Consider the following 72,089-nt stretch of genomic DNA (forward strand, 5'->3'; position numbering starts at 1 on the left):
AAGATACAATGGCAAGATGGGCATTGGGTAAACATTACCATTCTAAAAGGAAGAAATTGGCCAAAAGAAAGGAGCTACAGGCTTCACACAAGTCTGAAACCCAGCAGAGCAATCATTAAATCTTAAAGCTCCAAAATAGCCTTCTATGACTCCATGTCTCACATCCAGTGCACAGTGGTGCAAGAGGTGGGCTCCCAATGCCTTGGGCAGCTCTACTTCTTGGCTTTTCTAGGCTCAGGATGCAAGCTGCTGGTGGATCTATTATTCTAGGGTCTGGAAGGTGACAGCCCACCTCCCATAGTTCCACTAGCCAGTGCCCCATTGGGGACTCTGTGTGGGGGCTGCAACCCTATCTTTCCCCTTGGCACCACCCTTGTAGAGTATTTCTATGGAGGCTATGCCCCTGCAACAGGCTTCTTCCTGGAAACCCAGGTTTGTTTTTTTTTTTACATCCTCTGAAATCTAGGTGGAGGCTGCCAATGCTCCTTCACTCTTGTATTCTGAGTTCCTATTAACATCATGTGAAAACTGCCAAGGCTGACAGCTTGCACCTTCCAGAGCTGTGGTCCATGCTATACCTGGGGCCTTTTGACCCAAGGCTTCAGGATGCAAGAAGCAGCCTGCTGCAGTGGTGCAGGGTGGTAGTACCCCAGGCCCAGCCCACAAAACCATTCAGTCCTCCTAAGCCTCTGAGACAGTGATGGGAGGGGCTGCCTAGAAGATCTCTGAAATACTTTCAAGGCCTTTTCCCATTGTCTTGTCTGTTAACACTTGGCTTCTTTTAGTCACGCAAATCTCTAGCAACTGGTTGCTCCAAAGCTTGCCTGATTTCCTCTCCTGATAATGCTTTTTGTTTTACTCTGCCACATGGCCAGCCAGCAAATTTTCCAAACTTTTACACTCTGCTTCCCCTTTAAATATAAATTCAAACTTTTAGGCATTTCTTTGCTCCTGCATCTGAGCATATGTTGTTAGAAGTAGGTCATATCTTGAATGCTTTTCTGTTTAGACATTTCTTCCACCAGATACCCTAAGTCATCATTCTTAAGTTCAAACTTCTACGGATCCCTAGGCATGAGTAGAATGCAGCAAAGCTTTTTGCTAAGACATACCATAGCTGACTTTTGCTCCATTTCCCAGTAAGTTCCTCATTTTCATCTGAGACCTTGTCAGCCTGGACTTCACTGTCCATATCAACATCAGCATTTTGGTCAAAACCATTTAACCAGTCTCTAAGAAGTTCCAAACTTTCCATCATGTTCCTGTCTTCTCTGAGCTCTCCAAACTCTGCCAACCACTATTTATTACCCAGTTTCAAAGATGCTTCCATATTTTTAGGTATGTTTGTAGCAGTTCCCCACTCCTCAGTACCAATTTTCTGTGATAGGCTGTATTAGTCCATTCTCCCATTGCTATAAAGAAATACCTGAGACTAGGTAATTTATAAAGAAAAATAGGTTTAATCAGCTCACAGTTCCACAGGCTGTACAGGAAACATAATGCTAGCATCTGCTTGGCTTCTGAGGAAGCTTCAGGAAACTTACAATAATGGTGAAAGGTGAAAAGGAGCCTACACTTCACATGGCCAGAGCAGGAGGAAGAGAAAGATAGGGAGATGCCACACACTTTTAAACAACCAGATTTCATGAGAACTCCATCATGAGAATAGCACCAAAGGGATGGTGCTAAACCACTCATGAAGGATGCACCCCCATGATCTGATCAACTCCCACCAGGTTCAACCTCCAACATTGGGGATTACAATTTCACATGAGATTTGGGTGGAGACACAGATCCAAACCATATCATTCCACCTTGGTTGCTCCCAAATCTCATGTACTTTTCACTTCGTAAAATCCAATCACGCCATTCCAACATCCCCCAAAGTCATAACTCATTCCAGCATTAATTCAAAAGTCCAAAGTCCAAAGTCTCATCTGAGACAAAGCTAGTCCCTTCTGCTGATGAGCCAGTAAGATAAAAAACAAGTTAGTTACACCCAAGATACAATGGGGGTATAGGCATTGGGAAAATAATCTCATTCCAAAAGGTAGAAATTGGCCAAACAAAGGGGGCTGCAGATCTCATGCAAGTCCAAAACCCAGCAGGGCAGTCATTAAATCTTAAAGGTTCAAAGTAATTTCCTTTGACTGCACATCCCACATTCAGGACACACAGATGCAAGGGGTGGGCTCCCAAGGTCTTGGGCAGCTCTGCCCCTGTGGCTTTGTAGGGTTTAGCTCCCATGGTTGCTCTCAAAGGCTAGTGTTGAACGCCTGTGGCCTTTCTGGGCACATGGTGCAAGCTGCCAGTGGATCTACCATTCTGGGGTCTGGAGGCTGTGGTGGCCCTCTTCTCACAGCTCCAACTGCTCATTTCCCCTCCACACAACCTAGTAGAGGTTCTTCATAAGGGCTCCATCCCTGCAGCAGGCTTCTGTCTTAACACCCAGGCTTTTTTATACATCCTCTGAAATGTAGGCAGTAGCTCCCAAGCCTCAACTCTTGCACTCTGTGTACCCACAGGCTTAACACCATGTGGAAGCTGCCAAAGTTTATGGCTTTCACCCTCTGAAGCAGTGGCCTAACTGTACCTGAACCTCTTTGAGCCATGGCTGGAACTGGAGCAGCCAGGATGCAGAGTGGTCTCCTGAGCCTGCACAGGGTAGGTAGTGGGGCCTTACGCTTGGCCCACAAAACCATTCTTCCCTCCTAGGCCTCTGGGCCTGTGATAGCAGTGGCTACCTCAAAATTCTCTGAGATGCCTTCCAGGTCTTCTCCCCATTGTCTTGGCAATTAGCACTTGCCTTCCTTTTAGTTATGCAAATTTCTACAGCCTGCTTGACTTCCTTCCCTTAAAATGGGCTTTTCTTTTCTACCACCTGGCTAGGCTGCAAATTTTCCAAACTTTTACACTCTGTTTCTCTTTTAAATATAACTTCCAGTTTCAGGTTATTTCTTTGCTCACACATATGAGCATATGTTGTTAGAAACAGCATCTTGAATGCTTTGCTACTTAAAAATTTCTTCTGCCAGATTCCCTAAATCATCACTGTCAAGTTCAAAGTTTCACAGATCCCTACAGCAGGGGCACAATGCCACCATGTTCTTTGCTAACACAGAGCAAAAGTAATCTTTGCTGCAGTTCCCAATAAGTTTCTCATTTCCATCTGAGACTTCCTCAGCCTGGACTTTACTGTTCATATCACTATCAGCATTTTGGTCAAAACCATTCAACAAATCTCTAGGAAGTTCCATGCTTCCCCTCATCTTCCTGTCTTCTTCCAAGCCCTCTGCACTGTTCCAACCTCTGCCTGTTACCCAGTTCTAAAGTCACTTCCACATTTTCAGGTATCTTTACAGTTAAGTCCCACTCCTTGGTATTAATTTTCTGTATTAGTCAGTTCTCACACTGCTATAAATAAATACCTGAGATATAAAGAAGTTTAATTGGCTCACAGTTCTGTAGGTTGTGCAGGAAGCATGATGTTGCTTTCTGGGGAAGCCTGAGGAAACTTACAATCATCATGAAAGGTAAAAGGGAGCCCATACCTCACATGGCCAGAGCAGGAGGAAGAGATAGATGAGGAGGTGCCACACACTTTTAAACAATCAGATATGAGAACTCCATCATGAGAACCGTACTCAGGGGATGGTGCTAAACCATTCATGAAGAATGCACCCCCATGACCCAATCATCTACCACCAGGCTCCACCTCCAACACTGGAATTACAATTCAACATGAGATTTTGGTAGGGACACAGATCCAAACCATATCATAAGCCATTCTTGCATTGCCATAAAGGAATACCTGAGAGTTGGTAATTTACAAAGAAAAGAAGTTTAACTGGCTCGCAGTTTTGCAGGTTATACAAGCATGGCACAGGCATCTGCATTAGGATTACAATTCAACATGAGATTTAGAGAAGCAAACATCCAAGTTCTGTTATCCTCCTTTGCCAATCTCTTATCTGACAACCTCTAACCAAAATCTCACCAAAGCTATCAACTTGACTTTTAATACGTGAAACTTTATGAAAGTAAAGTTTCAAAGGGTGGACTAAAGGAAACCAAAATGTTTCACTCCAAAATGTACTTCTTTTGACATATTTTGAGATGGCTATTCAGAGGACCTACTGGCAAAAGTAGTCCTGCAAAGTTATCTTTAGTGGGGGGAGATTTACATCTGTAGAGGAGCTAAAGTGAAGTAAACAACAGATACAAACAAAGCTTTTTCTGAAACTTCCTTTGTCCAGACCTAGGAAAATTTAACTGATAATCTGACTCCTTTAAAAGTCTGATGGAGCCAGATGTGGTGGCCTGTGCGTGTAGTCCCAGATATTTGGGAGGCTGAGGCAGGAGAATCAGTAGAGCCCAGGGGTTGGTGACCACTGTGGGAAATATAGTGAGATCCCATCTCAATGTTTTTAAAACGTCTGGCAGAAACATTTACTACTGGCTACCCGCTATTTTCTCTGAGGGCTCCTACATATGAGGCTTCATCTAAATAACAAGGCAAACTTTTCTAGCCAGGTCTTTCCGTTTCTTTTCCTCCCAAACCTATTTTGCCATGCTCCTGAGCCCCTATTCTTTCCACAACCTCAAGGTGGTATGAAAGTGTCAACCATTTGACTTTCTTTGAGTTTTTATATTTTGTATGACTCCAGTGCACGCATGTACACATAATATATTTGTATGCTTTTCCACTGTCTATTAATCAGTATGTGCTGTAGATTCAAATTAACAAACCATCAGGAGAAAAATTTAAACTTCCCTTCACTACAACATGAAAGGAATGTGAAAACATTATGCTAAGTGAAAGAAACCAGTCATGAAAGACCACACAGTGTACAATTCTCTTTTTAGGGGATATCTAAAATAGGCAAATCTCTAGAGACAGATTAGTGATTGTTTAGGGCTGAGGGTTATGTGGGGTAGGAAGGTGATAGTTAAAAGATACAGAATTTATTTTTGAGGTCATCAAAATACTCTAAAATCTATTGTAATGATTGTTGCAAAAATTTATGAATGTACTGAAAAGTATTGAGTTGTACAATTCAATGACTGAATTGTATGATATGCAAATTATATCTTAATATAGCTGTTCAAAAAAAAAAGAAACTCTAAACATCACTTCAAGAAATACTTGATTTACTGGATGTGATGTGAGGCCAGGGCACTGGTATATTTTTGTTTGTGTTATGTTTCTCAAGTGATTATAGGGTTAAGAAATAGTCTGTGCTCTTATTTTCCTGGACAGTCTCAGTTACTGGCTACACTGCAGCACAATCCATATGGCTTTAAACAGATTACAAGAGAGTATAGAACAACAGCAAAGAAGAGTTTAATGCATCCTGAAAGTTTAATCTAGAATCTTGTTACTTAGAGTGTGGTCTTGGGACAACAGCTTCAGCATCATCTGGGAGCCTGTTAGAAATACAGACTCTTGGCCGGGCGCGATGGCTTACGCCTGTAATCCCAGCACTTTGGGAGGCTGAGGCAGGCGAATCACTTGAGACCAGGAGTTCGAGACCAGCCTGCCTAACATGGTGAAACCCTGCCTCTAATAATAATACAAAAATTAGCCAGGCATGGTGGCCCACGCCTGTAATTTCAGCTACCTGGGAGGCAGAGGTTGCAGTGAGTTGAGATCACTCCACTGCACTCTGGCCTGGGCAACAGAGTGAGACTGTTTAAAGAAAAGAAGAAGAAGAAGGAAGAAGGAGAAGAAATACAGACTCTTAGGCTCTAATCCAGACTTCCTGAATCAGAATTTGCGTTTTGCAAAAGCTCAGGTAATCTGTAGACAGTTTAAAGTTTGAGAATTTCTGGTCTAAAGAATCTTCCCACAGACAGAGCAGCCATTTCTCCTCAAACTGGAAACATCTGTGCATCAGAGTACCAGGGCTGATCACAAAATACAACTTCCAATAGGAGAATTGAGGTCTTTACATTTGTCACTGTTACCATCTGAGAAATAAATAGAGTGTTGGCTTTAAAAAATTTCAATTTGGGAATTGTTGTCCTGACTATGTCTGGCTAAAAGCAACATTGTATTAGCCTATCATTGAAAGAGTAGTTACAGAATGGCTGTAGTAGGAATTTGCAGTAAGGAAAATTGCAACAGGTTCACTGTGCGTTCATACAATTTCAGTCAATATAACACATGCATGCATTTCTTTTAAACTTGATCTGGCTTCACTCCTGGGTTACCTGGGTTTTTGTTTGTTTGTTTTGTTTTCTTTTCTTTTCTTTTGGCAGAATCTCCTCTGTCACCCAGGCTGGAGTAGAGTGGCACAATTACAGTTCACTACAGCTTCAACCTCCTGGATTCAAGCCATCCTCCCACCTCAGCCTCCCAAGTAGCTGGGACCACAGGTGCACACCACCATCCACAGCTAATTTTATTTACTTTTAGTAGACATGAGGTCTCACCATGTTACCCAGGCTGGCCTCAAATTCCTGGGCTAAAGAAATCCTCCTGCCTCAACCTCAAAAAGTGCTGGGATTTATAGGCATGAACCACCATGCCCAGCCGAGCATATTTTATTTTTCAGAAAAACAAGTCTGTTCAGGAATGGAGTTCAAAATCAATGCAAGAATACAAGGGAAATCATTTTTTTCTAAAGTAATCTAACACTGGAGTTGGCTGTCAGATGTCTCTCTCTTCCAGCTTAATTCTACGTCAAGAATTCTTAACTATTCTTCTGCCAGACATACCTAAAATATGACACACTCTTCCTAGGAAAATGCACATCTATGCATGTAATATAAGGGCATGAATAGACCCTCCTGAAGCCCATCCAAGTGGAAATGTAATGCCAGACTAAAGAAACCTTTTTGTGGGGGGTGGGCAGAGCACTAGAGGAGTAGTTGTTAGACTGAGAGCCCAATTTGCCAAAAATAGGCTTTATTAATGCAGCCCAGAATCATGATAACAGTCAGATTGAGTTTAGGTATTTAGTTTGGTAAATTACCTCACAGCCTGCTCCTAGCTGGAATATCACCCATGGTTAACCACATCACAAAGATTATAATATGAAAAAATGCACTTAATGCAAAATGTTTTGACCTTTACAGAAAAAAAAAACCACAACACAACAGTAAGATCTAGTAGCTTCTTGGAGTCATTATAGATTACAACTTTTACTGTGTTGTAGATAGATCTTTTACTATTTGGCTGAGTCTCTTTTATATCATTTAGGATTTCTTGTCATTAGCATTTTATTCATGAAATTGGGATCCACCTTCTGAGAAGTACAATGTGGCTTCTTTTTATAAAAAGGTGAGGCAGGCTTTCTGTTTCTCCTTTCTGTTTCAGATCCCATTATTTCTTTGCTGCTTTCAATTTTTAGTCACTGTCTTTATCAGCATTTGATTTTTGTAATTCAAAGCTCTCCTTATGATTTTAGTCAGTAACAGTGAATGTCTCTTAATGTATGAAATAAAAATGAGTTTTTACCCTATTATCTGCTGTTGTCTTTTTTAAAAATCCTGTCACTTCCTCTTTTGAGGGATAAGAACCCCAGGTGGTTGGAGTGGATTGTTTCTTGATTGTACCAAAGATACTACATACTGATATCAAATTAGTTTCCCTAAAGGTTAATTTCAATCAGTGTGATTTTTTGGTTTATAATGCCACTTGCATGTCAGAATAAGGAAAAACTCCTTATCTTATTGTCCAAAGCCTCCACAATTTGATTCCAGCTATCTTTCCAGCCTTGTATTTCATTATTCAAATACTACACTATTTTCCTGGACTCCAATAAAATGTTTCCCAGGACTACCCCTTCCTAATCCCCAACACCACTTCCATCTCTGTTGAAATCAAAATTGCTATTTTTTTTTCCCTTGAAACCTTTATTTACTGTTTGATTTGTATGCCATCTCTCCAATCTGGGGATTTATTTATTTATTTATTTTGTTTTGAGTAAAGATTTATTCCTCTGCATATTTCCAATACAATTTCACTTTCTATTTAATATTATAAAAACCTAAAACATATAACTTTATTGAAGTGTAATTTATGTACAATAAGCCATATTCATTCAAACTGTACAAGTCAATGAATTTTGATAAGTGATCATACTGTGAACTCACCACCACACTCAAGTTACAGAGCATCTCCATCGTCCCTAAGAGTTTCCTCACAACACTTTGCAGTCTGTCACTCCATCTACACCAATCCCAGGGAACTAGCAGTCTGCTTTTGCCGCTAATGTTTGGTTTTCATGTTCTAATATTTTAATATAAATGGAATCTTATAGTATATACTCTTTTATGTCTGGCTTCTTTTAGCACAACAGTTTTGAAATTTATTCATGCTAATGTATATATAAGTAGTTCCTGACTTTTTATTGCTGAGCATTCCATCATAGAAATACATCTTATTTACTTTATTCTTTCGCTGGTAGAAATTTGGTTTTTATACCCCCCACCACATTACAATATATTAATATTGCTTTTATCAAGTGCATTCAATAGCAATTACAATGATCACACTATCCAGAAATTTTAAGTACTTAGAGCCTAAGGACACAGGAAATCTTAAAAGTTAAATCCAAATTTATATAGGTATTCTTGCTCCAGAAGAGTTATATGATAGGGTAATAAATAAAAGACATGCAAGCATGAAAATATATTAGTAGGATAAAATTCTGTGGAAAGTGTGGAATAGAAAGGTGGGGAATTTCGCAATGATAAGAAGTATGTTAACTATGGTATTTAGAACCTATTATACACATTTCAAAAGTGATGTGACTTTTTAAGTCAGTATTTACAATATGCTAGAATTTTAATCCTTTATCTCTTTAAACACAAAATTTTATATGCCCATTTTAAAATGTGAATTTGAAAATAAAAAAAATAGAAGTAAAAACGTTTGAGGACCCCTTTTCTCAGGCCCCACCCTCTGGATCCTTAATTGTCTGAGGTGGGCAAGAATATTATGTTTTTTTAAAGTTCCTTTGGTGAGGCGGGGCGCAGTGGCTCATGCTCGCAATCCCAGCACCTTGGGAGGCCAAGGTGGGAGGATTGCCTGAGCCCAGAAGCTTGAGACCAGCCTGGGCAACATAGCAAGACCCCATCTCCACAAAAAATGTAAAAAATTAGCTAGACGTGATGGCACGCACCCACGGTCCCAGCTACCTGGGAGGCTGAGGTGGGAGGATCCTTTGAGCCCAGGAAGTTGAGGCCTCCATGAGCCTTCTTTGTGCCACTGCACTCCAGCCTGAGCAACAGAGCAAGACCCTGTCTCAAAATAAATTAAGAAATAAACAAACTCCCCCAGACGACTCTAAAGTGCAGCAAGGTTGTGAGGAGCTGGCCTAAAGACAGTGGTCTCTCTCAATAGGACAATGTCGGACAAGAAGTAGAAAAAATGGAAGACATATTGTTTACCATTTACCTGGGAGTGTTAGTCATCTGGCAAGGTTTAACTATTTGCAAGGTTTATAAAAATACCAAATCAACAAGGCCTTATAGAACTTAAGCTTAAAAAAATGTCAGAGGGCCCATAACTATGGTGCCTTCCAATGATGAAACAATATTTGCAAGGCACTGTACCAATTATTGTAAGTAAGTGGAATTATTTCAACTGTAGACAGTTCTGGGCCTAGAGCACTAAGCCACTTGGAGGTGTGGTGACAAAGAAAAATTAATTTCCAATTGTCCCTGGGCTCACTTGTTGACATTTTCCACAGCAATATTTTTTTCTGCTTACTGTCCAGAATTTCAAGTCTGCAACTTAATTTTTTCACATCCTTATTTCTCCTCTATTCTCTTTTTGTGCCTTACCTGTTTTTTTTCTCATCTTTGTTTCCTGTTATGATACACCATATAGTGATGAAAGATGAAACCAGGATTTGAGCTCAATGCTGAATTCCACAATTAATTAGCCACGTGACATAGTAAATAATCTATAAGATGGGTGTCTTTGTTGTTTTGTATAGTGGGGTGAATGGTAGGCCCAAGAAGGAAATGCTTGCACCCTAATGCCTGCAGCCCATTAGTATTATTGTATGGCAAAAGATGTGATTAAGTTTCTTGAGATGAAGGGTTTTTCCTGATTATCTGGGAGGACCCTGAATGAAATCACATGTATCCTTGGGAAAGAAAGTCAGAGGGAGTTTGGGGACACATAGATAAGAGGAGATATGAAAACAGAGCAGAGGAAGCTGCAGCCACCACAAGCCAGAGTGCTGATGGCACCAGAAACTGGAAGAAACAAAGAACAGATTCTCCCCTAGAGCCTCCGCAAGGATTGTGGTTCTGTTGACACCTTGATTTTTGATGTCTAGCCTTTTAAAATTACTGTTTTTTATTTTTTTTAAGACAAGGTCTACCTCTGTTGTCCAGGCTGGAGAGCAATGGTACAGTCTTGGCTTACTGCAGCCTCAAACTCCCTGGCACAAGCAAGCCTCCCTCCTCAGCCTCCCAAGTAGCTGGGAATACCGGTGTGCACCACCACCATGACTAGCTAATTTTTTACTAGAGTTGAGGTCTCACTATGTTGCCCAGGCTTGTCTCGAACCTGTGGCTCAAGTGATCCTCTTGCCTCAGCCCCCAATCTGGGGATTTATTTAGCATATTGCTTAATTTTAATTTATAGTTTTATTTAAAAATCAAATTTTGTCTTGTTCCATAGTTATTTTTTATATGTGTTCTAACAACCCAACAATACTCAAGCGTGAGAAAAATGTCATTCATCTTGTTTGTCTCCTGCCCAAAGAGTTGCACTTAACCAACGCTCTAATAAATATTTGTTTAATGAATAGAAGACCAATCAGTTTAATTCAACAAACATTGTGAAGAATTGACTGTGTATGTGGAATATATTTGGTACTGTGAAGGTTGCAAAGATTAATAAGATTTCTTCTCTAAAGGATTCTATCATCATGTAAAAAGGCAGGTAATTCAAAGTAGAGTATTATGACAAGTTCTGTAAAAGAAGTATGAGTGAAATGTGAGCAGAGGTGAAAGGGTGATTAATTTTTTTAAATGTAAGTTTAGGAACTGATTTATAGGAAATGGAAGGGAATGGGCTGGGTGCAGTGGCTCACGCCTGTAATCCCAGCATTTTGGGAGGCTGAGGTGGGCGGATCACGAGGTCAGGAGTTCGAGACCAGCCTGACCAACATGGTGAAACCCCGTCTCTAATAAAAATACAAAAATTAGCTGGCGTGGTGGTGCATGCCTGTAATGCCAGCTACTCAGGAAGCTGAGGCAGGAGAATCACTTGAACCCTGGAGGCAGAGGTTGCAGTGAGCCTAGATTGTGCCACTGCACTCCAGCCTGGGTGACAGAGCGAGATTCTGTCTCAAAAAAAAAAAAGAAAAGAAATGGAAGGGAAAATCCATGGTAGGTCATGTTGTTTTCATGTGAAGTTTTACATGATTGTATTTTTATTATTAAAGTTAGATAATCAGATATGATGTGATAGTTCATTTTGGTTTTTTAATATATTTGACATCCCTGAAAGAAAAGATAAAACAGTCCCATGACAATTACACATAGAAATATATAGTCTTAGAATATTACCTTCTGACAATTCAAATGTTAGAACATCAGTCTACCAATATCTGTTTCATAATAACATTTTTGCATATAATTATATAATCAGTTATGTTCCAATATGTTCCTATCTAGTGTCCTCTAAATATTTGTTGAATTCAAATGAAGTGATAAGCAGTGGTGAACTAGAACTAGTGACCACAAAATATTTTTTGCTTTCTGGTGCCAGGCACAAGTATATATTTACTAAGTTGTGATTTATCAGAAAGTAATATAGACTTGGCATGGACTTTTAAAAGTGTCTGACAAATATGATGTCAGGGAACATTTGGTGGTAATCTCCAACTGATGTGAATAGTTCAGCCATATGACTTACATTTGACTTACGTTTTTCAAATCCAGGGGATAACAATTTCAATGTGACTACACTATCTTAGAAAGATACTGGCATTTACCAAGTCATTGCTTAAAACTTCTCCATGAGAAGGCCCAATGAAAGTCACATGAACATACATAAACTTCAGTTAAGAAAAGCAACAACCCAAAAGTCACTGAGCTAAGCTACCTTTCATACTAAATGACCCTTCGTCATTGGACATTGGTAACCTGATGTGTTTATGCTGCTGATAGAAGCCACAGTGCCATAGCAATTACTGTTTCTAGTTGCCCTAGTACCAGACCGGATAAGCTCCATGTACCCTTCATGGAAGATTTTAGAAACCCACAGCCTGTGCAAACTGTCTCTTCAAGTGTTAGAAAACATGTATTGAATTGATTTTTTCAGCTTGATATTTACCTTACAAGATAAAAATTTTACTTCACAAGAAGATTAAGAAAGAAATAAAATTAAAAATGTATTTAGTGGAACCTATGTATTCTCCAAGAAGATAATACTCTGAGATGCTAAAGAGTCAGTATCAGGGATTATTTTCTAGTTACACCAGAAATAGGGCAAGGATGTCCTTTATTATTAATAGTGCAAGACTAAATTCTGTGTTCCTTAACCAAAACCAAGTGTTCTCTTTTCAATCCGTTACCTCTTTTCATAGGCCCCCAAGATCTACATCTATAGTTACTGACTTGGCCTTCAACTTACTGAAAACTGACTTTCTCAATTACTTTGGTACCCTCAGACCTGACTATGAATATCCAGACAGAGTTGAGGGAGAGAAGGAAACAATTATACATGACTAATCATGAGTGACTAGGTTAGGGTGGACTAAATTTTCCTGACTGGGTGGATTCCTTCTGCTACGTAGTTTAATAATTAAGCACAAACAAGTAAGAAGAGATTTCCACATTAAAATCAAATGCTGAGTTTGAACTTCCCTATTCTTTCCTTACATTGACCCTTGCCCCACCCCTTGTTAAGGGACACTTTAGTGCCCAGGCAGATCCCCGAAGTCCTCTTTTATTGTTTGTTGTAAATTCCTTTCCCCAGGTTCAGGGTGCTTCCCTTTCTCCCTCCCTCCCATTCAGTGTGGTTTTGCCTCCTGCAGTCCTTAATTGGATCCCCTGAATGATGAAGTTAAAGCTGCCCTCTGAAGGCCTTTACATGAAATTACACACTTTCTTGGCTTCATCTCCTTCTCTGTCCTACTTTTCTCATTCTCTTGAATTTTTTCCTGAGAAAACTTTCTTAATAAATCATTTGCACATGAAATCTCATCGAAGGATCTGCTCTTGGGGAAACTGACCTAAGTCCAATTTACTCTCCAAATATTTAGAAACAAATTGTATATAAAAAATAAAGGAGGTTGCCTTTTGCGTGAAAATGGTATCATGGGCAAATCCAAATACAAACTAGAAAAACATATTTGGAACCTGTAACAAAGTATAATTTCTTCTGTTACATAAAGAACTCTTAAGCAACCAATTCAAAATGACCAAAAATCAGCAAAGACAATATGAATGACTCAAATTTTCTGAAAATCAATTATGATTAAAATGACATTGAGATACCATTTTTACATTACTCTGGTTGACAAAGACTTTACAAAGTATTGCAATACAGTGTTTGCTTGAGTGTAAGAAAGTAAGTACTCAATTTTTGAAGGAAGTGCTAACTGGATGCAATCTCTTTAAGAGTCAGCATCATCTATTACACTATAAAATGGACCTTATATACCTTTTCAACCCTGACTGCTTTCTCTGTCATTAAAAAAAATTCTGCAATATCAGCTGTCACCCTGAAATTGTTTATTACTTGTTTGTCTGTTTCCTCCCACTAGAACACAGGCTCCATGAGAACAGGACTGGCTCCGTGTGGCTTATTACAGTATCCTTTACGCCCAGGGTTTGGCATGGAATTAATTCTCCATTAACATTTGTTAAATTGCCGCATCAATAAATTAAGTAGTTGGCACCTATGGCATAAGTTGAGATGCTCCATGACCCTAGAACATTTCCTCAATATCCTTCTGTACTATCTGACATTCTCATTTAGGCAATCAGTGAAAACATAGAGACAGTCTATTAAAATGCATTAACATGATTATGGTAATATATAATATAAATATATTTATATGCTTATGTAAGTATAAATATGTAATATAAGCTATTACAGCATGACAATCTGCATAGAAGTAAATTAGCTAAGGAACTGGAGCAAGAGAGAAGTACATTTTAACTGCGGTTTTGGGCCAGGAAAGATCGAATAATCTGGTAGAATTTAATTAATGCTAACAAGTAATTTAATTAATTAACTTAATTTAATGGATGGATGCTAGACCTTGGCTATAGAGTGAGGAGTCTTACGTGGGTTGTAGAGATTATAGTCAAGAAGATTCCTAAAATTAAGATTCTTAAGTACAGAGGCGAAACCAGAATCAAAATCAAAGCAGGCCGAGTACTTGCAAGTGTACTATAGAGAAGCAAAAAAGCAGAGAAGTGAAAACACAGAGGAGAACTGAAGGCATCAGAACAGTCCGAGCACTGAGAAGCAGCAGGTTGCAGCAAACCCTGCGGCTCAGGCGCACGAGGGACGATGGGAAGTCCACGGCATTATTATTGCCGGATGAGGAAGGGAGTCAATGGAGGTACCAGCAGATTTAAACAGACATATGATAAAAATAATGGATATTCCCCAGTGTTGCCATTGGGAATATAGAAGGGGGCAGAGTTGAGATGGGTAACAACCAACCTCCGTTCCTTCTGGTAACACCGTTTTCCATTGCTCAGGGGCGGCCAGGGCTGCCCTTGACTGTGGACGGTGACGCCACAGGAGACCGAGGGTCATGGGCACAGATTGGTTTTAGCCAAACCTACGGTTTGAGTCCTTGGTTCCAGCCACACCCCTTGTGGCACTTTCTAGAATTTTCTCTCCCTCAGATTCTGAAACTTTATATCTTTGAAGATGGCCAGAAACATCTCTCAAGCCAGCATTTCGATGGAACACATTTCTTGAACTGAAGAACTCACGTGGCCTCACCCCCACTGGTTTATTTTCCTCATCTGAACCGCTGAACTAAGGCCCTCTAGGGCTTTGCCAATGGAGTAGATATGGCTCTGCAATCTGAATCCAAGGGATGAGACTGAAACTTGCTTGGTCTGGGGGTATGAAGTTGAGTGGTATCTGTTAAATGGGGATAATAGGTGTGCCTACCTGATGGAGTAGTATTAGAATTAAATGTGTTGATATATGTAGAGTGAGAGAGAGAAAAATAAGAGAGTGAAGGAAAGAAAGAAAAGTAAAAATGGTGGTGACTATTCAACTCTCTCTTTAGATTTAGGACTCCAACTAGATCAAAGCTAGTGCCCTTTGTCCTGGTTCCTCATTTGTGCTTTTTTTGTTTTTGTTTTTGTTTTTGAGACGGAGTCTTGCCTTTTGAGATGGAGTCTTGCTCTGTCACCCAGGCTGGACAATGGTGTGATCTCCCCAACCTCTGCCTCCAGGGTACAAGCGATTCTCCTGCCTCAGCCTCCTGAGTAGCTGGGATTACAGGCATGCACCACCACGCCCGGCTAATTTTTTGTATTTTCAGTAGAGACAGGGTTTCACCATGTTGGCCAGGCTGGTCTCAAACTCCTGACCTTGTGATCCACCCACCTTGGCCTCCCAAAGTGCTGGGATTACAGGTGTGAGCCACCTAGCCCGGCCCCCTCATTTGTGCTTTATATCACAACAATTTGTAGGCCAGTATGAGTGGTGGCAGACGTCACCCACTCTTCATTGTGTTTTTCTGAGGAAGTTTTAAACAAGTCTGGCCTTCAGTTAATCACTTGGCCAGGTTAGAAAGTACTATAACCAGGTGATAAAAGAGCTCATAAATAATTCAAATTCAGCTTTAACTTAGGTAAAACGTTTGTTTCTTAGTTTAAAGGACTTCTAAGTTCTTCCATCCCATGATGTGAGAAGTTAGTAAATATGAATACAGCACTTACATTTTCCTGATCAAAATTGAGTAAATTAAGTCAAAACATGAAATATAATTGCCAGACTGACACCTCTAATTATTTGGAGTAAATGAACAAAAAACAATGGTTGAGTGAAAAAAATTAAGAAATGAGGCAACCATTTTGTTAAAGTTATCTCAATCACTGGTTTTGAGAAAACAGTACTACACTGGGATCTAACTAAATGTTTAACTTTGAAGATATTTAGACTGTGAGCTTTAATTCCTTTTTTGAAAAAGTGAGGTTGATTCTATCAGCAAAATATGATGGTTAATTATACAAGCAGAAAGATTTCCATTATCTGCATTCTGTATCAGACAATTAAAATATTTTCTCCCTTCTCTAGAAAATGTCTGTGTTTGCTTAATATTTTTATCTTTATAAGATGGTAATTTGTCCACTAGAGGACAGGGTAAAGAGCAACCTTAGAATTAGCTAGAACTGGGTTTTGTAGCTTTGGACTGGTGGGCAAGTTATCAAATTTTTTCTAATGCTTATTTTCTCATTTCACAAATGAGTATGATAATTCTTACCCCAGAGTGTTGCTGCAATGTTTAAATGCAATAATTAATTGCTTAATTCTATGGAAAATTGGTAGATCACTTCAAAATCAGTTGTTGATTGGCTGATTTTAGAGATTTGGTAGAAATTGCTTTAATGTTAACCTGTCTCAATGAAATTTTAATGAAACACTTGCTGTTTTGATTTTAACATTTAAAATTATAACAAATATCACATGTTTGGTTAAAACAGTTTAGGCCATCAATAAATATTACTTGCAGCTTAAGTTTTTGAAATTGTAGCTATTGCATGTTAAGAGCAAATACGCCACACACAAGTGAATAACAACAATATTTTTTGTCAGCCATAAACATTCATTAAGTAGCTAAAGTACTAATTACATGCAACCTTGGGAGACTCACTGCTCTATAATTATCTTTACAACTGAGTATGTGCCTTTTGAAGTTTCTGTTTAACCCTTTAAAGTTATTTTGCTATTTGCTCTGGTTCTTTTGTTTTTAAGCAAAAGGGTAGATTTTATAAAGAACTTGTCTCCATCTCCCAACCTCAGGTTTGGTCCAAACTCTTCAAAAATTCTGAAGCGGAACAGCCCCAAATCCTAATAAATATTCTTAGGTTCTTTTTGTTTGTTCATTTGTTTTTTAAGACAGAGTCTTGCACTGTTGCCCAGGCTGGAGCACAGTGGTGAGATCTCACCTCACTGCAACCTCCACCTCCCGGGTTCAAGAGATTCTCCTGCCTCAGCTTCCTGAGTAGCTGAGATTACAGGCATGTGCCACCATGACTGTCTAATTTTTGTATTTGTAAGAACTTCTAAGTTCTTACATGGGGTTTCACAATGTTGGCCAGGCTGGTCTCGAACTACTGACCTCAAGTGATCCTCCTGCCTCAGCCTCCCAAAGTGCTGGGATTACAGGTGTGAGCCACCACCATGCCTGGCCTTATTGGGTATTATTTATAGCTGATTTCCCTCAAAGTTCCTTCTTTTCCTGTGCCTTTTCCTAGTTGATGAGTCTCAGGGACACTCCTACCTTGTCATCAACTACCCAGATGCTCAGTCACCTGTTGCTTTAGCATTGAGTTCCTGTTTCTCTTGTCTCAGGTGAGAATCATAGAGCACTCCTATTTTCCTCTGTTCTTGGTGAGGAGGCAAACACAATTACCTGGTCTTCTCATTCATAAGTGTTAATATGCTTAGGTTATCATGGGATGGTGTAGGGGGGCAGAGAGAAGTACAAATATTAATACATCTTTATAATGTCATTAAAAAGCTGAAGTTGCAGTTAATTTTCTTTTTGGAGGACATGTGCCATACATTTATGATATGCATTATAGGCTAGATGTATTATTTAATAATAGCAATAAAAGCAATATTGGTTATTAATGTTGCTCGTAACTTGTAGACGTAACAAACATGTTAATAGCTAAAGTAAGTTGGTTTGAGTTTGGTACTGAGAAGTAATCTTGTTATCTATTGCTTGTTTGATTTTTGGTAACTGTTCTTCCTCCCCTTTTGTGCAATGAAAGTACAATCAGCCTGTTTGGTCAGACTAATGTATAACTACCAAAAACTGCAAAACTATCTGGATTCTATATTAATAATGTGTTTTGCCACTATTTGTTTTAAATGTCACTTATTTAAATGTTATGTACTTATTCCATTAATTCAATTTAAAAGACTGAAAACTTTCCAGATAAGTCACACTTCATAAGTCAGAAAAATATTTCAACTGGGTTGAGGGAAGAAAGCTTGACGTCTGAGTTTGGATGGAGTGTATGTTTAGTTGACTCCTTCACAAAGTTGCAAAGAGGTAGTCAAAATAATGCAATGTACACTAAGGCTTGAGTCAGTCTGACATGCTGATAGAATCAAGATCCATGAAGACTTTCTTGAGTAGGTTCCTTCTCAGAAGCACATATGTAGTGATACTCACCATCACTGAGGCACAGCACCATCATCAGATCTGACTCCACTGCAGTATAAATTTGCTGAGTGCTTCATTTCCACCAGAACAATTCCTTCACAGCTCGCATATTTTGGTTACTTTTTGTCTCTTAACTTCTTGGGAAAGTTTTAATGTTAGCAGTTCTGTGAATCATTAAATAGTCCTGGGCGTGGCCCTTCTTTTTTGATAATTTTTACTGCCTTTCATATGGGAGTGGATGGTCACAAGGGACAATATTATTAATAATAATAACAGGAACAACTTACATTTATGGAATACCTTCTTTTTGCCAGGTATAAAGACAAAAAATTACTCTCTAAGTTCTGGGGCTGGGGCCCATGAATTGAGCTGACAAAAGACAGATTAAGAAAATAAAAGCATATACATTATATTTAATATTTTTACTGCACATTGAAGCCTTTATAAGAAAAATGAAAAGCCAAAGAAGCAACTCAGGCCAAGGGCTTATATACGTTTTAAACAAAGAAAGCTAAATTGTGGGGAAATGATAAAACAAAGGAAAAGAGTTTAAGCTTCTAGAGGCAGTAATTTGTGGGAAAGTGACGAGAAGATACACAGGAAAATCTAATGGAAGATAAGGAATATTTTAGTAGTTTTGTTTGTACCGATCCATTTCAGTATTGACCCCCAGTCTCCAGTGATAAGAATGTTCTCTTCCTAAAACAGGGAGAGCCTCTTTCACATGGAAAATTTTATGTCATACCTGAGGCAGAAAGAGGAAAGTCAGAGAGTCCTTCCTGCCTCTGCTGTTGCTCAATCACCTTCAGCCCAAAATAATCAACATGCTGGGCTGGGCACAGTGGCTCACGCCTGTAATCCCAGCACTTTGGGAGGCCTAGGCAGGTGGATCACCTGAGGTCAGGAGTTCAAGACAAGCCTGGCCAACATGGCGAAACCCCGTCTCTACTAAGAATACAAAATTTAGCTGGGTCCAGTGGTGCCTGCCTGTAATCCCAGCTACCTGGGAGGTTGAGGCAGGAGAATCGCTTGAATCCGGGACGCGGAGGTTGTGGTGAGCCAAGATTGCACCACTGCACTCCAGCCTGTGCGATAAAGTAAGACTCTGTCTCAAAAAATACAGTAAAATAATAAAAATAATCAACATGCCAAAGTAGCATATTTTGGGGTAGCATATTTTGAATTCCTTCATTTCCCCCATCTGAAACTTTACCATAAGTTTCTCATAATAAAATCTGAATTAGTGGCTGTGGAGAGAAGAATCAGTTTAGCAGCTGAGTGATAGATCTTCAAAAGAAGAATATGTAGATCAGAATGAGAATAAATAAGCAGAAAAGTGCAAATCTAAGCACATTTCTCCATATCCCATTAAACCAATCTCCCAACTCTGGGAATACGTCAGTCTAATCAAATGGTTGAGCCTCATTATCTTATGGAGAATGTTAATCTTTTTTGTTCAAAGGTATAAATCAGACAACGTTTGTCCCAACTGATTCACAAAGAGGCAGCATTTTCATCAACCACACAAGATAGAATGACCAGTGTTGTTCATGAACAAAAAGTGGAACCTGTAATTCCCAAGATCTAGTGTGTTCCACAACTTTTGTTATTGGTCATATTGATGTCTCCACACCTTCATTTTCACGTGCCTCTGTCAGTTTGTAAAAGCAGAAAATGTCGTGAAACATTTGACATAGGAGACCTGCAATCTGGCTTTGGCAGCTAAAAGGCTTGATTTTGTCACCTGACCAAGTTAATCCAGATTTTTGATCTATTTATATACAATTTCTGGTGCTAAGGAGCCTAATCAGGAGTGCAGCCGAGCTACCCCACCCAGGTTGTGCAAGAGTGGCCTATGAACCAGCCAACACATTTGGTGATTTGGCAAAAGTTTGTGCTATAAAAGGTAGTTCTAGAATCACTTATTGTCACCAGATAGAAAGTCTTGACTGTGAGTTTTCCAGGTTCTTGGAGTGTTGAACAAAGAATTGAACAAAACGCACAAACAAAACAACAAAAGAACGAAGCAACAAAAGCACAGATTTATTGAAGTGAAAGTAGCCTCCACAGAGTAGGAGCAAGCTTGAGCAAGTGGCTCAAGAGCCTGACTGCAATGTTCTTCAGGGTTTTAAATTAAACTAAAAGAATTTGGTTAACACCCCTAGGTACCCTTTAGAGACCTCCAATTGGTTACACCTGACGCAAATGAAGGATTGACCTGTGACCAATCAGACACTGAAGTGGAGGCTTGGTTTGAGACCAATCAGAGGCTGAAGTGGAGGCTTGGCCTGTGACCAATCAGAAGCTGAAGTGGAGGTTGGCCTGCAACCAATCAGAGGCCGAAGTGGAGGCTTGGGCCACAACCAATCAGAGGCATTTCTCATTCGTAAGGTAGGGGAGGAGGGTTTTGTAGAGGTCAGGAACTCTGGCCCCTTTTCACCTGGGCATGGAGAGGTGGGGTTTTCCTTTTGGTCCAATTCCAAGAAGTCAGCCAATTTGTCCTCAGGCTCCCTGTCTCCCAACCCTATTCTCCTGCCTCATTATGACCTCCATGATGGGTTTGAGGATGTGGTGTATGGAGTCAAACTACAGGGTTTGATTGCAATATTGTCTTGGCTTGTTACTTGGGAAGAGATCAGTACCATATTTGTTTTTAATTGGAAAAGTCTTTTTCTTCCAATGTCTTTATTTGAGCAAGGGACAATTCTTGAGCTTACATAGAGGTTTTTCCTTGCCCAGTGAACTCACCAGAAGGAAAAGTAGAGTGACATTGTTTTTCTGACCGTGGATACCATACTCTTTCATTCATTTATCTTCCATAGTTGGTCCACCTGGTACCCCGTGGACAGGAATAAAAACTAATTCAGGTTTGTTCATGCTATCAGATGTTGACATAAGCAATAATTATATTGTTTAGTTGACATGACCAAGGTTTGGGAAACTGGTGCAAGGGTGGTGTCAGGTTTGTGTTTAACCTATGAAGAAAAGAGTGAGGTTAATATGAAAGAGGCAGCATTTGAAAGAAAGCCCACAGTGGAGGATCAGAGAGAGAATAGGATAGATTGAGACAAGTAATCTCCAGTCAGCTTCTCAATAAATGGGAGGTTTTGTTGAAAAAGATCCCCCCTCTACTCCCCTCCCCACACCAGGGAGGAGAGAAACTTAAAGGGGGAAAATAGATGAAAGCAAAGTTTTTTATCTGTGATCTTGAGGAAAGCTGTTTGCTTTGTGGTGTCATCTTGCTTCTAGAGCCTTGGCTCTGAAATCCTTACTATGAGGTCACCTGTAGGGATGGTCTTCCAGTTGTCCTGAGAGTGATGACTGGCTCCACCTTGATGTGGCTCACATAAATTCAGAAAGTATGATAGCAGTGTAGGTGGTTAGCAGTACCTCATAAGGTCCTTCCTAGCAAGGTAACAGTACAAGCTTTTTCTAAAAATCTTGATGTATACCTGATCTCCTGGTTGAAAGAGTTGGCTTGATGGATTTTTTCCTATAAGTTCTTTTTATGTCTAGATTTTTATGTTCCACTTGACCTGATGATTGAGGATGGTATGAAGTAAGAAGTTTTAATGAGTAATCCAGAGATTTTGTGAGTGAGTGGTTTATTTCTACTAAAAAATGAGTTCCTTGGTCTGATTCAATCTATAAAGAAATGCCAAAATGAGGAATAACCTCAGTTGTTAATTCCTTTACCACTATCATGGTGTTGCTTGAACCTGGCAGACGGCGGTTTTAGTGAGCCGAGATCGCGCCACTACACTCCATCCTGGGTGACAGAGTGAGACTCTGTCACAAAAAAAAAAAGGCATTACAATGGAGGGATTGGTTAATAAGACCTGTGTATAGGTGGTCTGCTACTGTGTTGAGAGGTGCTGTGTCTTATTAAGTCATAAGAGAATGGACACAGAATGGGAGAATGGGGAACATGGAGGTAAAGGAGGGAACCTAATGTAAGAATACTGAATTTGCCAATTAAGGCACCAGCTGTGACTACTTCATGCAGGAATGGGGACATGCCTGATGCCATAGGGTCTAATTGACTTGAGAATGTGAAAGGAAAATAAAAACTCAGAACCCCAATTCATCATGCCAAAAGGAAAAAAAAATTAAGCTGAAATGTGAGTTGTGCAAGAAACTGCCTTTTCTCTTGTTCCTAAGCAGATAGCTAGAGATAAAATGTTAACTCCACAGGTAGTTACCCTGTGTTCACCTTATCTTATGTAAAGTGCAGATTTACTGAGCACTGGATGAATACATAATTGACTATTCCCCTACCTACTTCTTTTCCCTTGCAACATGTGGATTATCATACCCTCCTTCTTTCCCCGCCGGCCTGCTTTTCCCCTTTAAATACCGAGGCCCTCAAATTCATTTTTAGAAAAAGGCACGGACCACAGACTGTTTCTGTGACTCCATGTTTATTTGTTCTGGGCATATCCTTAACTTTGGCAAAATAAACTTCTAAATTGATTGAGACCCGTCTCTGATACTTTTTGGTTTACCAGAAATATAGTATAGGACATACCTGTTGATGAAAAGAGTCAAACTCTGTAAAATATTTGAAGAGAATTATTCTGAGCCAAATATGAGTGATTATGGCCCCGTGACACAGCCCTTAGGAGGTCCTGAGAACATGTGTCCAAGGTGGTCGGGGTACAGTTTGGTTTTATGTGTTTTAGGAAGGCATGAGACATTAGTCAAATACGTTTAAGAAATACATTGGTTTGGTTTAGAAAGACGGGACAACTCAGAGTGGGGGCTTCTAGCTTATAGATAAGTTTAAAGATTTTCTGGCTGACAATTGGTTGAGGTTGTCTGAAGACCTGGGATCGATAGAAAGGAATGTTCAGGTTAAAGATAAAGGATTTTGGAGACCAAGTTTTATTGTGCAGAGGAAGCTCTTAGATAGGAGATTTTAGAGAGACCAGGTTGTAAATAGTTTTTTTATAGGACTTAAAAGTGTGCCTGGCTCTTAGTTGATTATCTTCTGGATCTGGGAAGGAAGGAAAGAAAACAAAGGGGAAGGGGATTCTCTATAGGATGTGGATTCTTCCCATGAGACACTGCAGGGCAATTTTAAGGTATGGCAAGAAAATAGATCTTGGGGTTAAATATTTTTTTCCTTGTCTCATAATATTATGCCAGTCAGATTGAAAAGTAAGCCACAATATGTAGGGTCCAATAAAACCCCTCTGATGAGAATTTATTGTTTGTAGGCCATGACTCCCTAGACCTCTTAGGTAGGAATTTGGGTAAGATAAAAAATCAGAGCTTAGTCCTCATATCCAAGAGGCAAGAAGTTGTTTTGAATACCCAAAACAATCCTATTCTTTTTATGGCGATATAGGTGAAAAGGTTTGCCAAAGTTGGGTAAGCCAAGAGCTGGCTATGTGAGAAGTGCTCATTTTAAGGCTTTGCAGGAGTTCAATGGCTCCAAGAGCTAGGAAATGAACTCTGAAGTAGCATCGGGAGGAGGGCATCTATAGCGATTTAGCATGGGCAGCAAAAGTAGGAACTCATTGATGACAATAGCTAGTTGTCCCTAGGAATTTATGCAGCTGCTTTTTGGTTTTGGGAGAAAGATGGGCAAGGCTGATTCAAAGCATTTTGTACTGTTTTTAGTGCCCTGAGATATCTTATGTTCTTAGCAGGTAACAGTCGTTTGCATCCACTGACATTTAGATATGAAGGATTTAAGGCCTCATTCAGCTAGTTCTTTTAGGAGAACGAGGGAGTCTATAAGAGAACCCTGTTTAGTTTGGCTATAAAGAAAGAGGTTATTAATGTATTGAACAAGAGTGAAGCCTTGAGTAAAAGCTACAGGGTCGAAATTGGTTTTACAGACTTAGAAAAATATTGAAGGGAACGCATAATATCTATGAGGTATGCATCTATGTTGATTGTCTTCCTCTAAACATAAATGCAAAGATAAATTTTGAGTCCCAGAGTAATGGAATTAAAAAGAAAGCTGACCAGAGGTTAATTACTATAAACCAGACTGCATCAGCAGGAATTGAGGTCAGAATAGTGGCTGGATTAGGAATTATGGGGTGACGGCACATTGTAAGAGTTCATGGCTCTTAGATCTTCTACAAATCTATGGATTTGATTCCCATCTAAATCAAATTTTACTTTTATTATTGGCAAGATTAGGGTATTGCAGGGTAAGAAGGTATAAAAAAACCCTGCTATAAAGTAGTTTATTGTAAGTTCAATTCCTTATTTTTCATCTTGAGAGTACTGCGCTACTTACAGGAAAGGTTAATTACTTTTCCAGGTAACGCCCATTGACTGTGCACTCAGTAGCTATCCAATCTCATTTATATGTGAGGCCCAGATACTAATTGGGATGTCTTTTAAGACTGCATCCTCTTCAGAAGATTTTAGATTGATATGGGTTTCTATTAGGGAAGGTGGGAAGCTTGAGGTTTGGTCTGAAGGTAGGAAAATGAAAAGCATCTTTATAATTATACTCTATGGTGGCATTAAATTTACATAACAAACCTCTGCCTAAAAGGTTTGCCAGTAAGAAGTCAGAAACTAGAAAGGCATGATGGATGTTAAGAGGGCCCACAAATATTGGGGTGGCCTAAGATGTAGGCAATGAAACAGGCGTCCCTGGAATTCCAACAGCTGAATAGAATTAGAGATGATAGAGATGAATACTTTGAGCCAGAAGTAGAGAAAGTCACATCAGTGTCAACTGAAAAATCCAGTTCTTGATCTTCTATTTTAAGGATGGAGGATATACTTCCTCTCTCACAAAGAGGAAAATGGGTCCCCTGAGGAAGTTGGGGTCTGGAGAGATTGTTTAAGCTTTCCTTTCTTTCAAGTGCAGGACAATTGTTTTTTTCAATGTCTAGGTTTGTATATAGTGCCTGCAAACATCTTGAAATGAATAGGGGAGGCTTTGTGGTTGGTAAGAGAAATGGGTGGGATTTGAATTAACCCTAGAGTCATAGGTGTGTTTTTATAAAGACTAAATTTGCAAGGCAAGGACAGTTGATGTTAATTTTTCCCCCTCCTGTTTTCCTGCGAGCCTTTTTTCAAAGAATTGGGTAGAAGCTTCAATCATAATGTTGAAGAGACTGTCCTGCCCAGACAAAAAAGCTACTTTGGGTTTGCTTCCGTATTCTAGACAGAGGATTTCCAATAAAGGTTGAAATAATAAGATTTTTATATTCTGGGGCTTTGAGGTTAATGCAGCATGCCTTTGGAAAGTCTGTATACAGCATTCCACAAAAACCTTGGCATCCCTTTCTTTCTGAGTGTACTTTTCAACCTTAGACCAACTCACCTTGGTAGGAAAGGTCTCTACTATCACTTTTATGAGGCCCTAAATATCAGCTGCCAGCTAAGTCATTTCCTGGTCATTTGCAGGAAGGCCTGGGAGAAGTTCTGGCTACCTGTTTTCTTTATGTGTGTTTGTTACCTGGGAGAGGTAGTTGTTCCTAGGGGGTTGTCTGGCTTGTCTGGTAACTACAGTATCACCCTGGGTAGGAAGAGCCAATCAAAATCACTATGAGGGGAGTTGTATATTGTCACTAACTTTTCTAACTTCTCTCTAAGTTTAATAGGATCTTCTGAAAGGTGTGTGTTTTGGGGGTGGGGTGGGGTGTAAAAGGGCTTTTTATTTTAAAAGATCTGCTGCTGTCCAGAGGACATGAATTCTTTGTTGTGGGTATTAAGGATACATCCACAAAAGGAATTTCATGGGAAGACTTGCAGCTGATGGGGTCTGATTATATTGACCCAGAAAGTAGATGGAATTATAAGGGACATTGAAATGAGCCCTGCTGTGTATCCCTGGGGCCTCTGACAAAGTTATTTTCTGACTATCAGCATTTACATAAGTAACTTGTATTCCTTGGCCTGGAGATTAGGCCAGAGTGCTTTCTGCTATTCTTGCAGGGAAAAAGAATTTAAAGAAGGAAGCTGGGTGTTTAGGGATTTTTTTTTTTTTTTTGAGGAGTCAGAGGAGCTTCAGGGATTAAAGGAATTTGCTTAGGAGGCTGGGCTGGATTTCAGGGAGAGAAACATAAGTCAGGGTCTGGAGATTCAAAATATCTTCTGGAAGGTCAGGGATAGTTCGGAATTGAGAGTAAAGGGGAAAGGGACATGTATAGTAGATGTGGATTTTTAACTTTTGTTATAAGTCTGATTTCTATTCTTAATCTTGAGGGAATCCCTAAGCCTAGCCAAAATGCTCTTTTTTTGTCCTACTTCCAATTTCATCTCCCCATAGGTACCAAAAAGCCATTTGTTCAGGATGAGAGTTCTCTAAAAATCTTTTCAAATATAAAAGTTTTTCCAAATTCATGGATTCATCATTTGGCCATTGTAAGTAGGATCTCCAAGCATATATCCATTCTAACAGTAACTCAATCCAATAAATCTTTTCATGAAAAAACCTGGAAGTAACTTTCCAGGCTTAGAATACATTTTTATCATGAGTTCAAGAGGTACCGCCAAAGAGGTACAGAAGATGCAGCTCCCATGATCCAAAAAGCCACTCCCAAAAATATCCTAAGAAAGCAAAGACTCTCATTGTCACACATGAAAAGACTCTCATTTCACAAACATTGTAAGAATAATGATTGTGAAAATTAATGTCTCTGGTGTCATACACAAGTGAGATGCACCCAATTACAGACTCTCTAATCTGTGATATTGGACAGGTGAAACTGGATGGGACTTCCCAGCACTGGCAAAGCAACAAGGGTAGAGAAAACAAAGACTCCTTATAGACTGGGACCTTGAGAGCAAATGAGACATAGGATTTACTAGGGGAACTTACATACAAGGATGGTCTGGTTGTGGAGAACTGGACAGGAGAACTGCTCCCATTTGTAAAAAGCATGCAGATTAGATAACATTTTTACTTAGCACCCACCACCTAGCAAGCTCCATCTAACCCAAAACAAAGGGCCTCGATCCCTTGTATGGCCTATATTCTAAGGGATGGGTCAGGGGTTCAGATGTCCTTCGTAGCTAAGGAGTGAAACTCTGGGTTGGCCACTCCTGGATTCTTACATCACAGGGTCATTGTCAGGGTGTTCTTAAGTCACTACTCTCAACTGCGTCTGCCATACTGACCCCTCATTAAAACAAACTCCCCTGAAAGCTGGCAAGGTTGGACAATGAGGATGCTGCTTGCCCACTTCATGTTGTTGGGGCCTAGAAAGTAATATCCCATAATGAAGGCCTCAGAAGCAAAGGTTTTTATCTGACCTTCTTCTGCCCTCCTGCCTCTCAGTCCCATTTGCCTCCAAGGCTAGCCATAAAAACTAGAATTTCTTTTCCCCTGGGCAGGTCATAGATACCAGAACCCCTTTTCTCCAAAAGTCAGCCATAAAACCTAAAAATATTACTCTAACTTTCCCTCTGCCTTTCTATATAAAAACAGGCCATAAAGAAATTATGTGACCTACCTTGTTTGACTGTAGGTCGTCAGACCCCCATTCCAGAGAGGTTCCTGTCCCATACCTAGAAGGAAGGAATGCATGCACAGAGAGGCCAAGAAGAATTTAGACAGGTAGGCCTGACTGGATTTCTTTCCCTCAGTCTATTAGCATTAGATCCTACCCTTTTTGTCCAGTCATATTTCCATATGGCTCTTCATACTTTGCTGAACTGAAGCATAAAAATAGACAATTTCCCCTCTGTCTTTGGGACTTCATTCTGAAGGCTCCTGTATATACACATTGAATAGACTTGCATGCCTTTTTTTCCAATTAGTCTGCTTTTTTCTAATTGATTTTTCAGCATACCCTCCAATGTCTAGTGTTCCTAGCCGTATGGTAGCCACTTGATGCATCCCTGACAACCTGTACCCCTCAGCTGACAGAAATCAAAGAGCATATCCTCACTGGTTACAAGCCGAGATCTCAGAACATAAAAAGCGATGAAAGGAGAATCTCATCTTTTTAAAAAAATTGATGACCCACAGCAAAGTTTGTCCAAACTCCAGCCCAATGAGGACAGTAAACCCATCAGTCTATAAAGCCAGTTTTAACAACATGCCTATAGGACATATGCCTGTGTGCTACCCTGTGATTCCCTTCCATATGAAAAATGACACAAAAGACAGAGACATAGGAAAACAATGACCATCTCTGGGAGAGAAAGGACGAATTAAAACCAAGAGTACTTCAAATAAAAATCACAAGGAGTCCAGGTTGAAAATGGCAGTGGCAGCTGCATTCTGGGTTCCTCGGCTGTGGGGTCAGTCCAATCCCAAATTGGAGCAGCCACGTCAAGTGGTGTCTATGGCTAGGAGGGCTCAGCTAGTATGTGGAAGACCCTCACCTACTTTGTTGTGCTCCCTCGGGTGGGAGTGAGCATGATAATTGTTTTCTTGAAGTTGCATCATGGAGAGCACAGGAGACCTGAGTTGATTCCTTACCCCCATCTCTGCATTAGATCCAAATCTTTTCCTTGAGGAGATGGTAACCATACTGTATTTCATAACCTTCATGTGAATCTGTTTCTAACTCTATGAAGATGAATAAAGAGAATGTGAACCATTACAAATCTACTGGGAACCACAGAGCTGGTTGAACCATTACTCTGCACATGGACCAGAAAAAGTGTACAAGACCCTAATCTCACCTTCTTTACTTGTATAAAATGATGACCAGTAAACTGATTTTCCATCTCTTTGCTTGTGGCAAAATGTAGCTTAAAGAAATTAAACTCTGATTGGTCATATGCAAAAAATAATGAGTATCTATACCCAAAGAACTCGTTCACACAAATGGTTTCTCCTGCTAATCTGAATTTGAAAAGGGAAAGACAAGGATAGTCTCTTGCCATTTTCATTTGACCAGATGCTACAGGCAGAGATTAGGAGGTTGATGTGGTAAAAATGTTTACCTTTTGCTAACTTTGCTGGGTGCTCCCAAGATCTCAATGGTAACCTCTGGAGTGCGCAGGGTGTCCCAGCCAATGATATCCCAATCTCATTGCCAGAACTGTAGGGAAAGAAAAGTAACCTTCCTCTACTTCCTGAAGTTCTGTGGCTGAGGCTCATGAATTGAAGTGACAAAAACATAGATTAACAGGAGAATAGCAAACAATTTTTAAAATATTATTTATTTTATCTTTTTTTAAAAAAAATTTACTTTAAGTTCCAGGATACATGTGCAGAATGTGTAGGTTTGTTACATAGGTATACATGTGCCATGGCGGTTTGCTTCACCTATGAACCTGTTATCTAGGTTTTAAGCCTCACGTGCATTAGGTATTTGTCCTATTGCTCTCCCCCTCCTTGCCCCCGACCCCCGACAGGCCCTGGTGTGTGATGTTCCCCTCCCTGTGACCATGTGTTCTCATTGTTCAACTCCCACTTATAAGCGAGAACATGGGGTGTTTTGTTTTCTGTTCCTGTGTTATTGAGACTAGCAAACAATTTTTATTTATTATTTTTACATGCACATTGAAGCCTTCATAGAAAAAAATGAAAACCCAAAGAAACAATTAGGATAGCAAGCTTACATACTTTTAAAACAAAAATGTTAAATTGTGGAGAAGTGACAAAATGGGAAAGGGGTTTAACCTTCTAGGAGTAGTAATTTGTGGAAAATGACTAGGAAATGTATTGGGGAACTAATGGAAGATAAGAATTATTTTAATAGGATTGTTTGTACAGATCCATTTGAGCACTGACTCCCAGTCTTCATAAGAATGTTCTCTTCTTATGAGAAAGGGTTTGCAAACTATTCATCCAACAAGGGATTAACATCTGGAATATACAAGGAACTCAAACAACTCATCAATGAAAAATAAATACATACATCATTTGATTAAAAAGTGGGCAAAGAATCTGAATAGATATTTCTCAAAAGAAGACATACAAATGGCCAAGAAGTACAGTCATACTCTGTATAATAATGTTTTGGTCAATGATAGACCATACATATATATACCATTGTGGTCCCATAAGATTATAGTGGAGCTGCAAAATTCCTATCATCTAATGATGTTATAGTCATTGTACTGTCATAGTGCAACACATTACTTCTTTTCTATGTTTAGGTATGTTTGTTTAGACACATGAATACCTACCATTGTGTTACAATTCCCTACAGTATTCAGTACAATAACATGTTGTACAGACGTATAATCTAGGAACAATAGGTTATACCACATAGTTTAGGTGTGTAATAGGCTATATCATCTAGGTTTATATAAGTACACTCTATGATGTTCCCACAATGATGAAATTACCTACAAATGCATTTTAAATAACATATCCTTGTTATTAAGGGACGCATAACTGTATATAAAAAATGCTCAACATTGCTAATCATCAGGAAAGTGCAAATCAAAATCATAATTAGATATCATCTCACTCCAGTTAGAATGGCCATTATCAAAAAGACACAAAATAACAAATGCTGGTGAGGATATGGAGAAAAGAGAACTCACACCTTGTTGATGGGAATATAAATTAGTACAGCCATTATGGAAAACAGTAGGAGTTTCCTCGAAAAACTAAAAAATGGAACTATCATATTACCCGGAACTCCCACTACTGGTTATATATCCAAAGGAAAGGAAATCAGTGTGTTAAAGAGATATCTGCACTCTCATGTTTATTGTGACACTACTCACAACAGCTAAGATATGGAATCAAGCTAAGCATCCATCAGTGGATGAATGGATAAAGAAAATATGGTATATAAACCTAATGGAATACAATTCAGCCATAAAAAGGATAAAATCCTGTCATTTGCTGCAACATGGATGAGCCTGGAGGACATTAAGTGAAATAAGCTAAGCACAGAAAGATAAATACTACATGTTCTCACTTATATGTGGAAGCTGGAAACGTTGATCTTATAGAGGCAGAGAGTAGAATAGTGATTACCAGAAGCTGGGAAACGGAGGGAGGGGGAATAGGCAGAGGTTGGTAAATGGATACAAAATTACAGCATGACAGGAGGAATAAGTTCCAGTGTTTTATAGCATTATAATTAACAATTTATTGTGACTATAGTTAACAGTAATTTATTGTATGCTTTCAAATAGCTAGAAGATTTTGATTGTTCATAATATGAATGGTGAATTAGATGACAGATATGCTAATTACCCTTATTTGGTTATTATGCATTGTATACGTGTATTGAAACACACACCGTACCCTATAAATAGGTAAAATTATTATTTGTCAATTAAAGATTTAAAAAGAGAATGTTGTCTTCTTCCTAATACAGGGAGGGTGCCTGTACACGGGAAATTTTATGTCTTGTTTTCGGCAGGAAGGAAGAAAGCAGAGTGCCCTTCTTGCATCTTCAATCACTCTCAACTCAAAATAACTAATATGCCAAAGTGGCATATTTTGGGGTAGCATGTCCTGAATCCTTTCATAAGCATTGTGCTAAGTGTTTTATATACATTATTTCATCAAAATTTCACAAGGGACCTATGAGATAGTTGCTTTATTGCCCATATTTTACAGTTTAAAATACAAACAAAACTAAAGCACAGTGAAGTGAAATAGTTTGGGCAAGATCACATTGCTACTACATTGAGAAACCAGATTCTAGGCCTATTGATCCTAATCTAGAAAACTAAATTACTTAGTCCGGTAGTTTAGGTATTTACAGACGTTGCTTAAGGAATTCTCAGACAGATAAGAATTCTCTTCTTGTTGCTGAAGAGATTAAAGAGATTAAGTAACTTGCTAAGGCTAGTTAATTAGAAAGTGGCTGCCCTTAGGATTTAAAACCCAAGTGTGTCAGCCTCCAAAGTTTTTGTGTATTCAAGTGATTTAATCCATTCCACAGTTAAAAAATACATTTTATACTGTTACTCAGTAGACATACACATACAAATATATAACTGATAGAAAAGATTCATAAAACAATACTCACCCTTATTCATGCAATGACACTCTGGTACTTCTTATTCTATCCTAACCTATTTTATCCTATCCTATTCTACACTATTATAGTCTATTTTATGGGTTTTTTTAAAAGGCTTATTACAAGCAATTAAATTTACTTTATGACTCACTATAGGTTGTGACCTTCAGTCTGGAAAAAATGCTAGGTATAGGCTTACTTAATATCATTTTCTTGTATTACTGTGTTCTCAACTACTCTCTGTTGTGCTTAAAATAAATTGGACTACTTAAGTGAAATTTAGTTGTGGCTTTGTTGTAAGACTAACAAGTTCATATGCCTGCTGCACAGTAACAGTGCAATGCACTGAGACAGCAGTGTTTGCAGCAGAGAAAGAGTTTATTGATTGCAGGGCAGCCAGGTTAGGGGATGGGAGGAGACTCTCAAATCCATCTCTTCAAGGATTCCTGGGATGAGGTTTTTAAGGGGATTGTGGAGGACAACGGGCTGGAAGATTAGGGTTATTGATTGGTTGGGGTAAGAGGGATGAAGTCATTAGGATGTGGAAATTTTATTATTTGGTAAAAGGAGACGAGTTAGCTCCTCATGGGGTCCCTCAGACCAGCTGGTATCAGTAGTTTCACTGGTACACAGGACTTAAAAAACATCTCAAAGGGAAAACTTACATTTAGTAATGTTCAAGTTGTCATGTAGAGCAGTTAGGGGGAACTGCAATCTTATAGCAGTCTACGTGATTCTGCAGCAATAGGGAAACAGTGTAAGGAAGTGGGTCAGAGAGCAAGCTAACCTAATGTTTAATGCTGAGTGTGCTGCAGGCTTGGTTTATCTTAGTTCTCCCCCTCCCTTCTTCCCTGATAAATTCTATAAAGTTTATGGGAATGGTTTCACTCGGTAATGCTCTTTCTAAATAGATTTTAGCTAGAGATGGTCTCAGAGTGGAGGGGCTGACTGAATTCTGCTGCAGAAGTGTTGTTTTAGCTCTCCAATTTCCCTTTTAATGAGAAGCATGTGATCTCTATGGAGGCAAAACACCAGCAGTGTCTCAGTTTATTGGTGGAGATAAAGGGACAATTGTAAATACAACTTGCTCTGAGTTTCTACAATTTGAAATGAATTTTGCTATGTATAACTCTTCCTCCTCCCACCTCACCTTTCTTATTAACCACATTCTTTACAGAAGACTTAGATTATTGTTATTACCCCCGAGCATCTCTGTATTGTCTAAATCAGTATCCATGGCAAATATTTCTTTAATGTTCTTAGGCTAGGGGTTTACAATCTCTAAATTTTTATAGAGATACCCCTAATCTAATTGCATACATTGGCTTTTATGGCTCCCAAAATGTCAAAAGGAATCCTCTCCACACCTATTACAGTTATCTTTCTCATAGTTCGGAATAAATGCAAATGAGCCATAATAAGCAATATTTAATAATATTGGTAGTCCAGGGGAAATAACTCTACACTTTAGAGTCACATAGCTTCTTAAAAAAACACTTCAGGCCAGGTGCGGTGGCTCACGCCTGTAATCCCAGCATTTTGGGAGGCCAAGGTGGGCGGATCACAAAGTCAGGAGATCGAGACCATCCTGGATAACATGGTGAAATCCCGTCTCTACTAAAAATACAAAAAATTAGCTGGGCATGGTGGTGGGCGCCTGTAGTCCCAGCTACTCGGGAGGCTGAGGCAGGAGAATGGATTGAACCCGGGAGGCGGAGCTTGCAGTGAGCCGAGATCGCGCCACTGCACTCCAGCCTGGGCAACAGAGACTCCATCTCAAAAAAAAAAAAAAAAAAGACGCTTCATAGGTATCATTTTACTCATTATCCCAGCATTCCTGGAATTTAGATAGATTTAGGAATTACTGATGTATTTTTAAAGAGTTAAGTGATGCTTAAAGATTGAATAATTTGGATCTTCCAGCTGTGGTATAATAGAACTACAAATTGAAATAAAGCCTCAATTCTTTTCTGGATCTGAGTTCCTTAGTCTTTTTAGACATGTGTTTCATCAGCTTCCACCTCCCATGGGCAGATGGAAGACAGTAAGGATAGAAAGTAAAAGGTAAAAAGTGAATGTGAGAAGACAGAAAAAAAGTCATTGTCAAGAAAGACATTAATAAATGTTTCTAGTGTTGTTTTGTGGCACAAGTATATTCAAATCTTGTACCATATCACATTAGTTAGAAAGAATGGTGGCAGTTGGTGCTGGGAAGATGTTTGATTACCTAAGACTTTAGTTATAGTTTTGCTATCATAAAATGTGCTTTTTTTTTTTTTTTCCTTAAAGAGATGGAGTCTCACTGTGTTGCCCAGGCTAGAGTACAGTGGCTGTTCACAGGCATGATATGGGCACAGTGCAGTCTCAAACTCCTGGCCTCAAGTGATTCTCTGGCTTCAGCTTTCCAGGCAACTGGGACTACAGACACATACCATCACGCCTGGCTGTAGAAAATGTGTATTCTTAAGGTAGACTTCAAGACATAGCTTTTTAGGAAGATAAATAATAAGCCACTTACCACTCTGATAAGATTTTTAAACAAGTCACCTATCCTAAGGAAAAATTCAGTCTGCATCCTAAGTGCTCCATTTAGAGGCTTGATATCTCTATAGGCATCAGATGCCTTAAATAGATAAGAGGAAAAATACTTGTTGCATTATCTTTTGAAGGTGAGCTAATATATATTTATTGGCATTTATCTTCAGCATTGGTTAATGTGCTTAGTTACAATTGATGCGATTGGGTCCCTATTGCCTTTGGACAAAGGTGTTTTCTGTTTGTGTTTGACTATAGTGGCTATTTGAATCTTTAATACAATCCCATATGTAGAAGATTTAGTAACTATGACTTTGGCAAATCATAGAAATGAAACCCAAAAGTCATCTGACTGGTCGAGAGAAGAGAAACACTGGTTATTGCTAATAGACGGTTTATTGCAATCCCATAGCCCTCATTATGGTTATTATACTTTTGTGAACTTCATTACGCAATGCACCAGTAATAATAAAGGTGTTTGTCATTCTTCTTAAACTTCAGCCTAACTTGGTACTAAGCCCTTTGCCTTAGTGCTAGGCAGCTGAACCACTGTAATCGCAGAACCGGGATTGGTCCTAGGTTTTTTTTTTATAGTGGGATGTTGGATTGACTGAAAGTCAATTATCACTGATCTCAGCCTGGGGTTTAAAAAGAGACATTTGAAGAGAGCATCCTCAGCAAAGCTATTATGTTTTTAATTAGCATCTTGCATTTAGATGATCTTCAAGTCTTTTTTTTTTTTTTTTTTTTTTTTTTTTTTTTTTTTTTGAGACAGGGTTTTGCTCTGTCGCTCAGGCTGGAGTGCAGTGGCGCGATCTCGGCTCACTGCAAGCTCCGCCTCCCGGGTTCACGCCATTCTCCTGCCTCAGCCTCCCGAGTACCTGGGACTACAGGCGTCCGCCATCATGCCCGGCTAATTTTTTGTATTTTCAGTAGAGACAGGGTTTCACCATGTTAGCCAGGATGGTCTCCAACTCCTGACCTCGTGATCTGCCCGCCTCGGCCTTCCAAAAGTGCTCGGATTACAGGCGTGAGCCACTGTGCCCGGCCTCAAGTCTTTATTCAATTACTTCATTTCAATCATATCTGGGTGCGTCAGCCTTACGCTTGCCTACCAAAGACATACTAGTCTTCTGAATAATGCTTGTGTTCTGTGGCTTCTGGATGACATGCTTGGTTTTTCTTTGAATATTTTGACTTTAAGTTTCATCATCAGCCGTAATTTTGAGTTTACTTAAACTCAAAGGACATCAAATTCGTTTAGTTAATTAACTAATTAACTAATTTAGCATGCACAAGAGGAGAGACAAAGATTTTCTGCTAATCAAACTCTAATCAGTCTCATTTGTGCATTATTTTTGTCTAAGTTTCAGACTCTGGGCTTGGGTGTCCTTCCTTTCAGAGTCCAGTTCTAGCAAGAACCTGCAAGTCAGTTTAGCAAGAATTCCCCATCTTCTATTTCAGATTACTCTTGGGGGTTCCTCATCCTCCGTCACCCCCCAGGAGATGTCTGATCACCCTGGCCAGCCTTCAGTAAGAGTACTGTTAGGTTGTTTTCACCAGAACCTGCCTTACCTGAGATCTTTCCTCTTAGTAATTTTCTATCCTGCTGATCCCCACCCTGCCTTTTGGCTACAAATTATCACTTTTCCTTGTTGTTTTTGGAATTGAGCCCAGTATTATACTGAGGTTTTGTTTCCCCTATTGCAATTGTTTTTTTCTGAATTAAATCTGTTTTCACTGCTGTAATTACTGCTTACTTCTTTTTTTTTTGACTGCACTGTGGCTTCTGATTGGTGGATTTAGTTTGTGTTTGAACATCTTCATTTTAAAGTGTCACCATTGGTCATAATTTTGAGTTTAGTGAAATTTAAAGTATATCAAGTTCTTTTATATAATTTACTAATTAACTCACTTAGCATGCATCAATTGGGTACCAATTGATGAGTGGCTCTGAAAATTGAACAATAAACTAATCCTAAAATTAAAGGTGTATTATATGCATTCTTTAATAAGCTCTGAGACCTACAAAGATATTTTGGACATAAAATGTTATTCACATTTTTTTTCCCCAAAGGAATTATCTTCCAAGAATAAGATGAATTATTTTCTTATTTTTAATACAACATAATTAGTATTGACTTACCATGCTTTTTTTTTTTTTTTTTAATTTTAAGAGATGGGGCCTCACTTTGTCATCCGGGCTGGGGTGTGGTGGTGCAGTCACAGCTCACTGCAGCTTTAAATTCCTGGCTTAGAATGATTCTCCAACCATAACCTCCCCAGTAGCTGGTACTACAAGCTCATACCACCATGCCCAGCTAACTTTTTTATTTTCTATTTTTTTAAACATGGGGGTCTTCCTATGTTGCCCAGACTGGCCTCAAACTCCTGGCCTCAAGTGATCCTTCCGCGTTGGCATCTCAAATCTCTGGAATTACAGCCATGAGCTATGGTGGTGCTTGAACCTATAATGCATTTTTAAAATGTGAAAGTACTAATATTTCTTATAACACATCAATGTAAATATTGAGTCAATGCTGAAGAATTCAATATTTCCAATTCATGTTAAATATTGAGTCAATGCTGAAGGATTCAATATTTCCAATTCATGTTTAATGATTGTGATTTTCTAGTCTCTTACATATATTAATTCCTAATTACACCATTACAATAGGACAAGTTTACTGTACAAATTGGACATGTGTGAGTTATATCTCTATGTTTCAAAAGAGTAATTAAATAAAATTTTATTTTGGGAACTGCTCTTGAAGGATTTCATTATTTATTTGGCTCTTCTTTTTCTCCCTCCCCTCTCTCTTCCCATCTTAAAAAGCAGGATTCTGTAAACCAAAAGGTATCTGAGACAGGTCTCAAAACATTTAGAAAATTAATTTTGCTAAGGCTATGGACACACCTGTGACACAGCCTCAGGAGGTCCTGACAATGTGTTCCCAAGTTGGTCGGGGTGCAGCTTGCTTTTATACATTTTAAGGAGATGTGAGACATTAATCAATATGTGTAAGATGTACATTGGTTTGGTGTGGCAGGGCGGGACAACTTGAGGTGGGAGCTACCAGGTCATAAGTAGATAAGAGACAAAAGGTGGCATTCTTTTGAGTCCTTGATCAGCTTTCCATTGAATATACAATTTAGTCTGGCTCAGTGAATCTGCATTTTTACATAAACAATAGGGCAGAGGAAGCAATCAGATATGCATGTCTCAGGTGAGCCTCAGTGGGATGACTTTGAGTTCTGTCTGTCCTTTGTTCACAAGGAATTCCCTTGTGGGCAAATTGTGAGGGAGGTATGTAGCTTTTTACCTTTGTATCTAGCTCATTTAGGAATAAAATGGGAAGCAGGTTTGCCTGACATAGTTCCCAGGTTGACTTTTTCCTTGGCTTAGTGATTTGGGCGTCCTAAGGTTTATTTTTCTTTCACATTCTCCCCTTTTCTTTTAAAAGTCTTTCAGAAAAAGCATTTTAGAAGAAAATGGGTCCCTGGTGTCAGGTTTTGTCTCATCCCTTGTGGCTAGGGCAGTTTATTCCTAGACAGGTAGGTCCCACATTATTAGTAAAGCTCATTTTTAGCAGGTTGTGAAATCTCACATTCTACAGAAAGAAAATAGGGAGAGGAAGGGAGAAAAACAACAACAAACGAAGAAGTGAGCAATACTGGAAAATTGATATAGGCACTATTACTCTGAAGTCTATGAATCAGTAGGCTGGTATGAAAGTGGTTTATGTATGCAAATAGGTTGCTGTTATTTTCTTCTAAAGTTTAAGTTGTCTAGCTTCAGTTTGCAGGACTTTAAAAAAGCACAGCTTAATTTTTAGTGATTTCAAATCAGGAAAAATGGGGAAAAAGAGGAATAGAAGAAAAAATTTAATAGATTATTTTGTAGACTGGTAGTCAGGAAAAATTTTAGAATTCAGTCCAAACTGTAAGTTCAGTCCAAATAATAAAAATTGAAAAATATTCGGCAAGACTAGAATCTAACAACAGGTGTACTACAGTTATTTACTGCCTCAGAGACCTTTTTTCTAAACTGTAGCTTAAAACAAAGGTCTCTGAGATAGTTTGAAACACATTTTTTCTTTCTCCAGTCCTATTTTCACTAAAGACAAGTCAAAGGACAAATTCAGCTGCAAAATAAGTTTTAGTCTTATTATACTTGGCCATAGTATATGCATAAAATCAGCAAGAATAATTGTTTCTTTTTTAAAAAATTGGCTTTGCTGAAACTTTATTCCATAAGGATTCTCAGATTTGACTTTAATGCCTTAAGCCCAGCCCGTGCCTGCAAATACCTGTATTAATGGAGTGAATTCCTCACCTCAAGGTCCCAAGGAACCTTGGGGCTCCTGGGACTGTCAGAAAGTGACATTCTTTACTTACCACGGGTCAGCAACCTGTGCAGGGACTGTGTAGACAAGATATAAGATCAGCTTTCTGAAGGGGCTTTTATTGCCTCTTTAATTCAACTTTGATTCCTTAAAGGAGTCTGTATCTGAAAGAATTCCATTCCAGTAAAAAACCTTGGTAAAATAACTAGTGTCTACAATTATGTCCTGTTACAAAAGAAAACAAATTCTTATTACACTTATGCAAATAACTATATTGCTATAAGTTAAGCATACTTGCAACTAGTTTCCAAATTTTGGAGAAATCAGGTAGAGAGAAATATGCTCCAAATTTTGTTTATAGGAGTATACTTTACTCAATTATTAAAAGCTGTAAATATTTCAAAAGAAAAGTTTTTCTTACCTCTGATAAACAAAGGATCAGCAACATTTTAAGCAAAAAGTAATAAAAGGATTTATTTCAGTCTTCCATGCGGTTTAGTCTATGCAGTTAACTCCTGTTCTGCTTGATATTCATGAACATTTCAGCTCTCCTTAAGAATCTTGGAAGTTTTTCCTCTATTCTAGTGTCACAATCTCCAAAGTTATCAGAAACCTGCCTTCAAGTGCACCCGTCAGAATCCTATGCTGGTTATAATGCCACCTTTTGAAAAGGATAAAAATAAAACTGCAGATGACAAAAGTCTTAGAACAGTCATAGTTAAATACACAATTTACAAGAAAATTGGTTACTTCTGTGGCATACAACAATTTCACATAATAATCATAATTATTACTGATAACATATGCTAAGATGTATTAGAAGCACAGGAATTTCATACAATTTTGGAACACAAACTAATTACACATTTATGTAAATATAATTCAAAGAAGGTTAAACATTTTTTCATATTTGACAATACTTCCTGTATGATTTTATTATATCAAATAAACCAAATATCTCTTATAAACTTTAGGGAACTAATATCAATAAATTTATGAGGACCAAAATTAGAATTTGATTTTGGAAAGTGTTTCAAATATAAAATGTTTAGAACCCTTGATATCACAAAATAGGATTACAGTCATTGTAAAGTAAGTCATTTATTTAGCCAAAGTGATAACTCAAAGATTAAAAAAACGAAAGCAGAAACCTTTATCTTTGAGAGAGGAGACCAAACAATAAGCCTTAATAAAGACAGAATGAAGTTAGTTAAATATGTCTCTCAAATCTTGTAAACTGCCTGTAAAACTTTAATTATCTTGACCATAAGATATAATTTCCATAAGCCTTTTTATAACCTTTATAACCTTTTATTAAGAAGTGGGTTAATGCTCCAAGAAAACCTTGTTAATCTAACACAGGAGTCCATATTCTGGTCTTGCCTCAGTGTGCCTTCAACATTAATGGTTAATTTATAGAGAAACTGAACTTATTTTTTCTCAAAATCAGCCCTTATGATCTCACATGCCTAGCTCTTCTGCTATAGTCCCTGGGCCCTGAATTGAATAGTTTTAGTTTCTGGCCCTGTATCTCATGAACACAGTTTATTTTGATTGGCATCTTCTACTGGGTCTGAAGATGAGGCTTTAACTGCTGTCGGTTTTTAAGATTTAGCAAGATTTGGGGTCCTTTTTAGACTCAGAAGTCAAAGCCCTGTACTCAATGACACAAGGACTGTAAAAGCACATGGAGAAAGTTACACGGATGTAATAACCTTAATTAAATAAAAATTTAATCTCAGTTTTTTTCCTAAGCAAACCCAAACTTAGTAATAATGACATAGAAATTATTTTGATAAAATGTAAAATCTGTTTGTTAGGCCCAGTTACCAAAAGGCAAAAGAAAAGAACTTCTGCAATGTGACTGCTGTTCCCTGTGGGAAGTTCGTTTAGATAATCCTCACGTCAGACCTAATGAGAATGGCACTTGAATTAATTAGTCATAGGAGGTGCTTCCTGAGCAATTTAAAGCCAAGAGCACAGAATATTATGTTGGAAGAAAACATTTCCTTTAGACCTTCAAGATAAAACATTATTAGCATCAGGCCAAAACAATTATGACCCAAAGAAAAAACTTACAGTAGCTGAAAATGAATTGAAGGACAGAGCTATAATTTCAGTCCTTTTAAAAGGGGAGAGAAACCTGAAAACAAAGAGACACAGTAAAAGTTGAACTTTGCATACAAAAAATTATAAAGTCCTGTAATTTTATTAAGAGTAAAGCAATACCTTAAGAAAATCTCATTATTCTAACCAATTATTTAGTGTATAAGTGGGGTTTTAAAAATATTAAATATAGACAACTTGATCATATAAAAGTTTTTTTTTCTTTTCATAAACCTTCTTATTATGACTTACACAGACATTGGGCATGGTTGTCCTGAACATCCCTCTTTCTTTAACAACCAGTCATTTTATTTTAGGACAAAAATTTACCATACAAGATTCTTTTGCATATAAAATTATTTTTCTTTAAGCTTTCTTACCAAAAATACCTCTTTATTTCTATAACTTTCTTTACATCTCTCTTATTTCCAGGTTACTCTTACCTTGTTTTATACATAACCTTTAAAAAAGTTTGAATTAGACAAAAAGTATTCTTCTTTTAACATTTTGGGAGGTTAATTTTGGGAGGAAAGGCAATGAAGAAGATTCTTCAGAATGCACCTCTGAATTAGAATTAAGATCCTAAACAACAGCTTCCTAGGAGGAAAAAAAAAAGTGAAGAACACTTCCTGTAACTGTCCTCAGCCAGCTTTAACTTTGTTAGCTTTTGTCCACCATTACACATGCCAAGGTCAAATCCTCTCACAGTACAAGGTAATCTTTGGTACCCTCTAAAGCCAAAGAGGTCAGGTAATGCAAATACAGGAGAGCAGACCTTTAGACCTAAGAAGAATCTGCCCATGACTCTTGAAACTCTACAAAGAAAACAGAACACCCCAAAAAGGGGCAAGAGGTGCCTGTGTTCTGAGTTCTTTAGGGGGTTTGAGTCATTAGAAGCCTCTTTAGATTTTCCCTGGTATTGAAGATGGTGAAAGGGGAGGAAGGAATAGGGTGAAGAAAAGTAAATGAAAGAACAGTTGTTTTTTAAGACAGAAAGCAAACACAGAAACCAAGCCCCTGTTTTTTTTTTTTTTTTCCCCTTTCTTTTGTAGCTGTGAGGAATTTCAGCTAATTCAGACAGACCTTGTTCCCCATAATTTGTAATTCTCATTCAGATTTGACCAAGTCAGGTAGAGTTGGTCAACTCTGGGACCAGAGAGAAAGACCAGAACAAACAACAAAAAACCCCAACAGTATGATTACTGAACACTCTAATGGTAAGGAGAATTAAGACCAGCTGACTGTTAATCACAACTTTATCCAAGACAAAATCCCAATTCAGCTACTTACCAAGGAGTGGGTCTCAGGCTGAAGACAGCTCTCTACCATCCTAGAAGCAGGAAAAAATTCAAACTGCAATTCCCTGTTGGAAGTGAGCTCAAATTACAGAGAGGATTTACCTGCCTTCCATTGTCATGAAAGCAGAAAAACTTGCCTTCCTTGTTGGAAGCAAGTAAAACTCAGAAAAAGAGTTGCACAGCAAAATAAACGTTAGATCTCAACCAAATTTTGGGTGATTGGGGATTCTCGGGAGGGAGGGAAGCTCCCAGGCCTCAGCAAATTGTCCTGTTGGTTTGGGCCATAGAAGCTCAAGCTGGTACCAAGCCCAGTTGGAGATTTGTCAAAGGTCCAGGGGCACCTCCATGCAGAGTCCCTTCCATTGGTCACCAAATTGTAAACCAAAAGGTATCTGAGATATGTCTTAATACATTTAGAAAGTTTATTTTGCCAAGGTTAAGGACGTGCCTGTGACACAGCTTCATGAGGTCCTGACAAATGTCCTCAAGTAGGTTAGGGTACAGCTTGCTTTTATGCATTTGAGAGAGACATGAGACATCAATCAGTATGTGTAAGGTATACATTGGTTTGGTCCAGCAGGGCAGGACAACTTGAGGTGGGGGGCTTCCAAATTGTAAGTAGATAAGAGACAAAAGGTTGCCTTCTTTTGAGTCCTTGATCAGCCTTCCACTGCATACAAAATTTAGTCTGGTTCAGTGAATCTGCATTTTTATATAAACAATAAGGTAGAGGAAGCAATCAGATACGCATGTCTCAGGTGAGCCTCAGTGGGATGACTTTGAGTTCTGTCTGTCTTTTGTCCAGGAGGCATTTCCTTGTGGGCAAATTGTTTGGTAGGTGTGTAGCTTTTTTGAATTTGTAGCTGGCTTATTTAGGAATAAAATGGGAAGCAGGTTTGCCTGACATAGTTTCTAGGTTGACGTTTCCCTTGGCTTAGTGATTTTGTGGTCTCAAGATTTATTTTCCTTTGAAAACTCATAAAAGTAATATTTTTCTATCATAAAAAATGTCCAACCTGTTTTATCATTTTGAAAATGTTAATTTTAATTTGTTTTATTAATTTTTAAAGGAGACATTATTTTTCTTTTATAATAAATGCTGTATTTTCTTGAAAACTGTTCCATGAAGTATATGCTTCATTTGTATTACACTAGAGAAATATGTTATTAATTTAACCCAATGCTGAGCAATAAGTCCAGGTGCATGGCTCAAGCCTGTAATCCCAGCAGTTTGGGAGGTCGACGTGGCAAGATCACTTCAGCTTAGGAGTTCCAGACCAGCCTGGATGTCATAACAAAACCCCATCTCTATAAAAAATTTTAAAAATTATCCAGGTTTGGTGGTGTGCGCCTGTAGTCCCAACTACTTGGGAGGCCGAAGTGGGAGGATCACTTGAGCTTGGGAGTTGGAGGTTGTAGTGAGCTAAGATGGTGCCACTGCACTCCAGCCTAGGCAACAGACTGAGATTGTGTCTCAAAGATTGAATTTGCTGAGATTAAAACACCGCACACACACACACACACACACACAGAGACAGGTTCACACAGTAACATTTCAAAAGATTAAATCTTCCTTTAATTGACTGGGCAAAGGGCTGTCTTTTCTCACCCAACAGGTTAAATACTGCAGAGCTAATAGATTGGAGTGACTTCTGACCTAGTCACATCTTAAAGGAAAACTTTTCAGTTTTTACTTTAAAAGTAAGTTGCCTTTTGTTCTTTCTACTGCATAGCTTAGTAGGAAAAAGCAGGTACTGTTTTGCAAAAAAAGATAAAAAGTTCTGTAATGTGCCACATTTTGAGCAGTTTCTTCAGCCTCAAGAATCTCTGGCTTGTTCAAAACATATCTGGGTGACACTGGGAAAGTTAAGACGAGGCTGGAAAGAACCAAAGGAGAGGAATTATTATGACAATAATAATAAAGGGGAAGGAAAAAAGAGTTGATGAAATTTCACCTAAAATGGGATTAACTTATCTTGTTGAATCAAGTTATCTATTTCTGGTCAATTTATTTATAAAAAACAATAGTTTAAGAAGTTTCTTAGAAAAAAAATCTTACACAAAAGCTCCTTTCATTCGTGAAAATACTTGTAAATATTTTTGCTTTAGGAGAAAATAATGTGCTTTCAGGGATATTACACTGGTCTCTTAAAAGTTTCCTTAAAATTCTTAGCTTGGAGTCACTGTTACTTGTAACTGGAGGTATTAGTCAGCCTTTGGGTTGGACTTATGAACTATGTACCTTGGAAATGCCACACAACCTACCAAATGTGATGAGGATACGAGGGCAATCAACTTGGGGCCTACCGCTCATGTGGAAATTTGCTTTTCATTTTTCATGTTAAAGAATGATTCCCATATTATGTACAGAAGTAATTTAGAACACTAAAATTATCTCAGTATCCTGAGGCTTCCTGAGGCTGGAGGCCATTTTCAGTATTGTAACAAAGTTTAGTAGTTTTGAGTGAGGTCTGTAGAGAAATGGAGACTGAGGAGGTGCCTTGTGAATGACTTAGATTTGGGGCTCCCTTTGCTCCTCCCCCTTTGGTAATGTTATGGTTTGCTTTCACCAAAGTTATAGTCTTGCCTTTTTCAATATTTGTCCATATTTCTGAATTTTTAAAAATATTTATGATAATAATTTATATTCAAAATCTATAACAATTTTAATGGTAAGAGGATTGTATCTAAATTCAGTTCTTAATTCCATTGAGATAATATATACATAAACTCACAGGAAATGGGAATTCCAAAAGGTAGATTCTGAAGGCAGTGTCTTGACTGACTTCTATATCTGTTATGATTCTCTAGAGAGAAAGCATTTATCATGGAAATAAAGCGTTTGTTGTGGAAAAGAAGAGCTGAGGACTAAGCCAAGAAATTTGGCTCTTTTTTTTTTTTCCTGTCTGATACTCTCCTCTCCTAACCTCAAAAATCCTAATCTTCCCATAACATCATGTTGTATACCTTAAATACACTCAGTAAAATTTATTTGAAAAAAAATTTCTCAATCATCAACTCCTCTTCCTTGTACAAGAACAAGAATCCCCTGTACAAGCATCCTGGTAGATAATGTGTGGAGAGGTTTATGGTTATTTGTCTTTCCTCACTGAAGGGAAGCTGAGATTCAAGTTTGTTCTGGCAAACTATTTTCTAACATTAAAATTGTATTTGTTTCCACTTTTTATTTGAGAAACAGTATGATAGTTGGATGAAAGAAAATTAGAAGATCAGAAATACATAATGGACACTCAGAAAATACAAATATTCTTTCATATTTTTGAATATTTTTAATTCCTTAAGCATGCACTTACATGTTTTTGTATACTTCAACTGTGTGTATTTTTGTATTTTATTTCACTTTGTATTTTAGGCAAACTTATTTACATGTTGCATCATTATCTTTGTAACTAGTTCTGATATCTGCATACATTCTTTCAGGATGAAATACCGTATTTAAGCATTTCTTATCATTGGTATTGCTTATCAATTGGGTATTGAATTTGCTTTTTATTTTTTTTCATTTCATAGATGCTACAATACATAGTGGTGAATACTACACATGTGAATATCTACACGTAGCTACATAATTTTTATTACAAAATCATTTTGAACTTATCCTTAGACAAGGGATTCCTAGTTCAAAGGATTTAGCTAGCATGTGTTCCAGTGATAAAACGCCTTTACAACAGGAATAAGAGCTTAAGTAGAATTTTAGATATATTCAGAATTTTAAGTTTCTAAATCTATTTTGAGAGAAAATAATCTTTTTTTTTTTTTCAAAGGGATGCTAATGACTAGCCAATGCTCTAGGAAGACATTGAGACCAGCCAACTTCTTGCCTTGATAACTACTGAAGAGACATTGGGTGGCTGGATTTTGAAAGCAGACTTCTGGGTAAGTGTCATTGTTTGGGTTTGGGGGATAGCAAAGACTTAGCAGAAGTGCTTTAAGAAGGAATTATCTGCACAATGAGCAAGGAAGACACTTAAAAATGCAACTTTAATAGGTATAAATTGAATATAGAGCTTAGGAATACTAGTGGAGAGATAAGGTCAGGCATTATTACCTGGGGTTAAATTAGTTAAGATTTTCCGGGAGGATGAGGTTCTCTATTAGGGTACCTATGTATTTATTTTTTATTTTGTAATAGTATCTTTTTCATTAAAAGACATTTAAATTTAATTTTATTTTAGATTAAGGGTTACATGTTCAAGTGTGTAACATGAATATATTGCATAATGGTAGGGTTTGGGCTTCTAGTGTACCCATCACCCAGATTGTGACCAATGTACCCAACAGGTAATTTTTCAATCCTCATCCCCCTCCCAACCTGCTCCCTTTCAGAGTGCCCAGTGTCTACTGCTTCCATCTTTATGTCCATGAGTACTCATTGTTAAGTTCTCATTTAAAAGTGAGAACATGCAGTATTTTTCGGTGTCTGAGTTAGTTCATTTAGGATAATGACCTCCAGCTCTATCCATGTTGCTTCAAAGGGCATGATTTTATTATTTTTTTATGGCTGCATAGTATTCCATAGTGTATATATACCAAATTTTCTTTTTCCAATCCACCAATGAGGAACACTTAGGTTGATTCCATGACTTTGCTCTTGTGAATAGTGCTACAATGAAGATTTGAGTGAAGCTGTCTTTTTTATATAACGATTTCTTTTCCTTTGAGTAGATAGCCAATAGTGGGATTGCGAGGATGATTGGTAGTTCTATTTTTAGTCCTTTGGGAAATCTCCATGCTGTTTTCCCTAGAGGTTGTACTAATTTACATTTCCACCAGAAGTGTATAAGTGTGTCCTTTTTTCTGCATCCATGACAACATTTTTTTTGACTTTTTAATAATAGCCATTCTGACTGGTGTAAGATGATATCTCATTGCAGTTTAGACTTGCATTTCTCTGGTAGTTAGTGATGTTGAGCATTTTCTCATACATTTATTGGCCTCTTGTATGTCTTCTTTTGAAAAATGCCTGTTAGTGTCCTTTGCCCACTTTTTAATTGGGTTGTTTGTTTTCTTCTTCAATTTTGTTTGAGTTCCTCATAGATTCTGGGTATTAATCCTTTGTCATAGGCACAATTAGCAAACATTTTGTCCCATTCTGTAGGTTGTCTGTTTACTCTGTTGATGATCTCTTTTGCTGTGCAGATGCTTTTTAGTTTAATAAAGTCCAGTTTGTTCCATTTTTGTTTTTGTTGCATTTGCTTTTGGGGTCTTAGTCATAAATTAGTCTGTCTAATAACTTAGTCTGTCTAGGCAAATGTCAGCTTTTCTCTGTAAACAGGTGAAGTTCTCTATTAGACACTTCAAACAAAAAGAAGACGTTATTCTTGATGCTAACTTCTAGGTCTAATCCTCAATTTTGTGCCAATTCTCTGTTCCAAGGCTTTGCATTAGATTTATGCTGAGGAAAAATATTTCATTGAGTAAAATTTCAAGCATAGAAGTGTCCATTCTTTTTTGAAGACTTCTATGGGTAGAGACGTTCTCAATAGGCTCATTCTGCCCCATGTTTTTCTTTTTCTTTTTCCTTTCTTTCTTGAGACAGAGTCTCATTCTGTCACCAAGGCTGAAGTACAGTGGTGCTATCTCAGCTCCCTGCAAACTCCGCCTCCCAGGTTCAAGTGATTCTCCTGCCTCAGGCTCCTGAGTAGCTGGGATTACAGAAGCCTACCACCATGCTTGGCTAATTTTTGTATTTCTAGTGGAGATGAGGTTTCACCACGTTGGTCAGACTGGTCTCAAACTCCTGACCTCAGGTGATCCACCTGCCTTGGCCTTCCAAAGTGCTGGGATTACAGGCATGAGCCATCATGCCCAGCTCCCCATCTTTTTCTTACATAAAATGAACACGTGGAAATAGATTTAAATGTTAATTTCAATAAGGTTAGCTTACTCCTTCCCTGAGATACAGGGAAAGCTAATCCTTTATTCCATTTCCTTTTCCCTGTCCCTGCCATTCAGGCATTAGTATTGATGGTTGGTATTTAAAAGCAATTAGTTTTTCCCCCTAATATTATTTTAGGTGAAGATTATCTAGGTCCTGAATAAAGAAGTTTATAAGTATTTAAACTACAAGAATATTTAGCTACTTTATATGTTCTAAACATGAGGGAAAATTCATTATCTTCAAAACATGAGACTATAATAGTCCTTATGATTTTATTTTATTCTGACTATGGTGATCTCTTTAGAGTCATTTATTTTTCAGCAATGGGAATGACTGGATAATTTGCTATGGTAAGGACACATGTTCCTGGGAAGAACAGTATAATTCTTGTTATAATTTCATATAGCAGTGTACTACTAATCTAATTAAAAAGAAAGTTTCCAATTCCCTCCTAGAATCACAGAACATTTAACTATATCTTCTTGCAGGTAATTTTTGCAAATACTAAATGCTGAGTGTATACATAATTTAATTTCTTGACCTTTGCCCAGACCATTTTATTGTACCACTTTTGTGGTTTAATACAGCTAAAGTATGTGCTACAACACTTCACTTTGTCACGATCAGAATCACAACACAATCTTACTTATCAAATGCTATAAAAAGATGAAAATCTATATATTGCTTTTCTTAAGTTAGGCTAGAACTGATCCTTTTAGTAGAAAATACAAAGTAGTAAAATGTTTTATTAACTTTAGGCATGGGAGTACATTATTGTAAGATGTGATCGAGCAGCGTACCAAGGAGCCTTTTAGCTTGTTTGGTAGAAGTTTTTGGTTGATTCAATAAATTCAACCAAACTGTTGATTTACTACTTCTGGCAGAAGTGAGTTTGCTCCCCTTCGAAAAAAAAAAAAAGCAAAAAAAGAGAAAAAAAGAAAGAAAGAGAAAAATGAAATTTCACAATTCTATGAAAGGTTGTTTTAGTATATGGCAGACCGCTAGAAAGTGGTCTTTCAAGAAGCAAGAAACAGCATGAGAGGATCAACTTGGAATTTATTTTCCTTCAATGGGCTTTTGCTAAGGCATTGCTTGGTACAGCATTCTGTACAACCAGAAAGGCAAAAGGAAAATAGCTACATTCTCCTCTCTGTAGGCCCAGTAGTGATTTGGGAAGATGAGAAAAGTGTTAACTAGTATAGAGTTTGTATCATACATGAGAGGAAATAATTTCATAGATTCAAACACAGGAGTAGGTCCTCCATCTTCTAAAATGAAATTAAACCCCCTGCACTTAAAGTTGAGAACTTGGTGAAGCTTACATTCTTTATTATGAAATGCATCATAACAATGTATTCTGTATTTCTTTTTCAGTTATAGGTGATGCAACTTGAAAAACAATCCTGAAACATGAAACAAGAATAATAATATTTAAATGTAACTTAATCATTATACCTCTTTATCCATCAAAGTGAATTCATTCCATTCCCTTTCATCTGTGCTCATACTTTGCATCAGATATTGGGTAAACCAAAGTGTGTAGGAAGAAATAAATGTTTTCATAGTCATTACTCTTTACAATGGGAGTGCTAAAATTCAAGCACATCTTTTTCAGAAGCTTTGTTAAATCAAGTGGAGTATCCCAGATAGTTTTCACCTTCCTTCTGATTCCATGTTGCTTGACTCTCAATTTCAGAGCACCTCCTGTTATTCCAAATGTGCCTTTCCTCTGGGCCTGGAATGCCCCAAGTGAATTTTGTCTTGGAAAATTTGATGAGCCACTAGATATGAGCCTCTTCTCTTTCATAGGAAGCCCCCGAATAAACGTCACCGGGCAAGATGTTACAATATTTTATGTTGATAGACTTGGCTACTATCCTTACATAGATTCAATCACAGGAGTAACTGTGAATGGGGGAATCCCCCAGAAGATTTCCTTACAAGACCATCTGGACAAAGCTAAGAAAGACATTACATTTTATATGCCAGTAGACAATTTGGGAATGGCTGTTATTGACTGGGAAGAATGGAGACCCACTTGGGCAAGAAACTGGAAACCTAAAGATGTTTACAAGAATAGGTCTATTGAATTGGTTCAGCAACAAAATGTACAACTTAGTCTCACAGAGGCCACTGAGAAAGCAAAACAAGAATTTGAAAAGGCAGGGAAGGATTTCCTGGTAGAGACTATAAAATTGGGAAAATTACTTCGGCCAAATCACTTGTGGGGTTATTATCTTTTTCCGGATTGTTACAACCATCACTATAAGAAACCCGGTTACAATGGAAGTTGCTTCAATGTAGAAATAAAAAGAAATGATGATCTCAGCTGGTTGTGGAATGAAAGCACTGCCCTTTACCCATCCATTTATTTGAACACTCAGCAGTCTCCTGTAGCTGCTACACTCTATGTGCGCAATCGAGTTCAGGAAGCCATCAGAGTTTCCAAAATACCTGATGCAAAAAGTCCACTTCCGGTTTTTGTATATACCCGCATAGTTTTTACTGATCAAGTTTTGAAATTCCTTTCTCAAGTAAGTAAATCAGGGTATGAGGGCTAGGAAATGAAATTCACAAAAGATGTTGATTGAAATTTAATATTATTTTTGAAGGGAGTGAAATCTAGCTTTTAATATTAGTCAGGAATGTGTACACAAGTAGATCTACATTATTATATGAATGCAAAACAAGAATACGCTTAATCTTTAATGTAATCTCTTTATCTCTTAGTAAGCCGGGAGAATTAGGTAGTATAGACAGTGTATGAACTCAGTTTCTTTTTTTTTTCTTTCTTAGGCCTTGTCTCTTTTCAATAGAAGTGATTGAAACAATAATATTATCTTATTTGTTTTATAGTAAGGCAATGGCTGTGTAAGAGATAGAAATAGTGGGGAAATATTAAAATTATTATTATTGGGTCAGCATGCTTAGCTTTTGTGTTGCTGTCCTATGTATAGCACTTTCATTTTTATCTGCTAACTCTTTCTGTCACATTTTCCAGGATGAACTTGTGTATACATTTGGCGAAACTGTTGCTCTGGGTGCTTCTGGAATTGTAATATGGGGAACCCTCAGTATAATGCGAAGTATGGTAAGTTGAATTGGTAGAAAATAGGTGAAAATATTTCTATGTTTAATGTTTTTGGGGATTGTTTTGGTATTAAATAAGAAAATAAGTAGTACTATGCTTGGCATGTACTAATAGGTGCTCAGTTAATACTGGCTGAATCAAAATATATTTGTGTGGTGGTTGTAAGGCAGAAAATAGTATACCCATTTTCCAGTGGGGAAATAGAAATTTAGTGAATAATTGAATTTCTCTAGGCTACATGACTATTAAGAAGCAAAAACAGGACTACAATCTCAATTTTATGGCATGGTGTTTTGTGTCAGAAGATAGGTCCTTGTTCCTTTACTCTTGTTTAATTCTCTATATCAGATCTTTATCCCCCACCTCATCAACCTTCTTGACTCAATAGGAAAGCTGTTGTATGGACATTGCTGAGTTGAAGCTGAATTTTTTCTTCTCTGGTGGTTGTGGAAATACCAATGATGAACATGCCATGAAGAATGCCAGATGAAGCTCATGGCCCAGGGGTCCTATCTTAGGACCTCAGCGAATAGTCTATACTCTAGTAGTCTAAGAAAGCCTTTGAGAAGCATTATATTCATCTCTTATTCTTTGGATAGAATAGACATGACATAGTCTTTATTTAAAAATACTCAACAGCAGTTACATTTATGAGAATTTTTTAAGGTAATCTGAGCCCATCTGCCTATTTTGCATAACTCTTTTGTCTTTAATTTGATCTCTAATATAAAGAAATAACAGAAAATATAAGTTCAGAAGAAGGTATATGGCCCTTGGTAAAGTATTTTATGTGTCAGAAAATCATTGTAAAATGATAATTTTCTTTAGTAAATTCTTAATTTTTATTAGTTGTTTCCCCAAATCCATAAACTCCCTTCTCAAATGTCCTATTATTTAAAAACTTATAAATATTTATAAATTCTCCATACTATTTTCTTTTTTTTTAAAAAAAACTGAAAGCTCCACTCTTACTCTGAGGAGGAGTGAATCAGGCATTCCTCAATGAATAGGATGACATGACATACTATTTAAGTGTCATGCTTGTTTTTTAATGGCACTTTAAGCTTAGATTCAAATTCTACTACTATGTCTCTCAAATCATCTTCAGTATTATCCATACCAGAGACAGTCCTTCAACTTTTATATGATTATTTTCTCCTTAATGGCATTGTCCCAAAATTGTTCCCTATAGACTCTGTTGTACATATTTCTGCTATCTTTCTCAACTTCTGATCATTTTAAATAATAGATCTATCATTACTTCCCCTTTTTTCTATGCCATTTGTAATCTATAGTCATGGATTACATGTCATGTTTTCTCTGATTCATTGACAACTTAAGAAACCGATAATTGCAAGTTTACTTGCAGTTACTGGAACTGACATAAAACAAATGCAAATGAGCCATTTCTTTTCGTTCCATTTTATTATATCTGGTGGTGTGACAGAGCCAGCCCTACTGCTCCCAGCTGAGACCTAATTGTTAAATATTCAGGGATTTTGTGAACCAGTTGTTAATCACTGCCATTATTAAAAATTAAATGATAAAAACTTACAATAAAAAATTATGTTAAAAACAGGTGACACATTTCAATATACCAATTATTTTACCTCATTTTACCATGATCCATGCTCTTGAGATTATTTACATCTTTTGCATCTTTATAAATGGAAATACTATGTAATAATGTGCTACTTCACACCACGGTACCATAATGTGTAATGGTGGTGTACTTGATTCCCAGATCTGCATTCAGTAATGTTTGGGAGGTAGCTTGAAATTGGCCATGGCAGGAGTATTTACACTATGGATATATATACAAATGATAAGAACCAGGTCTTACCTATTAGAGAGCCAATTTTAATGTATTTCCACAGACTACAAAGTATGCAGGTTAATGATTCTCAAGCCATTCTCATCCTTTTACTACTCTTTGTGTAACCCTTATCTCTGTGGAGTTGAGAAAGCAACTGCAATGTTATTTGAACTTGGTATAAACTCTCATGTCCCTTATATTGGGAACATAGTGTTGAAGAATATTGACAAAGTCTATGTACTCTTGGAACTTATGAGTACTTAAAAAGTACACAAGTAAGAGACATATTTGATATGGTAAGTGCTATACAGAGAATTAAAACAGAGATATGGAGAGTTTAACAAGGAAGTTATCAGAGAAGGGCATTGTCTAATTTAAAGCTGCCATCTGAATGACAAGATGAAGTCAATTGTGTTAAAAATTAGAGGAAAGACCATTCCAAGCAGTGGGAACAGTAAATGCAGTTTGAAATGAACCTGCCGTGCTAGTGAAATAGCTACTATATCTAAGGTAGAATGGATGTGGGAAGGTTGTACAAGAGGAAGAAAGGGTTATACAATGTCACACTGTGCACAAGTCAAGAGAAGAAGTTGAATTTCATTCAAAACACCATTCAAAAATATTGGATTGTTACGAAGATGGATGGCGTATTAGTTTTCTATTGCTTTCATAAAAATTACAACAGACTTAGTGGGTTAAAAAAACAGAAGAAATTTGTTATCTTGTAGTTCTCAGATCAGAAGAAGTCCAATATGGGTTTCAATGGAATAAAATCAAAGTGACAGCAGGGCTGAATTCCTTTCTAGGAGAAGATACTTTCTCATTTGGGTTGTTGGCAGATTCACTTTCTTGTGCTTATAGCAATGAGATCCCCATTATCTGGCTGGCTACTGGCAAATGGCTATTTCCAGCTTTTAGAAGCCAGTACATTCCTTAGCTCATGGCCCTCTTCTTTCTTAAAGTCAGCCAAGGTGGGTTGAATCTCTCTTACACTTTGAATCTCTCCTTCCTTCAGTTTATCTTTCTAACCCAGCTTGAAAAGTTTCTATACTTTCAAGGACTCATGTAATTACATTGAGTCCATCTTGATAATTCAGGATAATCTCCCCTTCTGAAGATCCATTCCTTAATCACATCTGCAAAGTCTCTTTTGCCACGTAAGTTCACATTGTCACAGGTTCCAGGGAATTAGGATGCAGACATTTTTGGGTATCAGTTATTCTGCCAACAATAGATGGCATCATCTCAAGGAAGATGAAAAGAAATATATTCAGATGGAAGCTGCCAAGATTCCTTCACATGCCTGCATATCTACCACTGCCACTTCCTTTGGCCTGATAAAGGATTAGCACAACTACCTCACTCAATGGAACTGTTGATTATGAAAAAAAGTGATCAACTTCAATATTTCTCAAAGGACAGTGTCCAGGGTTTAGAACATACCAGTCTCAAGATGAAGATGAATCATTTTAGTTAGTCATCACTCATACTCTGCCAAATTTGTAAAAGAGTTGTCATTATTTACCCATAACTTGACTATATATAACATTTAATAGAAAGTATAGTCAGTTGAACCCGTTTAATGTATTCGAGCCAGCAATTTATAAGCCATCCTTTTCCATGCTATTTAAACTTGTCTGGCAGGTGAGGCATGGTGGATCACGCCTGTAATCCCAACACTGTGGAAGGATGGGGTGGGAGGATTGCTTGAGCCCAAGAGTTCAAGACCAGCCTGGGCAACATAGTAAGACCTCACTTCTACCACAAAAGAAAACCAAAATTAGACAGATCTGGTGGCATGTGCCTATAGTTCCAGCTACTCAGGGGGCCAAGGCAGGAGGATTGCTTGAACCCAGGAGATCAAAGGTGCAGTGAGCCAAGACTGCACCACTGTACTCCAGCCTGGGCAACAGAGTGAGACTTTGTCTCAGGAAAAAAAAAAATTGTCTGACAAATGTGGTGCTTCTTACATTTATTTATAATTTATTGAGGGTCAACTGAAGATATGGTAGGCCCCTGTGTTATGCACATTTATATGTATTTTTCTTTTTTATCTATTTTTATAACAACTTTATGAGGTAGGCATCATAATTATCCTTATTTTCCAGATGATAAAGCTGAAGCATAATCAAGTTAATCAATTTGCCCAAAGTCACCCAGATAGGAAACTAAGAAAGCTTAAGAAATTCCCAAGTTCCTACAGCTAGTCACCAATGGAACTGGGACTCCAATCAGGGCAAATGTCCTAGAGAACATACTCTAACACACTTTAACAGCTGTAGCATTCTATCCCCTGATTATGTTATGAATTACAGAGGACGAGCAAGGGTAAGGAATACTAAGCCTCAATTAGTCAATTATTCAGTGGAATGAAGTGGCATGTGAAACTTATAAGTCTTACAAAAAGCAGTTGGAATAATCTTGTTGGTTAAGGTAAAAAAGAAATTATCTTCTACTTCTTGCTATCTCTGGTTTTCATTCTTCTGTAAAAAAAATTGCTTAATACACTAAATTAATTCACATTTGAACTAACTTGTCCTTTGATATTCTGACTGTCTTATAATAATTTTACAGAAATCTTGCTTGCTCCTAGACAATTACATGGAGACTATACTGAATCCTTACATAATCAACGTCACACTAGCAGCCAAAATGTGTAGCCAAGTGCTTTGCCAGGAGCAAGGAGTGTGTATAAGGAAAAACTGGAATTCAAGTGACTATCTTCACCTCAACCCAGATAATTTTGCTATTCAACTTGAGAAAGGTGGAAAGTTCACAGTACGTGGAAAACCGACACTTGAAGACCTGGAGCAATTTTCTGAAAAATTTTATTGCAGCTGTTATAGCACCTTGAGTTGTAAGGAGAAAGCTGATGTAAAAGACACTGATGCTGTTGATGTGTGTATTGCTGATGGTGTCTGTATAGATGCTTTTCTAAAACCTCCCATGGAGACAGAAGAATCTCAAATTTTCTACAATGCTTCACCCTCCACACTATCTGCCACAATGTTCATTGTTAGTATTTTGTTTCTTATCATTTCTTCTGTAGCGAGTTTGTAATTGCGCAGGTTAGCTGAAATGAACAATATGTCCATCTTAAAGTGTGCTTTTTCGACTAATTAAATCTTTGAAAAGAACAGCTCTTGTTGAAAGATCATTTTTGGAAAGTTCTTTCTGAATAACTATACCTAGGAAATGACGATTTTCTTTGAACTTGACAAACACTGCTATATTGTATGAATTCTCAACCATGAGTTCAGGGATTTGTATTCCAGGAGTCAATAGCTTATGTAAATTCTGCAGTTTAGAGTACAGAAACTCATATTATCTGTTTCACTTGCAAAACTGCCAGGATTGTTTTAACACTATCATTCTGCACAAGATACTGACATTTTGATAAAATAAAACTTGATATAGAATGTTTAAGAACTCGAAAGTGAAAACCCTTTCAATACAAGCCATCAATAACATGTAGAGTGCTTGGATATTTCTATTTCTCCTCTGCTCAGAATCAAGAGAGAGAGGGAGAAGGAAAAAGTTTGGGTGGAAAATAAGAAAACAAAAGGAGGGAAGAGATAAGGGAAAAGAATTAGTGTTTTTTGCTTTCTCTGGTGCCACTGAAGACTCTAATTTGCACAGGATCGAAAGGAATACTTTCAGTGTATACAATTAACCTTCGACTCTCTTTTAAAGTGCAGAGCAGTTGTACCTAAATTCCTTACCTAGTCTGACCTGTACAAATATTACTACCGCCTCCTTCCTTTCCCCATACCCCCCTAGAAACAAAAAGAGATGAAACCACATATTCCAAATCCATTCGGCTAGGTACTCTCAAATTATGGCACAAGTCATTAGGATCTTAATTTTTTTGAGGCATTACATTTTCCGTGAAAAAAAAGGAAAATGTTTTACTTGTTACAGATCTCATTTCTTTATGTTTAAGCTTTGTTTAATATCTGAAATGAGACTGAGCTCTAAAAAGCAATAAAAATAATTCAAATTATTATTATGCATTTTTTAAAAATTAAAAAAATTATTACACATTTTTAAGGTTGAAGTTTTTAAAATTGAACCACTTGTATAGTCTTTTACATTATGTTATCTTAAAATCTTTTTTATTTTTTTCTCTTTTAATTTTAGTTGACATGTACTAATTGTACATATTTATGGGGTAGAAAGTAATATTTTGATACATGCATACAATGTGTAATGATCATGGTAATAAGGATAACCAGTACCTCAAACATTTCTTTGTGTTGGGAACATGTAAGATTCTCTCTTCTAGCTTTTTGAACATATGCAATGTTATTGCTAATTATAGTCACCCCCCAGTGCTATAGAACACTAGGATTTATTCCTCCCCTTTAGCTGTTTTGTACCCATTATCTGGCCTCTCCCTATCCTTCTCTCCTCCCATCCTTCCTACTCTCTAATAATCATAACAATAATTCCTCTCTCTGTGATTTCAATTTTTTTAGCTCTCACATATGAGTGAGAACATGAGATGCTTGTCTTTCTGTGCTTGCCTTATTTCCCATAAGATAATGGCCTCTAGTTCCATCCATGTTGCTGCAACAAACAAAATGACTCCATTTTTCTTATGACTGAGTAGTATTCCGTTGTGTATATATACCACATTTTTTAAATCCATTCATCTGTTGATGGACATTTAGACTGACTCCATACCTTGGCCATTGTGAATAGTGCTGCAATAAACACGGGATGCAGATATCTCTTTGATATACTGATTTTTTTCCTTTGCTGTATCCTATGTGTATTGCTGTATCCTATGTGTATTAGTCCATTTTCACGCTGCTGATTAAGACGTATCCAAGACTAGGTAATTTATAAAGGAAAAGAAGTTTAATGGACTCTTAGTTCCGCATGGCTGGGGAGGCCTCACAATCATGGTGAAAGGCGAAAGCCACTTCTTACACGGTAGCAGCAAGAGACAATGAGAGACAAGGGAAAGGGGAAACCCCTTATGAAATCATCAGATCTTGAGAGACTTATTCACTACCACGAGAACAGTACGGGGGAAATCTGTCACCGTGATTCAATGATCTCCCACTGGATCCCTCCCACAGCACGTGGGAATTATGGGAGCTACAAATCAAGATGAGATTTGAGTGGGCTCACAGCCAAAGCATATCACTATGGTAGTTCTATTTTTAGTTTTCTAAGAAACCTCCATACTGCTTTTCATAATGGCTGGACTAATTTACATTCTCACCAAGAGTTCCCTTTTCCCACATCCTTGCCAGTGCTTGCTGTTTTTTGTCTTTTGATAACAGCAATTCTAACTGGGGTGAAGGGATATCTTATTGTGGTTTTGATTTGCGTTTCCCTGATGATTAGTAAAGATGAGTATTTTTTTCATAGACCCCTTGGTCACTTGTATGTTTTGACAGCTGTCTACTCAAATCCTTCAGCAATTTTTTGATTAGGTTGTTTTTTGCTGTTGAATTGTTTGAGTTTCTTGTATATTTTATATATTAATCAATTGTCAGATGCATAGTTTCCAAATATTTTCTCCCATTCTACAGATTTTTGCTTTACTCTGTTCATTGATTTTCCTTTGCCATGCAGAAGCTTTTTAGTTTGTTATAGTCCCATTTGCCTATTTTTGTTTTTGTTACCTGTACTTTTATAGTTTTACCCATAAAATCTTTGCCTTGACCAATGTCCTGAAGTGTTTTCTCAATATTTTCTTCCAGTAGTTTTATAGCTTCAGGTCTTAACATTTAAGTCTTTGATCAATTTTGAGTTGTAAAATTTTTTTTTTATTCTATAAAGTCATTGCTGCTCATTATGAAATAATACTAAGTGGAAAACTAGAAGTTTCCTTCTGTCTTCCTTCTACGAGTGGCAACTTCTGGTTTCAGTTTTTTTGTACATAATTCTGTAAATTTGCTAATAATATGGAAGCAAATGTGTGTGTATATATACACAAATAACACATTGGGCTCTGGTGCCATAATTTTTGATAACTTGCTTTCCATATAGCAATATATTTTGGGTGTTTGTCCATATCAGTACATTTTTGTACTGACCACATCATGACATGATACCACTATATGACAATTTTAAAGGAAAGTTCTTGTTAGTGAATATTTATTTTATGGAAACTTTTTTCTCGACCAAAAATTTTATAGTTAATATCATGTACATATATACCTTGGCATACTTTTGCTAGGATGAAATGGAATTGCTGATGTGAAGGGTATATACATTTTAATTTAGATAGATATTGCAAAATTATCTTTCAAAAAATTTTGTTCCAATTAATGATCTCACTAATAGAGATGAACAACACTGGTCTTTATACAATTCTGCAGTCATTGTTCACCTGATAGGTGAAAATGACATTTTGTTCAGTAATGTTGACATTTTTTTCATAGTTTATTATGGGTATCTTTTATTTTTTTTCAGAGTAAACTTTGTTTTCTCATTTATACTTAAATTCGATTTTAGTAGACTGTTGCCATTTCTAAAATTTAAGATATGGTTTTTTAGATACCAATAGATTATAGTGTGAAAAGAGGAACCAAAGATTAGCATTAAAAAGGATATTTTTTATCTCTTTATATTTTATATGTGGCATTTGTCTATGATAATCATCATTATATTTTTAAAGTACATCAGTTACAAGGAATTACAAATTCATCTATCTGCTGACTCTCATTGCTTTTATAAGGGCATAAGGCTATACAAAGTTTTGGCAAATTACTTTTTTATAAGAAATATCATTTAAATAAAATTCAAAAGTTCATGAGCCCAATTCAAAAGTTGCTCATGGGAAGCCCAATTCTTGGTAGCAGGATATAGGGAGAAGAGCAAGCTAATCCCAGTTTAGCAATTTGTAAGCTGCTGACTTTGGGAAACTTACTTAACCTCTCTGAGTTTATTTCCTCAAATAGAAGGTCAATTGTTTAGAAGACTAGAGAAAGTAAACAAAAGTTAGCTAGTACAGTGCTTGTTATAAGAATGGTAGGTGCTCAATACATAGCAATGATTATTTATTTGGAGAATGTATCTATTTTCCAAAATTTTTCCTCTATTAAATGATTTAAGGTTTATATTTGAAATATAAAATTGACTTAATATTTTTATTTTATAAGACAGTATATTAAGTAAAATGTATTTATAACATCTTTAATTTGACTGAAAACTACAATTTATCTAATTTAAGCACTATGTGCCATTTTTTAAAAATACTATATTAGATGTACATGTCAATTATCAGAAAAATATTGGGACCTCCATGAAGGTCTTTATATTATCACTGATGCATTACATCTGTAATTAGACTCTATAAATGTTTAAAACATTATGCTAATATAACTTTGCTCATTTATTTGGTTTCTAATCATTTCAATACAGGATATATTTAATAATAAACCTCAAAGTAGTAGGTGGAATACATAATTTTTATTATGTATCACATATCACTTCTTTTATTCTAATTTGCTAATCCTAGATAATAGATATAAGGAAAAGGATAAATATACAATTATGTAATTTTTAGACTATATCATTATAAATAATTTTATTTTTCTCTGCTAGGTTTTAAATTTTTGACTTTTTAAAAATTTTTAGTTTTTAAGAGACAAGGTATCTTGCCATTTGACTCTGTTGCTTAGGCTGGGATGCACTAGCATGGTGATAGCTCATTGTAACCTTAAACTCCTGAGTTCAACTGATCCTCCCACCTCAGCCTCCTTAGTAGCTGAAAGTGCAGGTGTGACCACAGGTGTGACCCACCACATGCGGCACTACTAGGTTTTAATTAAAGACTGGAGGTAAAGACATTTCTGGGTTTAATATACTGTGCTTATCACTTTGTAAAAGCAGGAAAAACCGTTAAAACTGTAATATGTATTATACAAATGTTTTTAAGGGCTGAGCAGCCAAAAATAAATATATAATTTTTGTATCCTGTAGGAAACCTTAATCCTTGAATAGTTAGAGTTGACTTTAGTGACAAATACTTTTAGTGATGTTCTGTTTCCACATGATGCTGACAATTAGTCTGACTGAAATTGTTAATCACCACTTCACAATTCTTCATAAATAAGAAGAGCTTCTGTTTATTATACAACAATCATATGCTTTACATACAACTTCTCATTTAATTATTTTTTTCCAGTTGAAATAACTACACCTTAGATAAGTGACTTGCCCTGGGTCAGACAGCTAATAAGTCCTAGAGGCTGAAAGAAGATCGGAGTGGGTGGCTTTGACTCCCAAGCCTGTGTATTCCACCATTATGCAATACTGCTCCTGCAAGGATGTGAAGTCAAGTAACATTATAACACAAGGGAACTAGTTCCTATTCCTTTTCACTCCAGGCTTCAGAATAGCTTCTGACCATGGGTATCCATCCATCATGAAGAATTTTTCTTTTGTTGCAATCGCTTTTGGCATTTTCGTCATGATATCTTTGCCCTTGCCTATGCCCTGAATGGTATTGTCTAGATTTTCTTCTAGGGTTTTTATAGTTTTGGGTTTTACATGTAAGTCTTTAATTCATCTTAAGTTAATTTTTGTATAAAGTATAAGGAAGGGGGTCAGTTTCAATTTTCTACATATGGCTACCCAGTTCTCCCAGTACCATTTATGAAATAGGGAATCCTTTCCCCATTGCTAATTTTTGTCAGGTTTGTTGAAGATCAGATGGTTGCAGATGCGTGGTCTTATTTCTGAGTTCTCTATTCCGTTCCATTGATCTATGTGTTTATTTTGTACCAGTACAATGCTATTTTGGTTACTGTAGCCTTGTTGTATAGTTTGAAATCAGATAGGGTATTGCCTCCAGCTTCGCTCTTTTTCTTTAGGATTGTCTTGCCTGTTTGGGCTCTTTTTCCATTCCTTGTGAATTTTAAAATAGTTTTTTCTAATTCTGTGACAAATGTCAATGATAGTTTAATGGGAATAACATTGCATCTATAAATTACTTTGGGCGATATGGCCATTTTAACAATATTGACAAATGCGATCTAATTAAACTAAAGAGCTTCTGAACAGCAAAAGAAACTATCATCAAAGGAACAACCTAGCAGAATGGGAGAAAAGTTTTGTAATCTGACCATCTGACAAAGATCTAATATCCATAGTCTACAAGGAACTTACACAAATACACAAGTAAAAAACAAACAACCCCATTAAGAAGTGGGCAAAGGATATGAACAGATATTTCTTGAAAGAAGACATTCATGTGGCCAACAAACAAATGAAAAAAAGCTCAACATCACTGATCATTAGAGAAACGAAAATCAAAACCATAATGAGATACCACCTCACACCAGTCAGAATGGCAATTATTAAAAAGTCAAGAAACAACAGATGCTGGTGAGGTTGCAGAGAAAAAGGAACACGTTTACACTGTTGGGGAGTGTGCAAATTAGTTCAACCACTGCGAAAGACAATGTGGCTATTCCTCAAAGATCTAGAAACAGAAATAATATTTGACCCAGCAATCCCATTACTGGGTATATATCCAAAGGAATATAAATCATTCTATTATAAAGACACATGCACATGTACGTTCATTGCAGCCTTATTCACAATAGCAAAGACGTAATCAACCTAAATGCCTATCAATGATAGACTAGATAAAGAAAATGTGGTACATATACACCATGGAATACTATGAAGCTATAAAAAAGAATGAGATTATGTCCTTTGCAGGGACATGGATGGAGCTGGAAGCTGTTATCCTCAGCAAACTAACACAGTAACAGAAAACCAAACACCACATGTTCTTCTTACAAATGGGAGCTGAACAATGAGAACACATGGACACACTGGGAAAAACAACACACACTGGGCCTGTATAGGGGGAGAGCATTAAGAAGAATAGCTAATGGATGCTGGACTTAATACCCAGGTGATGGATTGATCTGTGCAGCAAACGACCATGGCACACATCTACCTATGTAACAAACCTGCACATCCTGCACATATACCCTGGAACTTAAAGGTTGAAGCAAAAAAAATACAATTTTTTTCTGAGTGCTATATCGTAGGGAATAGGTTATCAAGGGCCGTCTGTTAATTATTTATATACTTTCAATATGGCTTTTATGGATTAAAGGAGACACTGGCAATTGAGAAAAGAGGAAGCTTAGGTTATTAGAAGTTTGCATCACTTTAGAATTTCCTGGGCCTCGTTTATAACATACAATAATGGCAGCAGGGGGCAGTAAGATAATGGCATCAAGTCCCCTGTGCTTCTTCAACAGTAATATTTCTGTGTCCTTGAAGCCTTTTTGTTTCAGCAAACAGAAATAATAGCTAGTCACAGTGCTAGTCACAGTACGTATCCTGAAGGAAATCAGTCAGCTTATATTTCAGATAAATCTGGTATTACAATGCTAAAAAAACCTATATGCATAATGTTGCTGTTTTGTGATTGTCTGCAAGTTCTTCTGTGTCCTTGAAAGATAATTTTAAAAATGTACTTATAAAACTGATTTAAACTTTTTTTCTACAAGTAAATTAATTTTGTGGTTATTTTGTCAGTGAGGGAAATGGTAGGGTAGGAAATTAAGTGATTATATATTCCCTGTGATTGTTTTATATATTCTTAGTAGGTATGCTGATAATTTTAAAAAGTAGACTCCAATATAGTATTTGTGAAACAGCATGGTGTATGTGCGTGTGTGTGTGCATGTGTGCACATGTGTGGGTGTATGCATGTGTGTGTGAGAGAGATGGGGAGAGTGTGAGAGCCTCTGGAGACTGCTAAAATGCAAGAAGGAAGGGGGATGTGGTGGAAGATGGGATTTGGGGCTGGAAAGGTAGGTGTCAGATATGAAGTGTCTTCTGGGTGATGTTAGTGAAACAGCAGTTAATCCTTTAGCCTGGATTGAAACGGTCAGATTTGTGTTTTAAATCTGCAGAGAAAGTACATTGTGGAGAAATTGGGTCTTTGAGTCTGGAGGCAGGAAAACTAGTTAGAAGGCTATTGCCATTATCTAGGCCAGGGAGGATAAAGTCTTGAATTAGGAAAGTATTAGGGATAGAGAGAAAAGGATAGAATTAGAAATCAATACTTGGATGATTGGATGCGGGAGGGTCAAGGGAAAGCAAGGAACCTAATTTTTTGCAGGGAAGATAAGCCCCAAAATTGGGGCTTAGCCTAGGAAGGTTCTTGGCTTTGCTCAGGAAAGAATTCAAGAGTGACCCAGAGGCAGAAGAAAACAGCTTTACTGAGGTGGCAGTGTTAGAGCTTCATGACTGCTGCTGCAGAGCAGGGCTTGAGAGTAGCTGCTGAGGGGCAGTTCTGTAGTCATATATACACCCACTTATAATTATATGCAAACTGAGAGCAGGTTATTCAGAAATTTCTAGAAAAGGGGTGGTAACTTCTGAGCTATTGGCATGGAAAGAGAAGGCAACTTCCAGGTGTTGCCATGGCAATTGAAAACTGTCATGACGCTGGCAGGCGTGTCTTATGGAGAATTGCTTTTGGTGCCTCTTTCATGTTTCAGCCAATATTCAATCTGGTCTGGAGTAAAGTCTTGCCTCCTAACCTCAATCTGACACTAAGTTCCTTGTTAGGACAATGTCATCGAGTCCTGAGAAAGGAGCACAGGTGGAGAAGCAGGTTTGGGGGATTAGGTTTTGAGCATGTTGTATTTGAGGTGCCTGTAGGGTATCTTGACAATTTTTTTTTTCAAAGCCATGTGATTTCAAAGCTCAAGAAAAAGATAAGGGCAGTGTCTTTAACAATGGATAATAATAGAGAGAGATAGTATGTCTAATAGTTTGAAAATATGGTTTCTAGAGCCAGACTACCTGAGTTTGACTTCTAGGCCCATCATTCATTGGCTGTGTAAGCTTGAGCAGGTTACATAACTTGTCCGTGCCTTTGTTTCCTCATCTGTGTGAGAATGAAATGAATTCATATGTGTAAGCTCTTTGATCAGTACTTGGTACATAGTAAGCACCATATGCTAGTATTGTTGTTATTTTTATTTCAGCTCATATTTTTTGATTACTTGCTCTGGGCCAGGCCTGTGTTAAGAAATTATAGGCATTTTCTCATTTAATCTCCATAATACCCTGTGATGGTGACACTGTTATTATCTGAAGAAACTGAGACCTTACTCTGACCAACTTTCCCAAAGTAAACCACTAGAAAACAAAGGCTAGGGTCAAGATGCAAACCAAGGTTGGAGTGCCCATTTTTAAAATGGGATTATTTGGTTTTTTACTGTTGAGTTGTTTGAGTTCCTTATATATTCTGGATATTAGTCCCTAGTCAGATGAACTGTTTACAAATATTTTCTCTCACTCAGCAGGTTATCTCTTCACTCTGTTGGTTGTTGACTTTGCTATACAGAAGCCTTTCATTTAACATAGTCCCATTTGTCTGTTTGTGGTTTTGTTGCTTGTGTTTTTGAGGTCTTAGCCATAAATTCTGTACCCAGGCCAATGTAGTGAAGCATTTCCCCTATGTTTTATGCTAGTATTTTTATAGTTTGGGGTCTTATGTTTGAGTCTTTAATATATCTTGAGTTGATTTTTGTATATGTTGAGAGATAGGGGTACATTCTCGTTCTTCTGCATATGGATATCCAGTTCTCCCAGCACCATTTATTGAAAAGGGTGTCTTTTCCCCAATATATGTTCTTGGCACCTTTGTCAAAAATCAGTTGGCCATAGAAACATGGATTTATTTCTGGGTTCTCTGTCCTGTTTTGTTGGTCTATGTGTCTGTTTTTATACCAATACCATGCTCTCTCTTTTGGTTACTATAACCTTGTAGTGTATTTTGAAGTCAGGTAGTGTGATGCCTCCAGCTTTGTTCCTTTTGCTCAGGATTGTTTTGGCTATTTGGGCTCTTTTTTTTTTTTTGACTCACCCAGATTTTAAGATTTTTTCTTCTACTTATGTGAAAAATGACATTGGTATTTTGATAGGGATTGCATCAAATCTGTAGATTGTTTTGGATAGTATATCTAATAGCTTTGATGTATGGTGAAGGCACTGAAAACTTGGAACCTCAGAGCTAGCTCTGTATTTTAAGAGAGTTTTCTCTTTTTCCTAGAGTGGTGGTCGTAGGAATTAATAAATTATATCTTCTTCTATGCCCCAGCTTAGTGTTTCCTTAAGTCCTTTAGTCCGGGTTCACTTTCTTTACATGGAGTTTCCTGGTATTTATTCTGTATATCTCCATTAGTTTGCTAGTGATGCTATAACAAAGTGCCACAGACTAGGTGGCTTAAACAACAGAAATTAATTTTCTTATGGTTTTCTTACAGTGGAGGCTGGAAGTCTGGGATCAAGGTATTAGCAGAATTGGTTTCTTCTGAGAGTCATGAGGGAAAAATGTGTTTCAGGCCTCTTCCCTTGGCTTATAGCTGACTATCTTCTCCTTGTGTCTTCCATATGTTTCTGTCTGTGACCTTGTTTCTTCCCCTTATAAGGACACCAGTCATGTTGGATTGGAGAATACTCTAAAGACCTCATTTTCACTTAATTACCTCTTAAAGATCCTGTCTTCAAATAAGGTCACATTCTAAGATACTAGAGTTTAAGGCTGGGTGCAGTGGCTAATGCTTTTTATCCCAGAGTTTGGGAGGACAAGACAGGAGGATTGCTCAAGACCAGGAGTTTAAGGCCAGCCTGGACAACACAGTGAGATCCCATCTCTACAAATAATAATAATAATAATAATTATTATTATTATTATTATAGTAAGGCACTAGGGTTTAAGAACTTCAACATATGAATTTTGAAAGGACACAGTTCAGTCCATAACAAAATCAGTACCCTTAGAATGTTTATTTTAATTAATAAAGACTTTAACTTTGATGAATCCAGTATATGAATGCATGCATTACAAGTAAAGAAACATATTCTATTCCATAATTTTGTGGTAGCAAACAAAGGAAATACATTTTTGTTCTACATCCTCCCAGTCTGGTATTCCTTTTCCAATTCATAAGATATTAAATAAAGAGGTTTTCTTCCTTCACTTTATAAGGAATACAGTTTTGAACTCAGTTTTAAAATTAAAATCCATATATGTTTCTGTTTACTCAGTTAACCCTGTCTCATGATCAATATCCTTTAGGAAATGAAAAAACCATGACTATCATCATCAACATCCTTGGGTATTAAGTGCAGTCACTCTCCTAGATGCTGTGGGGAGAAGGCAAGTTACAAAGATAGGCCTTCCCTCAAGATAATCAGATTTTCATGGTATTATCCTTAACCTTTTTGACATCATGGAGGCTTTGGGAATCTGATGAAGCCTATCAATTTTCTTCCAGAAGATATTTATATAAGATTATAAGAAAAATTATGTACACAGCTTATTTTATTGCATTGGATCAAAATGCCATTTATAAAGAATTATGCCTTTTCCATCAATTTTAGCATGGAAAAATAATTTCAGGCAATATGCTTAAAAATTGGGGGAAGACAAAAGAAATCCATATCGTGTAAATAAAAATAAATTTTGGTTTTGCTCAAAAATAAATTTCAATGGGAAAGCATCTCTTCCTTATCTTTTTTTTTCTTCTTCTTTTTTTTGGAGATGGAGTTTCACTCTTGTTGACCAGGCTGGAGTGCAATGGCATGATCTTGGCTCACTGCAACCTCTGTCTCCTAGATTCAAGCGATTCTCCTGCCTTAGCACCCCAAGTAGCTGGGATTAGGGGCGTGCACCACCACGCCCAGCTAATTTTTGTATTTTTAGTAGATATGGGGCTTCACCATGTTGTCCAGGCTGGTCCTGAACTCCTGACCTTAAGTGATCCACCCGCCTCGGCCTCCCAAAGTGCTGGGATTACAGGTATGAGCCACCACACCGAGCCTCTTCCTTATTTTGAATGAAATCTGAAACTGGAGAATGGTTTTTGACATGGCAGTATGTTCACTTTCCTGTAGACTTTCTGTTTTGATGGTAACATTCTAAAAAGCTGTGCTCACAACAGCATGTTGTAGCAAATAGAATCAGTTCAAGCTCACAGATGAGACAATGGGCTTGTGACAAGGGAACAACAAAATATTTCAAGACTATCATTGGCTTCACATCACTGAGTTTCATCTTCAGCAAGGGGAGGTTGTTGATGTCAGCAAAGTAAGGATTAAGAGCCCATGTTTCAATTTAAGGGTTGTCTGAGCAGAAGTACTTTAAAAAGAGTTATGCTGAGGGTTGTCTGCACATTTCTATATCACGGATTTGTTTAAAAAAAAGTTCATATTCTGCTTTCATTTTCTGTGAAAACATATTCAAAAGGCAATGATTCAAGGTCCTAGCATTAGTTGACACTTTGCTATAGACAAGCAGGACCATAGAAAGCAGTGAGTCAGATCACACTGCATAAAGACACTTCGTCCTCTAAAACTGTAGAACTCCAAGATGTGCTACTCTGCACCACAGGTGTTTTGTTTGTTCACAAAGTGTCCAGTGAGGCTTATATGTAACAGAAACTTATCAACATTCCAAAGATGTTGATGGATTTTAAATTTCAAAAAGGACTTGCTAAATAGGAAATCATCTTTGAAGGCATCAGCTGGCTGCATAAAGGATCTTCTAATTCCTTCATCACATGTCTCAAAATACTAATTTTAAAAGTCAATCATCATGGAATTATTTTATTTTGTTTATTTTTTGAGATAGGGTCTCAATCTTTACCCAGGCTGGAGTGTAGTGGCATGATCTCGGCTCACTGCAACCTCTGCCTCCTGAGCTCAAAGGATCTTCCCACCTCAGCCTATGTGGAGGAGCTGAGACCACAGGCACGTGCCACCATACCCAGGTAACTTTGTATGTTTGGTAGAGATATGTTGCCCAGGCTCGTCTCGAACTCCTAACCTCAAGTGACCCTTGTGCCTCGGCCTCCCAAAGTATCGTGATTATAGAAGTGAGCCACCATGCTTGGCCGATAATTTCATTTTATATAAGCACTACCTTTACCTGCTTCTTCTGCTTCAAACCACACACTAAATTATTTCTGGGGTACATGGCTTTTACCAATTACCTTGTTTCTATTTTGACAGTATGCTGCTGCCTAGTGTCAAGTCAGATCAAATTTTGGCAAAGTTTTGCCTTTTCAACTCCAGCCTTCCCTTCTTAAAACAGATCTATGCTAATATATTTTTGGAACAAAAAGTATGAGATGCCACTTCAGCATTTTTGGCTTAATGCTCTTCCCATTAGCAAGAATGTTGTCATAAACAAAGCACATGGGCTTTGGTATTCTATCACACATAGTAGAAAGAAAAGCCAAAGGATATTTGATATTTTTTGTTAGTTTTTTTGTGTGTGTGTGTGACATTTTTATAACTTAAGCCAGTTCTAAAGTAAAGATAGATGCTCATCATCATCATCGCAGGACACAGATTCACTAATTCCTACCAGTGGGAAGCTGTTCTGACATATCATGACAACACTGATGAGTATACAGTGCTTGTCTACAGGAGCAGCCCATAATAGACATGAAAATAATGTGTACAGCAAGACAATTTGGGTAAATAAAATAAAAATCACTGCTGCATATCCGTGTGCATTTCTGTTTGTGAGTGTATATGTGCATCAGGTACATATCCACATGCCTGATTCACAGACCTGCCTTTGATGCCCTTCTGCAGACATCAGGCTAAGATCCCTGCTGTAAAGGAGTGGACAGCCCCTTCAACTGAACCCCAAATTCAATGTGATGACAAAGATCCATGTGAGCCCAATGAAAGGAGAAACCCCCTTTCCTGGTGGCCTTAGAAAAGGCTTCACAAGGACCCAGTAGATAACACTTGAGCTGCAGCTTCAAGGTTGAGTAGAAGTTTATTAAGTCGAGAAGAGGAGAAAGGATATTCCAGGCAGAAACTAAAAAGGGAGATGTCATAATCTGGGAGATGTCATAATCTGGGAAATGTCGGGGAGTGTGGGTGACACTAAGAAACTAAAGAGTTATGTGGGAAATGTTTAGCTATCGAGACAGAGCTAACTGCTCAGGCTTGAATTTTAACTCTACTATTTATTTCTTTGATCCTGGACAAATTATTTAATCTCTTTTTGCCTCTGTTTTCTCATTTTTAATATGGGGGAGCAGTCGGGGTCAACATGTGCTAGGCATCTTTCGTTTACCCACGTAAGATTACTTTAATCCCTCCTTGCCACGCTAAATACACGAATGCCCTCTAAATATGGATACAGCCACTCCCTCTTTGTTAAGGGTGAGTAACAATAACAATAATAGTAGTAATTCTAGTAGATGAAATATAAGGAACCTCTACTTTATGTCAAGTATTCTAATAAGTGCTTTGCATGCACCCTCACATTTGTTCCTCATAATACTTGAGATAGAAGCTGTCATTATGTCCATGATGAGGAAATTGAGGCTTAGATATGCTAAGTGACATAGCCACGATGACACAGATAGCAGTAAGAGAGTTGGGACTGAAATCAGATTTTTTCCTCTCTGCTGTGTTTTAAATTTCCCCTGGTGACTGATTTTCAATTGTATTCAGTGAACTTCATGCTCTGCCCCTCAGGTTGATGCCTCCCGTGGATGATCTGCTCACATCCCATTGGCTTCTTTCCATGAAGCTGCTTCTCAGATCATCCTGCCCTGCTGGCTGCACACACCTCAGTCTGAGTGCAAGTAATACATGCCTCCACTTGACCTGGAATTGAGGAAACAGCTTCAGCTAGAACCCAGGGGTGTAGGACCCTGCTTGTCTGGGAGAAGGAATTTGAGGGACTAGTGAGTTATTGTCAGGCCTGAGTAGAATACTTTTGGCCATTAAAAGTAATGGCCAAAACCACAGTAACTTTTGCACCAACTCAGTAGTACCCCTGATACATCTGTGTGGCATGAAAGTGTATTGTAACCGCCTTGAGTTTCACTTGTATGATCAGGAAACGAAACACAGAGAGGAGAGAAAGAAAAAGAACACCAAATAATAAAACAAATTCTTTTAAAAGACGCTGATAGCGTCAGGGCATGGTTCTTTTCTGGGGTCCATACAAACACGTGCTGTTCCTTTTCTGAGGAATTCTGTCAGGCTACAACCAATGGAGGAGCCTGTTCCGCCTGGGGGAAATGACTGCAGCTGGATCAAGCTTGATTTATCTGTTGTTTATATTTTTGAATTTCCTCCTTCATATCTTTTCCTGTAAAATTATCCATCTGGCTTAAGGTTATAGAAAGGGAGTGTTGATTTCTGCCATTTTTATTTATTTAGGTTGATTCTGTGAAGTAGCATGGTAGAGTAAATTGGGACAGAGCAGAAAATGGGGCTTGCCCACCACTCCACTACTCTCAGGAAGATTAGGGCTAAGGATGCTATTGTCCACAGCCCTGTAAATCCCCTGGACTCCTTTCTGATTCTGATTCTAAAACACTGTCTGAGGCTTCCTGCCACAGTGGTGGCAGAACTATCTTCCTGCTTAAGATAGTTACGTTGAAAGTCACACAGATGGACTTTCTGGGTGGCATCATCTGCTTTTTTTAGTATCCCTCACCCACATTTTGATTATACTATATATTTTGAGCTAGATTGTTGTCACTTCAAAGGCATATTTGTAGATACAAATTAGCAAGGGATTTCATTCAGCCAAGTAACAGAAGAGATACTTTGGCCTGAAACCTTTCTCCAAGATTACTTTCTTTACCATAAAAAAGTATTACTACATACTCTTGCATGTAGTAACCATGGGGTCTTCCACATGAAAGCCTCTAAATGAGGAAATCAGAATAAAGAAAATATTTATATCTGAATCACTTTGAACACAAAAAGGGGTGCTATACA

At 37.6% G+C, this 72,089-nt stretch overlaps 1 protein-coding gene across 17 annotated transcripts; it reads left to right on the plus strand.

Annotated features, from left to right (window-relative positions):
* The first annotated feature begins 20,398 nt into the window (after positions 1-20,398).
* SPAM1 (sperm adhesion molecule 1) lies at positions 20,399-56,455 on the plus strand. Of its 17 annotated transcripts, XM_063815558.1 has the most exons (8): positions 21,664-21,766; positions 27,803-27,891; positions 34,514-34,692; positions 44,126-44,210; positions 46,295-46,406; positions 49,786-50,945; positions 51,413-51,502; positions 55,893-56,455. In XM_063815558.1, the coding sequence occupies exons 6-8, from the start codon at positions 49,992-49,994 to the stop codon at positions 56,376-56,378; spliced, it is 1,530 nt and encodes a 509-aa protein (XP_063671628.1). In that variant the 5' UTR covers positions 21,664-21,766; positions 27,803-27,891; positions 34,514-34,692; positions 44,126-44,210; positions 46,295-46,406; positions 49,786-49,991; the 3' UTR covers positions 56,379-56,455. The 17 variants fall into 17 exon arrangements, with proteins under 17 accessions (XP_054543669.1, XP_054543668.1, XP_054543673.1 ...); XM_054687692.2 differs by lacking the exons at positions 21,664-21,766; positions 27,803-27,891 and adding an exon at positions 22,290-22,474 and having other exon boundaries at positions 34,514-34,893; XM_054687693.2 differs by lacking the exons at positions 21,664-21,766; positions 27,803-27,891; positions 34,514-34,692 and adding an exon at positions 20,430-20,744.
* Positions 56,456-72,089: the final 15,634 nt, after the last annotated feature.

Source organism: Pan troglodytes, chromosome 6 (assembly GCF_028858775.2).
Source record: "Pan troglodytes isolate AG18354 chromosome 6, NHGRI_mPanTro3-v2.0_pri, whole genome shotgun sequence".
NCBI lineage: Eukaryota > Metazoa > Chordata > Mammalia > Primates > Hominidae > Pan > Pan troglodytes.

What these genes read in the sequence shown, in the direction of transcription:
- SPAM1 (XM_054687694.2), top strand. Translation starts at nt 49,992, where the DNA reads ATGGGAGTGCTAAAATTCAAGCACATCTTTTTCAGAAGCTTTGTTAAA. An exon ending in TTTTGAAATTCCTTTCTCAA is followed by an intron (nt 50,946 to 51,412) that starts GTAAGTAAATCA and finishes CACATTTTCCAG; the next exon opens with GATGAACTTGTGTATACATT. An exon ending in TCAGTATAATGCGAAGTATG is followed by an intron (nt 51,503 to 55,892) that starts GTAAGTTGAATT and finishes ATAATTTTACAG; the next exon opens with AAATCTTGCTTGCTCCTAGA.